We start from the raw sequence: 67193 nt of genomic DNA on the forward strand, positions 1-67193 counted from the left end.
GGACCAGTTTCTTGGAAGACAATTTTTCCATGGTCTGGGGGCAGAGGGGAGATGGTTTTGGGATGATTCAAGTGCATTGCATTCAAGCTCACCACCTGCTGTGTGGCCTGGTTCCTAGCAGGCCAAGACAAGCATGGGGCTGTGGCCTGGAGGTTGGGGACCCCTGCTCTAGAGTTTATGAAGTACTGTTTTATAGCATAATCTCATTCAGTGCCCACAACAATTCCAGGAGTAGGTGGGATCCCCATTTGTAGATGTAGAAACTGACAAATGAAGAGGCTGAATTGTTCAGGATTTAATAACTAATAAGAGGCAGTACTAGGACTCGAGCCTGGGTCCTCCAATTCCAAATCTTGTGTATTTCCCACTATCCCATTTTGCCTGTAACTTTTCTTCTTTTGTTTTAAAGCCATCATGTTTTGTGGTCACTTAAAAATGGGTTGAGATCCTGTCTCTTCATCTGCAAGATCTCATCAACTTAATAATAGTCACAGAGACATAGTGTCACCATGACTGCAGTATTCATGTTGAGAAATAACCTTGTGAAACTTTTGAGCCACCTCTGGTTCACTACTCTGTGGTTGTTTTGAATTATTCTCTCTAATCTTTATTTTCAAACAGTTATTCATGTATGATGTTTGTTTCTGCAGCCAGCAATTAACAGGAACAGGCCCTAGCTAGAAGAGGGCTGTTTTTACTTCGTTCAGACAGCCAGCTGTAGCACAGCACATGAAATTTCTTCTCTGGATTCTCATTTCCAGCAAATGTCCTTCATTTCCTTTGCTCTGATGCCCTCAGCCCTCAGTCTGTGGAGAGAAATGACTGCATTTCTGAAGAATCCTTTGAATAACTGAGATCTAAATTTTTGTGGCATCAAACTAAGTCTCACTAGGTAGACTCCCTGCCTACCTAGAAAACTCATCTAGACCCCAAAACACCATCAAACCTAGTCTGAGTTCTTGCTGTGCCTTGGGCATGGAGAATCAGCAAGATTTTTCTCAGGATATGAACAATATTTCCCCTCTCGTAACTTTGCAGTTGGCACCAACTATTTCTTTTCACTTTTGATTGCAATTCTAGTCTAAATAGTCCCCTGGGCTCTGGCTCCAACCTCCGGTCAGCAGCGAGAGCAGACACTGGGATATCTCTTTACTGGCAGCCCCAGGCTTGAACTTTGGAAATTGTGGGAAATTCCATTCTTTGGGCACATAGATCTTCTGACTCCAACATAGAAGTGTTTTCCCTGCTGAGTAGAAATGGATGGTATCAGTGATATGGAGTAACAAATAATGAAAATCGTCCTTTATGTGTGTATAATATTTAGTACTTAAAAAATAATGTTATATTTATTTTTTTCTCCTTTCTAATAACCCCAGGAAGCAGAGTGGAAAAGTGGTTAAGAGCAACAGGTCTGGATTTATACTGCCTCAGTGAGTTCCGTTTCGAACATTCAAAGCTATGGAGGTTACGTCATCTCTCATTGTCAGTTTCCTCATCTGTCAAATTTAGAATACTTGTCTCATAGGCTCATTGTGAAAATTGAGATAAGAGGGCAGGAAAAAATTATTGTTGTTATTGTATAAACAAGAAAATCAAGGCTCAGAGAAACTAAGTAGGGACATTGGAGCTGAGATGTATACCTAAATTTTTCTTACTTTGTGTCTATCTCATCTCAGCTTCCTCTGAAATCTATACCTTGCATTGTGTAAAGGTAGCTTTGATCAACAACTATGGACCTCTTACTCTCATTATTTATTATTTAAACTTCCACATGAAGAGACAGAAAATACAGGGTTTATTATCTCTACAAAGGAAAAAGAGGCACCAAAGAATCCTAGTAACAAAATCAGTGTGCTTGATTCTTAGCTCTTAGCACATGCCCAGTTGTCCTCTCGGAGGAGAAGAGCCAGGCCATCCTTCATTTTCCATCTCTCCACTTTCCTTTCCTAAGTTTCCCACGGAGAGGACCTGAAGTGGGCAGAGATTCTGGAATAGGAAGAGGAAAACCAGTAAGTGCTAGCAAGACAGTAGGCACTCTTGTGGCCCAGGGTAGTCTCTCACAAGGAAGAGTGATTGGGATGTAGGGAAGGTGAAGCCTTCCTCAGCACCGCTGGGAAACATGAGTGTACATCCTCATTTGCTGCGTTGGCTGCGTGGCAGGGGGGTGTGCTCCTCCCTTAAGTGCATGTAAAATGAATAGCAGAGGTCTTCCTAATTGTGCCACTTACTGGTATATCCTTTGGATTGTTTCACTATTTGACACATTTTCCTATTCATCTTGGCCTACGTTACAGGGGAAATGAGGTCAAGGGCAGAGGATAGATTTAAGAGATATTTGGGGATAGATATTCATTTATGTACGTATGTATGTATGTATGTATTTAAATCTTCACCTGAGGATATGTTTACTGATTTTTAGAGAGAAAATAAGGGGGTGAGGGGAGAGAGAGAGAGAGAAACATCTGTGTGAGAGAGAAACAACATTTGGTTGCCTCCTGTACTCGCCCTGACTGAGGATTGAACCCACATCCTTGGTGTGTGCCCTGACTGGGGGTTGAACCCTCAACCTTATGGTGTATGGGATGATTCTCCAACTAAATAAGCCACCTGGCCAGGGTTGGGGATAGATATTTAACACTAACAAAAATAAACCCTGTGAGTCATCAGATGTTAGCATTAGTCTCATGGAAGAGAGGTGATTTGCACAAGGCTGTAAGATAAACAAAACTTGCTCAGGACTTTTGACCTCAAGTAAAGAGATTGTTCCAAAACACCATGTGTCCTCCCCGGGCACATAGAAGAATGGTCCAGGTGATTAATATCAGAATTGGGCCTGGGACATAAAAGTGGTTCCGAGAGTTGGATGTTTTACTCATAGTGCTACAGGTTGGGCAGGCTCCCTTTCCCACACATAAGGAGCCATTTCTTGTTTTTTAATATTTCTCTAACCTTTCTACTATAGGCTCTCATTCAGAAGCAATGAGTTTAAAACCCTTCACCTACCCGTTTCCAGAGACAAGGTTTCTTCATTCAGGATCTAATGTGTATAAATTCAAAATCAGATATGGCAACAGAATCAGGTAAATTTAAAGGGCGTTGGGAGGTGGAGGGATAGAGCAAAAAAGAAAAAGAACTCATGGACATGGTGGTGATTGTGGGGCGGGGGGGAAAGGGATGGGTAGAAGTGGAAGGAGTATAAGGGGGATAAATGGTAATGGAAAAAATACAACAAAAATAAACTATTAAAAAATAAAATTCAAATAAAAAATCAGATATGGCAACAGCCACAGGTAAATTTAAAGCTAGGAGGGTTAGCTTTTGCAAACAGGTTAGGACATTTTCCCTCAGGTCGACTTTTCTCTGCCTTCACCTAGTCCAGGAGACTGGCTGAAGTAGCACCTTGTAGGACTTTCTTTACAAGGTACTTTATATTTCATATATTATATATTATTCATGTAAGTTCCTAAACTAGTGATAGCATAACTTTGGGGCGGTGGTTCTTAAAATTTTTTATCTCAGGACCTCTTTGCACTCTTAAAATTATTGAGTATCCCAAAGTTTTTGATAATGTGGATTATACCTGTCAATATTCATCATATAAAAATAAAACAAAAATTAAAATAACATACTTATTCATTTAAAAATAATGTCATAATTTTTTAAATTGATTTTAGAGAAAGAGGAAGAGAGAGAGAGAGAGAGAGACATTTCTTGTTCCACTTATTTATGCACTCATTGGTTGCTGCTTATATGTGCCCTGACCAGGGAGTAAGCCCGCAACCCTAGTGTGTCTGGACAGTGCTCTAACCGACTGAGCTACAGAGTCAAGGCTACAGTGGTAGCTTTTTTTAAAGGTTAATTGCAATGTGGAATCTGAAATTGTATCAGTGAACTTTTTGAACTCTGCTACATTAAAATTCATTGGTCTATCTTGTTCTTTGAATGAATCTTTTACCTAGAATGATCTTGTAACATAATGCATTTCATTGGTCATTGGAAAACATTGGTTCACTGACTTATTCAGATCATCGAAATGTCAACACATTTCATTATACAGGAATACCTCGGAGATATTGTGGGTTCAGCTCCAGACCACCACAATAAAATGAGCCGTAATCTTTTTGTTGGTGGAGAGTTTTGCCTTGAATTTGTAAAAACTGCAGTAACTGTGAAGCGCAGGAAGACAAAGCACAATAAAATGAGATATGTACAGTATTAAAAAGTCATATTTGTTAATATCACTAACAGCCTCATCAGAAAAATGTTTTAAGTATTTGGAAATTGCCAACCTCACAGTGGTGGACAGAAGTTCCCCAAAGCGCAAATTTTTGCTTGAAATCCCAAAACTTACCATTGATGAAAAAATACTATCTGTTGTCATTTGATAATAGATACTTGAATTGATAAGCTCACTGTTCATCTTTGAGAAAATGTCACATTCCCAAGTCTAATAACAACCATAGTTTGTATGTCAACTGACCATTCAAGTAAAATGCTGTTCCATGAGAAGAGCAGGTAATTTAGTTTGCAGCTTAATCGCACAAGTGCTTTCCCTCCAGACGACTCTGGTATTTCTGTGGGCACAGAAGTGCTTTATGCATACTTTGTTTTATCTATAGCATATTAAAAATACATGTATTCAAGAGTTGAGATTTTATAAAATTATGAAATTTTTACTGCTTCCTCAAGGTTATTAAGTGAAGGTGGATTTTTTTTCCTGTGCAGCAGTTAAGGTTACTACAGCTGCTAGTACAGTTTCGTGTGGCTGGCTTGATTTATGCTAAGACACCAGCAATTTTGCTCACCATTGCTTTTGCTCTAATGATTACAAATGTTAACAGTGAAAAAGGCAAATAACATCTTAGTATTACGAAAATAATGTTTGCCCTTGGAGGGTCTTGAGGACCCCTAGGGGTCATCAGACTATACTTGACTACAAATGGCCTAACAGATTAGTAACTTTCGCAGTGGGAATTTCAGGTCTTGGCAAGTTAGTGGAGAAGGTATTTTGGTATATAGCCTTGTACCAATTCCCAGACCACACCGCATAGGTGATCACTTCCTCCCATGAGCTGTGGGGTCAACATACATGATGATTGTTATTTAGTCATGTTTCTTTAGCTCAGTGGAAATGTCATTTTTGCTTTACAGTCTACTGTCTCCAGAGCCTTCCTTTTTGGCTTACTTAGCTCTTATTTATTTACCTTCTAGAGAGGAAGATGTAGAAAATAAGGAAGTCATCGTCCAGGAGCTGGAGGTAGGGAAAGAAGCTGACAACTTCTGGGAAAGTTGTTCTTCTGAGGATGTGTCCATATCCAGACTTTAATTATTTGTTATTACCAACTGAGTCACAACCACCACTTGATTACTTGGCTTCTCCCTGCCACATTTCCTCTGCGAAGATATTTTACTGTTTTTCCAGGGAAATTAAAGCCTGTATCCTTTTTCAGTTTTCCTAGTTGAAGTGTCAGCACCTTTGAGGCTGAGAGTTATTTTGTTTCTACTAGAGTTCCCAGCCATGGGCAGCTCTCTTTTGTGGCAGCTGGCAAAGAGGAAGCTTCCGGAGGACTGGAAGGACTACTGCCTTCCAGGGCTCTGGGAAACCTCACCATCTCAACCACTGCTGGTACTTGACGTTCAGGAAACTGAACTGTAAATACACAGACAAGGCTGCTGTGTCTTCATGTTAATTGGAAACATTTGCCATTGCTTTATTCCCACTTTATTTTCATTCCTTTTCTACCCAGTTCCTCTAGCTTTAGGTTTTCATATAGGAAGAAGACTGAACAGGTGGATATTTTTGTAAATTGGTAAAAGCACTGGGCAAGGGGCTGAGCCACTAATTATCTGTGTGACCCTCAGCAAATCATTTATCTCCCTGGGTCTTGATTGCCTCATTGGTGAAATGAGAGTTTTAAAGGTTTTACTTATTTATTTTTAGAGAGGGTAAATGGAAGGAGAAAGAGAGAAACATGTGTGAGAGAAACATTGATTGGGTGTCTCTCACACCCTGCAAGCTGGAGACCTGGTCTGCAACCCAGGCATGTGCCCTGACCAGGAATTAAACCTGTGACATTCCAGTTCATAAGCCGGCACTCCATCCACTGAGCTACACCAGCCAGGGCCAAAATCAGTTTTAAAGTCATTTAATCTCTTCTAACTTCATAACTCAGTGATTTATGACTAATGTGGTTTATTAAGACATATGCTGCCACACTTCAAAGAATTCAGATATAATTAAATTCACAAAACTCTATAAAAACCAAAAATTTGAGTCATAGCCCCAAAGATACCTGTGGCTCTTTGGCTACGTGTGGAAACATACATTAGGATCTTGCAGGACCTCAGAAACATCATTATAAATAACAATATAGGACTGTGACAGTTTTTTGCTTATTTTAATTGTGAGTAGAGCAGATTTATTTCGCTTTGCTCCAGTTAATTTGGGCAGAGAAGAGCTCAAGGTAGCATAGTTAAGTGGTGAGAGAGCATGAACTTTAGAACCACTCAAACCTGAATTTGAGTTCCAGTTCTGCCTTCACAGTGTGACATTGGGCAACTGACCTACCTTCTCTGAGTCTTTTTTTCTTTTTTTACCTGTCAATGAGGTTGATAAATAATGCCTGTTTTCACGATTGTGGTGAGGATTAGAAATAGATGTGTGCAATGCCTGCCACCTAGTAGCTCAATAAATGCTAGCGAGACAGCATTTATATAAACATATAATCATACATCTTCAAAGTCCTTTTTATATGTTATTTTTCTCTTGCTTTTATTAGTTTTGAGGCAGGGATTATTATTCTCTTTCATTCATTTAGAAAACATTTATTGATAGGCACCATACCTTAATTGTTAAGATATTCCTAGGTTCATATCTTGGCTCTACCATTACTAGCTATGTAATCTTGAATAAGTTATTTCATCTCTCCTTGTCTCAGTTTCCTCATCTGTAAAATGAGGATAATAGAAATGTCTATCTCATAGGGTTTTATGAGAGTTAATATGTATCAAAATAGTAACACTTGCCATTGTGATTACTCAATAAATATTAGGTATTAAAATTATAAGCTAGATACTATGCTTAGTACAGAGAATACAAAGATAAACAAGACATAGTTTCTACCTTCTGTGAACCCAAATATGAGGAAAATGAGGCTTAGAGGGAATGACAAACCTAGGACTGAAATTCAGATTTTTCCCCATAAAAAATAGTCTTTTTATGATCCCAAGTTGTTTAATTAGTATATACTGATAAGCACAGGTTAATTAGAGGTTAACCAATTAGGATTTTTAAAGAGTAGAAGAAAATGTTTGACTTAAATTAAGCAAAAGCAAAATAACTTTATATCAGTAAATCAGTACTATTCAATATATCAGTATTTTTTCAATATGTTTACTGGAGACCTGTTCTGCATCATCCGTTATGGTAGACACCCTAGAAGGGATACTAAAAAAAATCAGGTATACAAGTCCTGTCTAGAAGGTATACAGCCATGCAATATGAAAAATAGACATTTATTAAAGAAGATACAAGACACAAGAAACATTGTATATAGGACAAGGATGCCTCAGTCCCCTTCAAAGCAGGCACCTTGGGACCTCACACAGTTCTCTGATCGCCATCAGCTGCCCTTTTGTATTTTCCTGAATCTCGTTGACAGTCTGAAATCTCTTCCCTTTCAAAGGTGATTTTAGTTTGGGAAAAGCCAGAAATCACAGGGTGCCAAACCTGGGCTGTAGGGGGGCTGAGTCAACTGGGCGATTTGATGTTTTGTCAAAAAACTGCACAAGACATGATGCATGAGTGGGCGCATTGTTCTGATGAAGCTGCCAATCACCAATTGCCCATTGCTGTGGCCCTCTGAATCATCTGAACAGTTCTGGGGAGGAACGTTCAAGCTAAACACAAAATTTGATGCAGATCTGTTGCTCTACTTGCTCAGGCATTTTCAATGCAATAGCCACACAGTACGCATGCTCACTCAATGACATCTACCGCTCCCACTGACTAGTACAGTGAAGTCACCATTGTTCATGCATGTGCATTCCAGTCCACTCTCCTTGGCTGCCAGGTTACATTGATGGCGGGGCAGACCATTCTTGTTACATTAACAATAGCTGGACTTTTTTCTCGACAGACTGTGTATATTCTACCTAAACAAGGTTTCTCAGTAAAGAAAATAAAACATATGTATGTGGAGTGTAGTAAAGGCCCAAAGCTAATTACTGTGCAGCTTGAGACTAGCGGTTAATTACAACTTGGAGACTCAGGGAATATTTTCTGAAGATGGCTTTGAATGGTACCTTAGAGATAGGTAGGATTTAGACATATGCTGATGAGTGGAAAGGGCATTTCAGGCAGAGGGAACAGGCTATGCAAGAGCATAGACATGGAGATGTAGAAGGCACATTCAGGGAACAGCAAATGGTTCAGCTTTAATAGAATATGGGGTATGTGAAGGGCCATGACAAGTATAATTGGGAAGATGAGCTGAGGCTAGAGAGGATTAAAGTCATTTCAAATGTTTTTTTCAGGACTCTATTCGTGTGGTCTTGGGAAACTTGGACAATCTGCAGCCATTTACTACAAAACACTTCATTGTGTTTCCCTGTATCCTTTCATTTCGGGGTGGGAATGAGCTACAGCTCACATTGTTGATTGAACTAGAAGTGACAAACCTATAGGCTGTTTGGAAACAACCTATAGGGCAGGGAAAGGAGAAAGAGTCTTATCCCTAAAATAGTACTCAGGTATTGGTACTGATGTCTTCCTGCACTCCTTAGCACCATATCCCAGATAAAAGCAGATGGGAGAGAGTGTCCCACCTGAAATTCAAACGTGGGGAAATTGTCTTGGTCCCCTATCCATTTGTTTTGACTCTCTACGTGGAGATGAAATGGTTTCATGAAAACCTGTTACCTGGTGAGTAGAATGACATGAAAACCTGTCATCTGGTAAGTAGAATGATGGAAGTATGTGTGGTAGAGAAGAAAAAAGGGGAAGGTTGAAGTTCCATGGGTTAGCATTGCAAGCAGAATATGGCAAAAAGGTCGGCCAGACTACGCTCTAGTACCACACAGTGTAGAGGTCAGAGGCATGTGCTCCAAGCTAGACTGCCAGTTCAAATCCTAGTGGCTTTATCACTTAATCTGTGTGACCTTAGGTAAATTTCTTAACCTTTCTGTGCCTCCTTTGTGAAATGGTGAAGAATAATAATAGTACTTATCTCTTTGAGAGCATGTTGTTAAATCATTAAATATATGAATACTGAAAGATGGAAAATAAGTACAAAGTCTTGACAGAGTGATCACTCAGTGAAAGAGACCTATTATATAAATACTTCCTTCCATTTTAGAGTATTCAGTGACTTTCACTGAGTATCTTAAAATGATGTCTCCCAATTTTTAACCTCTAAGGGCCATCGTCCTTTTTACTCATGGAGGGACAAGTAGACACCTGCCAGTTTGATTTGGAAAAGGTTGCAAAGGCCTTGCCTCAAAATATCTCCCCAAATAATTTGTCACTGATGCCTGAAGTTCCACCTTTTGTTTCATAGTAGGGACCCCCATTTAAGTGGCATATTGTTAGAACATGGTGTGAAGCAAACTCTAGAACTTTCAACTTGTAGATGATAATGTTCTAAAATAGAGGAGGAAGAGATTTTTAAAGACTGTATTTCTAGGATAAGTGGTTCCAGGCAGAAGGGAGAAGAGCATACATGGAGGTTTTGTGTAGGACAATTTTGAAAAGTAAATGGTAGCCAGAAATCCAACTTGATCCATTATGACATTTAAATTTCCTGTTGTAGGAAAACCAATAAACGACAATCCTCTTGGGTTGGTAAGTTGCCTTTTGTATATAATGTGAAAATTGCCTTTGTTGCTTCACGTTGTCCAAAAAATCCTGCTCTAGTCTCTTCCTTTAACTTTGTCCCTGTTGCTGCCCAGATCCAATCAGAATTGTATACATGAGACCACCTCTTTCCCCTTGGCTAGATTTCTAAGACTGTCTCTAACAGAATGTCTGCCCTACTTGAAAAGCTGGCAAAGTTGCCTTTGGCAACTTAAAGGTGCAGTGTTCACTGTGCCCTCCTGAACTGTGAGCACCTCTGGAAAAGGAGGAGTCACAGGCATATGGTTCCTCTCTGAAGGTCGTAACCGAGAAGGAGGCAGCAGGAGCCATGAGGAAGAAGCGAAAACGCACGGAAGTGTCCAGCTCCCCCAGCAGTCCAGGGCCGGACAGGTCGGTAGTGCCGGGGGGAAGTCGGAATCCTGCATTCTAGTCAGGCCTTGCCAGCTGCTGCTGCTGGTTTATCTTGTCCTTGAGTGAGTCACCTTCTCAGGGTTTCATTGGTACCTGGCTATGCCAGTGGGTGGACTAAGGAAAGGTAGTAAGTCGGTATTTGCAGTGTAATTTGAACACAGTACCTTCTTCAGCAAAGTAGGAGGTACTTTGTCTGTTTATTAAGATGAAGGCCAAGGAAAAAATGCAATCAGACCTATACAAGTGCATCCAAAATATATTCAATGAGTACTTACTATGGTTGTACTACCAAAAACACAGTGAGAAGGCACAAGATTTAAAAAGCTCCAGGATATTATACAGGAACATAGGGAAACCTTCAAGGGAGTAAGAACAAATAAAATGTAATTCTGTTTTGCCTAGTGAGCAATAAGCTTTTAAAACTCTACCTTAAAAGATAGTCCAGTTTAAAATATAAATGTCTACAAGAGGGTATGTACCAATTATTGGATGAGGTGCTGCGATATTAGGTGGAATATGAGCACATCCCTAAAATGTTGAAGTTACTATTGAGGAGGATGCTTATTTTCTTCTTTTGATTCTCTGGCAGGGACAGAGTGAGTCAGTAAGACAGTTCAGTCATTCTAATTAGCACCCACAGAGGGCTGCTGGAATAATCCAAGGTGTGGTTTGCTCCCCAGCCCAAAGTGCTGTCAGCCCAGGTTCACAGAGAGCTGCTCCTTTCTTTCTGGGACTGTGTGGGCCCCAAGGCACTCAGGAGCAGTGAAGGTAGACCATGAGGAAGCCAACTTCTGCACCCTCCTAATGCACAGGGCCGTGAGGAGCTAGGAGACTCTTCCCCCAGCCAGGTGGAATGTGAGGGTGCTTGGAGCTGTAAGCTTTGCTCGGTTCCACTTAACTGAATTTTCCGTGGAGATGAAGCTTCACGTCTTCCCTTTCTTTGGGTTTTGATGCACAATCAGGTATTTCAAAACCTGATGCCTGCTGTCAATCCATTTTTCTTTTCTCAACCACTAAATTCCTAAATGTCTCAAACTGGGATTCTTCTGTGAATTAAAGCAGCACCCAAAGAGAATTTGGCCACACAATTTAGTCTGCAGGCCAGGAGTGGTATAAAAATAGCCAACCTGCTGAAATATTCATTTGAGCCACGTTTGCTTGAATGTGGTGATGTTGTTGCTGGCAGTAACATTTCCTGGGCTTTTCCCCCGACCTCAGGGCCAAGATGAGGACTTGCAGCCAAGGTCCCAGCAAAAAGAAGCTCCTTATGGAAACCAGCAGGGTAAGCACTACAATGGAGGCTTCGAAGCTCTTGACTGTGCCTGCTCTGCTACAAGCTAGTCAGGGTTCCTGTTACCAGCACATCTTGGTCCTCACTACAGGCCACATTGAGTGAACTCATTCTCAGGTTTCGCCGTCTGCAGAATTGCATCCAACCATTCCTTCCTTGCCACAACCTGTCCCAAAAGCAGCTGCATGACACTGTACACATTGATGAATCCTTTCGTTAAGAGTTCTATTCTCAGCTTAAAAAGCCACTTCTTGTACTCTGCAGTTCAAATAAGAAAATAGGACTGTTGAACTGAGGTAGTATCCAATATAGAATGTTCTCTTTAGAAACCTTTTTGCCTTCCTCCACACTGGGGTCTGAGTCTAGGAACATCGAGTTTTTACAGGCAAGCTAGGCATGTAACGGCCCAGGACCCTGGTGAGAGAAGACTCATTTAGAGCAGTGATGGGCTGACCCCAATAGTATTTGATTTTATTTGTGAGGTCTGTCCCCCATTTAGATATTCATATATCTGCTACTCCTCCATTTCAGGGCTTCTTGTTCTTAGTAGTCTCTAAGTAGTCTCTAAATAGTACCCTTTTTCTTTTCCTTCTCTCTTGAAATTGCTCTTATTTTTACTTTTTTTCCTCTTCTCTCTCTCCAAAGTAGCTCTGATGTTAAAGCATCCACACATTCTTGACTCACCTCCCTCGCCTTCCCAGGACCCATTACATGATCAGTTAGTAAGCAAACATTTATATTTACACTCATTCAACAAACGTCGACTGAGTGTACTATGTGCCAAGAACTAGGGGTATCACGCTCTCTCCTAAACAAGCCAGCTGCGTCATTACTGATAGATGTGCTGTGTGTAGGAATCGAGGAAGCACAGGAATTAAAGGGACTACAAGGGAGAACCTCACCCAGCCCAAGTGGGTGTGAGGGAGGGTTCCTCTAGTGCTCAGGAGGGGAAAGCACAGTGCCATGGAGACTGCAGGCCAGTGTCCCCGGAGCCTGGTGTACAGAGCTGAGAGAGGGCACTGGAGAGGTCGGCACTGGCCGCATCACCGAAGGCCTTGAAGCTGCCTTCAAGATTACAGGAACTCCCTAAAATATTTTTAAGTAGAAAAGTGAAATAATTTTCACTCCTAAATGATTATTCTCTCTCCTGTTTGCAAGGCATTGTGTTAGATGCAGGAGTACACCCAAACATGTAAAATTTGGTTTCTTTCTAGAAGCTTATCATTTAGTTGGAGGAAGAGTGAATCCTCTGGGACTCAGACCTCTACCTGCGGAGGCAGGTGTGGGCTACAGGGTCTCTTCGTTCCATGACCACCTGGTCTGTGGAGTGATTTTAGGCAGATGGTGACTCTCTTCTGTCCTCTCATCCTTTTGAGAGGAAGAACTGAAAAAGTGCAAGAGGAGTACATGAAGCTCTGCAGAACAAAGACAGTCTAAACAACCAACAGAATCACTGTTAAAGGAACATTTCCTTCACTCTCTACCCTTTGTACCTTCCTATTCTTAGTTTGACAGATCATCTCCCTCAAGAACTGTACCCACATTTTCTTATTCAACATAATTACCTTTCAGCCTGATACTTAGTTTAGAAAAACACTGAGCACAAAACCCCAAAAGGAACATGTTTATTGGTTTTGACTCAAAGCCCAAAGACAGACAGTCTCCACTGTAGACCCTGTTCCCAGAGGAAGGATTTCTCCTAAATTAAAGTTATCACAGTGACTCTCAGTATAAGCCACTTGAGCTAGAGAAATTGAATTTGCTCCTATGGTCCAATGCTTAATATTTTCTCTGCCCATTAGAGGAAGTTAAGGTGTAGGATCACCATGTGGATTATGCATGTCTGAACATACTGAGACCCTTTAGGGGGAAAGCTTAGACGAATACAACACATTTCTGAATAAGATCTCTTATTCCATAAAAGGTGTTTTGGGGAGAATAGGAAGGAAGGGCAGATCCATTCCCTTTGTTACTCCATTTCCCAGACTTGGAGATCAAGACTTTGGAAGGATTAAAAAAATGGGGGAGAACACATAAATGGTCCAGAACTGAAACATATTGTCGTGTGCATAGTTTTTTGTTTGCTTGCATGCTTGTTGGTTTGTTTGTTTGCCACCTCTGCTTGAACTGCACTCTTTTTTTAAAGGTTTTATTTATTTACTTTTTAGAGAGAGGGGGAAGGATGGAGAAAGAGAGTAAGAGAAACATCAACGTGTGAGAGATATATCTATTGGTTGCCTCTCACATGCCCCCAGCTGGGGACCTGGCACGCAACCCAGGCATGTGCCCTGACTAGGAATTGAACCTGTGACCTTTTGGTTAACAGGCCATTGCTCAATCCACTGAGGCACACCAGCCAGGGCTGAACTGCACTTCTAAGCAGATCTGGCCCTGAACATACAGAGGACAACCTTGTGTTTGGTTTTCAGGGTATTGTGTCCTTTTGGATGTCCCAGATAATACTCTCAGTCTTTTTTTTTTTTAATTATATTTTATTGATTATGCTATTACAGTTGTCTGGTTCTTTCCCCTTTGCCCCTCTCCACCTAGTACACTTCACTCCCTCAGGCAATCCCCCACCATAGTTCATGTCCATGGGTCATGCATATAAGTTCTTTGGATACTCCATTTCCTATATTGTACTTTATATCCCCATGGCTATTCTGTTACTACTTATTTGTACTTCTCAATCCCGTCACCTCTTCACCCATGCCCCCACACCCCACTCCCATCTGGCAACCATCAAAACACTCTCCATATCCATGATTCTGTCTCTATTCTTCTTGTTTTCTTAGTTTGTTTTTTAGATTCAATTATTGATAGATATGTATTTTTGCCATTTTATTGTTCATAGTTTGATCTTCTTTTTCTTAAATAGGTCCCTTTATCATTTCATATAATAGTGGTTTAGTGAGGATGAACTCCTTTAGTTTCTTCTTGTCTGGGAAGCTTTTATCTGCCCTTGGATTCTAAATGATAGTTTTGCTGGGTAGAGCAATCTTGGCTGTAGGTCCCTGCTTTTCATGATTTTGAATATTTCTTTGAATAGAATAGATTTGAATAGAAGGGATTTCTAATCCCTTCTAGCCTGCAAAATTTCTTTTGAGAAACCAGCTGATAATCTTATGGAAGCTCCCCTGTAGGTAACTAACTTGTTTTTTCTTGCTACTTATAAGATTCTCTCTTTGTCTTTAACCTTTGGCATTTTAACTATGATGTGTCTTGCAGTGGGCCTCTTTGCATCTATCTTGTTTGGGACTCTCTGAGCTTCCTGGACTTGCACGACTATTTCCTTCACCAAATTAGGGAAGTTTTCTTTCACTCTTTTTTTTTTCAAATAGATTTCCAACTTCTTGCTCTTTCCCTTCTCCATCTGGCACTCCTATGATGCGAATATTGGACCTCTTGAAGTTGTCCCAGAGACTGCTTATACTACCCTCATTTTTTCGGATTCTTTTTTCTTGTTGTTCTGATTGTTTGTTTTTTTTTTCTTCCTTATGTTCCAAATCATTGATTTGATTCTCAGCTTCATCCATTCTTCTGCTGTTTCCCTGTTAATTGTTCTTTATTTCAATTAGTATAACCTTCATTTCTGACTGGATCTTTTTTATGCTGCTGAGGTCCTCACTAAGTTCTTTGAGCATCCTAACAACCAGTGTGTTGAACTCTGCATCTGAAACTTTGTTTATCTCCATTTCATTTAGCTCTTTTTTGAGTTTTGATCTGTTCTTTCATTTGAGCCATGTTTCTTTGTCTCATCATTTTGGCAGCCACCCTGTGTTTGTTTCTATGTATTAGGTAGAGCTACTTTGACTCTGTGTGTTGGTAGCATGGCCTGATGTGGTAAGTGCCCTGTAGGGTCCAGTGGCACAGCCTCCCCTGTCACCCAAGCAGGGTAATCGAGGCACACCCTTTGTGTAGGCTGTGTACACCCTCCTCTTGTCATTTAGCCTTGGTTGCTGTTGGCAGATCAATGTGAGGGATTTACCCAGGCCAGTCAGCTGCAAAGACTGGCTGTGACCCCTGACCTCCAACCCCTGCCCTCTGTGGAGGATCAGCTGTGCAGGGGCAGGATGGTGGGACTCCAGTGTGGCCTGTAGCCGTCTGCTGGGTGCACTGGCCCTGGGGTTTCCCAGGTAGTGAAGGCCCAGGTCAGCCCCCACCTGTGTTTTGCCTGGGGCCACCCTGCCTGAGCTATGGCTGCTACTTGTGTTGGGCTTCGAGATTCCTAGGAGAAGCCAAGCTGTGAGTCTAGGCTGGCTGCGGATTTAGGAAGTTGTGCAGCATGAGCCAAGACTAGCCATTCATATGGAAAAACAGCTTGGATGGGCTGGTAAGTTGGGTGGGGCAGTGTCTGGGGACCCCCAAGGCGGGATACCCTCAGTCTTATTTCAGACTATAATGTTTTTTTCCTCTCAACATTTTTCTAAGAAGAACCCTCTCAAGATTTCAGTAGAAGAGCTAAGGTACCTTGTGAGAGGACTTTCCCGTTTTAGAAGTAGGCTTGACCTCTGCCCTAGGGCTTTTGCCTTTCTGGTTCCCACTGCCAACGTTCTTAGATGCTTTCATGAGGGCCGGTGCTGCGGCATTTAGTCCCAAACCATAGTTTCATTAAATTTGTAAGAATCATTCCCTCAAGCTAAACATCAGAGCTGGACCCTCTGAATTGCATATCTACCCTATCTGGAAGAGGTAAGAGATGGTCTTCTTCCTCCCCAGAGTTTCCTTTCACTTTTAAAAAAAAGTCCCCATCCAAGGATATGTTATTGATTTTAGAGAGAGAGGAAGGGATAGAGAGGGAGAAAGAAAAACATTGATATGATAAACATTGGTTGGTTGCCTCTCATGCACACCCACTGGGGGTCAAACCCACAACCTAGGTATGTGCCCTGACCGGAAATCCAACCCGTGGCCTGTTGGTGTATGGGATAGTGCTCCAATCAACTGAGCCACCAGGCCAGAGCTTTTCACTTTTATCAGAATGTGGCTTAAGTGGCCATCTATGTGGTCTAGAATGTGATGGTTTGTGGTAGCTCACGTTGGAAATACCAGCTTATGCTTGGGATAGGGGCTACGTCCTAACTTCCCTAGGTGCTTGCCGTGCTTCTTCCCCCCAGGCCTGCCTTGATAGTCCACAGCCCCTTGCTCCAGAATTCTTCACCAGCAAAGTGGCTCAAGGAACCCCCCAGCTCTGCTGGGGAGTCGGGCCCTCAGGTTCTGCCCAGGTGAGGGGAGTGGTCAGTTGGCAGAGATTCCCAAAGAAAATACATGAACCATGTTTCTGATTCTCAGGGTGTCTACCAAAGTGTAGGCTTGGAAGGAGGTTGTAGGATGTCCACAGAAACCTTATAAAGTGATAGCACAAGGAGAAATCATTAGATTGTGTGGTAGGGTACTCGTTGCTTATGCTGTGGTCACGTTTCCCCTGCCCCAGCTCTAGCCATGCTGGTTGTATTTACTTGTTAATGGCACTGTGCCTTCATACACCCTGACCCTGTCTGGAATGCCCTTCTTCTCACCATCTCCTCACCCCCGGTAACCCCCATTATGACAAGACCCCACTTGTACACCAAGGCTCCGTTCAAATAGCCTTTCCCCTGTGACGCCTCCCTTGACTAACCACCACTGGCTCTATCCATGTCTCCCTCATCAACCACAGCACTTTCTACAGACATGGGGCAGTCTTACCACGCTGTCTTATAACACTTAAGTCTTTATGTCAGTTTTACCACATAGAGTATACATTTCTCCACAGTAAAGTTAAGGTTCTCTTACCTTCTGAAACCTCAATATTCTGTCCTTGTTAATAGTTGGCACTCAGTAATATGGAATGATAAATTAAACCCAGCTTGGTTTGTTCCGGCTCTTAAACCATGTGATTTTAGAAGGACAGTGGTTCAGAAGCTGAAATGGGAAAAGAACGGTTATTTAGACAGAAATCTAGAACATGCCTGGGTAGTCAGAAGCCAGGCCCCAGCACTGATGGGAAATTAATAAAGCAAATAGCATTCAGATTCCCTAGCTGTATGAGAGTAAAGTTTAAAACTTTCCTTGGTCCTTTTTTTTTTTTTTTTTTTTTTTTTATCAGAACAGGGAAAGAAAAACCCAGCAGGAAAGTCAGGAGACCTCAGCATTTGATGTCACTGATGTCCAGGAACAAGGTAGGTTCTTTTAATAATTGTCCTGTCCCTTTTAGTTTTCTGGTGAGCAGAGCAGCACAGTGCTCTAAGTCTGAGTGTGCTCAATGGGTGATGTGCCTTGTTCCCATGGAGGTGCCTGCTGATCACCCTCAGCCTGGGGCCTGCCCTTGAATCACAGAAGCCACCCCTCACTCAGCTCCCAAGAGGAGTAAAAGGAGGCAATGCATGTCCTTCCTGTGCTTTTGATAGTGAAACTGATACTCCCAGTATTTCAGGGCATTTCCATGTGGGGTGATGTGTGTCACTTTTTGTATTCCTGGAGTATGAGCTCTGGGAAGCTGTCTCTTCTCTTCCCTTCGGACGTTAGTGTTAACATCGAAGGTGCAGCGGATGCATGGCAACACTGGGAATGCATGTTGAAGGGTTGCCCTTCCAGCTTGCTGCTCTTTTACCCAGCATGGAGATTCCGTGTGGAGTGCAGCTGTCACAGAGGCAGGGATGTAGTAAGCGAGTGAGTTCTTCAACAAGCTGTCATCCATGTGAAGACACCAGCCGTGGTGGATGGCTAGGACTTGAGTAGTATAAAAACCTCAGGGGCCTGACTTTGAAAATACTCCAAGGCCAGAATAGCATCTTACCAAGTGAGATGAAATTGAGAAAGTCAGAACAAACAAGTCACCTGGCTTCAAAAAAAACCTGCTGTGAGGCTGCCCTCGGCTCATGCTGTGAGTGTCCTGCCTTCTGCTCCCATCAAAGTCGCCTATGGACTGACGCCATTCCCTTCCTGCGTGTTTTCCTTGCAGATTCTAGGTGGGAAGACAGCCTAGTAGGGGACATTATCCAGCCATTGGAGGAGAGCAATCCATCTCCACCTAAAGGACCCACAGACCTGGGGACCAGTGGCTTCTTCGGGTTTTTAAGGTAAGACAGACCTTTCCTGCCATCAAACTGCGACCCAGAATGAAATAATTCCAGAGTCGGTCTCACTGAGTCTCTCAGGGAAATTAGAATAGAAAAGAAAGCAGATTATTGCATAATCCCTATTTTGTCCAGGATAGATGATGCAAATGAGTTTGAGCACAAGGACCCTAACAGTGAATTTATATATTTTTTATTTTTAAAATATTTTATTTATTTATTTTTAGAGGAGGAGGGAGGGAGAATGAGAGGGAGAGAAACAATCACATGCAAGAGAAACAATCGGTAGCCTCTTGCATGCCCCCAACTAGGGACCCGGCCCACAACCCATGCTTGTGCCCTGACTGGGAATCGAACCTGCAACCTTTAGGTTGTCCAGCCGACACTCAATCCACTGAGCTACACCAGCCAGGGCCCTAACTGTGAATTTAATAAAACTGCCTCTTGTTCATTTTCACACAGCCCGCCCCACTCAGTGTGCCCAGCATTGGGCCTTGTTCCATAAATAGTGCTTGGATAGAGACTGTTCTCATTGTACTTGGCTCATTTAGATGATTTGGTGACCAAAATGCTTCTGTTCTCCCCTCTGAATCTGGGCTGTCTTTAGTTATTTTTGCAGAGGACAGTTAGCAAATCCCTTTATCTATCTAGAGCTCAGCCATCCCATTGCAATTCTTTATTTCCCTCCCTGAGTATAATCTAATTTGGGTACCTTTTCAAATGCTGTTCCAGACTTGAATTTCCACTCAGTGGTTCCCCAGAGCAAAAATGCCCCAGCTAATGGAGCCCTAATGCGACCTGGGAGAAGAGAAGGGGACCTCTGGAGTGTCAACCTCTTCTGCTTGCTTTCTTGCAGCTCTCTCTTCCCGTTTCGGTATTTCTTCAGAAAGAGCAGCCAGTGAGCCTTCCAAACATGGCAGTGGCAAGAGTGGCCTCTCCCAGTGATCCTGCCCACTCTGTCCTCTGCTTGCGACATTCCAGCCATGGGGAATGCAGGCCCCAAACTCCCTAAGTCCTCTACTTGGTTTGCCCTGTCCTTTGCCCCTTTCCAATGAAATGTTTTTTTTCAATTTAAAACACTAGGAAAAAAAATGGAACTTTCTAATGTGTTCTAAATGTTTGAGAATTGTACTGTTTTGAGGTTCAATTTAGGTCTTTCATCTCTCGCACTTAGAATCCTAAGATAATAAATTATTTATGAACAGTTATTGACTGAGTTCAGTGAAGTAGAGTGTGAGAAAGAGCAAGTCCTTCCCGCAAGATACAGGGAAGCAATGCCCGAAACCTCCCCTGGGTCTACCTGGCTGTTGTGGACAGGATGCTCTGGGCAGGTGGGGTCTGTACCTCACCTCAACCTTTAAAGTCCCCTGCCCAGGTTAGGGAATGGGGTCTTGCAAGACTCACTGATCTGAGCCCTGCTGACCCTCAAAAATCATCCTCCCTCGTTCACCCAGTTTGGGCCCAAAGTGCAGCCTCTTAGTAGATGAATGCTTCCCACCCATCTATCCCTCTGGCTTTTGACAATAATGCAGGTAAGTTTACTGAATTGCCTGACATTGGTCCAGGTTAGAGCCGCTGGGGAGAGCAGGGCCCCAGCTCTGTCTTCATTGAATGCAAGCGCTGAGCTGGGACAGACAAGTTAGACTTGTGTTTTGTGGCCACAGAGGGTGAAAATAATTGTTGGGAATTTAGGGAAACTCATTCTGGTTGAGGACAAAGGAATCACTTTTTTACCTGTTAGAGATGTTTAATATTAGAATGGGCCACCTCGTGAAGTGATGAACCCTTGTCACCTCTGGTCTTCAAACAGCTGATTTGTCTGTCAGACGCTGGAAGGTTCTCATGATGTTGGGGCTGGACTGCTTGGATCCCTTGGAGATCCCGTTTGCCGCCTTCCCCTCGGGTGGGGAGAAGAGAGGTGGGCTGCTGTGAGAGGGCCTGGGCCCGAGGAGAGGAGGGCTGGTGGGGAAGCCATCCTGTAGCGGGATGGGAGGACTGGGGGCAAGTTGCATTCACAGCTTTTGCCCTACCGGCCCAAACACGGCCTGCTTCAGGAAGCAGCCAGAAGGCACAGCTCCACAGTCTGGAGGCCTGAGTGCATCCTGTCTCAGGCTGGCTTACAGCGAAGCCTCGGCTAAGTCGCCTTCCCTCTGGTTATTTTCTCATCTGGAAAACGAAGGGGCAGGATTTGATGAGCTCTCAAGCAGCTTCCAGCTCTGGCGTCTGCGCTGCTGGCTCTGACCTGAGCAGCTCTGAGAGGTGGTGGCCCTGGGGTGTGGGCCACCTTTCCTTCTGGTTTCCACCCCCACCCCAGCCCTGCAGCTACTGTTAACTAGGGGCTCTCTGTCCAACTTGCCACATTCTTGTCCCAAGTCTAATTTAGCGCCAGGCATGGCTAGCAGGAAAATTGGGTTCCCAGCCTGCCCTGACATTAACTGCATGTGTGACCTTTAGTAACGTGCCTCCTCTAGGGCCTCACCTGTAACCAGAGAGAGAGAGCAGGACTAAACGATGGGATCTGCTGCAATCAACAGCTTCAGGCTCTTCCAGGAGTCGGGTCCCTGTTGTTCCAGGGACTCGAGGTGGAAGGGGGGGGGTCCCGCTCTGTAGCTGACGCCCAGGTTGAGAAGCCCGCCATTTGACAGTGAAAGTGAACCTCTGACGTGGACTTAGAATCCCCCTCTCCCCGTGGCTGTGCCACCAAGCACATCTCAAGAGGTGACTTCTGGTGTCCCCTCCTGTGTACATGAGAACCTCCTCCCAGACCCTTCGCTGCAGTGGAGTAGGGAGCAGGCAGGGCTGAGTTTAGTAGTTTTAAGGTTGGGGATGTAAGGCCCTCAGTACGAGAGCGTCCTGCCCAAAGCCGCACAGCAAAGGGAACCCAGGTGGCCCAGTCTTGGGCCCTCTCCCTCCAACTGTGCACAGGCCACCCCTCCACCGGCTCCTTGGGCTTTTCTCCACATCTCGCTTCCCCCAGCCCTGGACATCGGGCAGCCTTTGGACAGAAGGGAGGCGGTAAGCAGCAGAAGCCGCCCTTCTAGGACCACACCTCAGACGAGGGCAGAATCTTCCAGGTGGGATTGCTCTGAGGCCTTTGGCAGAGCGGCAGCCTGAAAGCTGATCTCCAAGAGGGCGTGGCTTCCAAATGCTGGCAAATAAAAATCTGGAGAACCAGCACCAGCCAGAGACTAGCAGCAGGCACGAGGAGCCACTCGGCAAGCCACTCAGTCCCTGGGCCTTGGAAGTGGTAAGCCCCCGGGCAGGAGGAGCCCTGAGAGGGCCCGGGGTCCTCATGCGGAGGGAGGCAGATGTTTGTGTTCCACATGGTGGGAGAGATGCGGGGGTAAGTCACCACAGTGGGCTGACATACGAGTCCCATCCAGAGACAGTGGCTCACGCTGACACCCATCCAGAGAGACACAGGCAGATGCACACATACCCCCGAAGGCAGGTGCAGGGGAACGCCAGCCCCACTCCCAGGCTTGCCTCGCCCCAGTCCGACAGGTCAGCCTAGCCCTGCCCATTCGCCTGGAGGCAGGCAGCGTTCAAAAAACTCCCCTGCCCACCTGCACGCCCATCTGCAGACATCTGTCTCCCCACTGTGTTTCAGATGCCCATGGCCTCCCCCAAAACCCTGCTCTTCTGCCTGCTCTTCCTGGTGATCACTGAAGGCTGGGGTCAGCAGGCGGCCATCCCGGGCTGCCACTTGCACCGTGAGTAACCCTTGGCACAGAGAGCTGGGTGGGAGCGAAGAGCTGACGGACTGGATGGCGGGGCGGGCAGTCCCCTTGACGGACCAGCCTCAAGGGGGCGTGCCACAGGAGCTGGGCGCATCTTCGCAGAGCTCTACCACTGGCCTGTCTCCTCCTAGCCTTCAATGTGACAGTGCGAAGTGACCGCCAAGGCACCTGCCAGGGTTCCCATGTGGCACAGGCTTGTGTGGGCCACTGTGAGTCCAGCGCCTTCCCTTCCCGTCACTCCGTGCTGGTGGCCAGTGGCTATCGACACAACATCACCTCCATCTCTCAATGCTGCACCATCAATGGCCTGCGGAAGGTGAGGGGCCCAGCCCCGTGGTGGCTCACTGAGGGCTGGGGGAGGTGGAGACGGGGGTCTGAAGCGGCCTGACGAAAGGGACTGGAACACGGATCCCTCTCCCCCACAGGTGAAGGTGCAGCTGCAGTGTGGGGGGGACCGGAGGGAGGAGCTGGAGATCTTCACGGCCAGGGCCTGCCAGTGTGACATGTGTCGCCTCTCCCGCTACTAGTCTGCCCTTGGCCCGGCTCCCTCCTCTTGGTCAGAGGGACTGAGCTGGAGGACACCCCATTTATCCTCAGCCTCACTGAGGACAGCACTTTCAACCCTGCCTTAGCATGGGTTGAAATTGCTTCAATGACTGTCACCTCCTGGAAACAGGGGAGCTTCTGCCTCTCCCCTGCCCCTGCCTGGCCTCCTAACCAGCCTTTGATCATTTCACTTTCCTCTTGGTCCCCATCCCTTAATAAAGCAACAGTCCTCGAGTTTCTGTCTTTATTAAGTCTACCCCCAGCCAGGGGAAGGGGGACAGACCACGGTAACTGTGACCCCACCTTGCCTCAGGACATGGGGAATCTCTTCTGCCTGTGCCCTCACCCCTCCCCCTGCCCAATAAATAAAAAGGGGACAAGAAAGTACAGGGTGAGGGAGGGGAGGGAAGGAGGATGCCCCAGGCCCAGGACGGCGTCTGTGTTGGGGGTGAGCAGGGGAGAATAAATAGACCATGGAGCCCATGGTGGGGTGAGGAAGGACCTCGCGCTGGCACGAGGTGGGGTATCCGAGGAGCTGAGTCCCGTTGCCCTAGGCCGGGCGCAGGGGCTGGGAACCTGCCTGCAGTCTGGAGCCCAGCTTTTCGGGGCAGGGAGATCCCTGATGGCAGCTTCCTGGTCCAGCTTGCCCTGGTCAAGTCCTGCCACGAGGGCCTGAGAGTTCTGTTGCCAGGACCACCATCTCCTCTCCTCCTCTCCCCACAGTGAAAGCTGCCCGTGCCGGGCCAGGCGGGGAGCCCTCCGAGCCCACTCTGGCAAGGCCAGGGGTAGGTGTGTGTCTCTCTGGGCCCCTGGGCAGGAGAGGGGATGGAGGGACTGATAGCTCTGGGTTTAGTTCCTCCCCTTCTACGGGATCTCTAGCTCTGACCCCCACTGGCGGCCACCTGGGGTGTAAGGCGCTGGAGGGGGGCCTCTTTGGCCCCCTGGGTCCCCTGTAACCGGCGTAGCCGTAGCTCCTCCAGGCCTTGCCACAGCTCCTGACGCTCCCGGGCCTTCTGCTGCTCCCTGGGGAGAGAGGGCGAGGCAGCTCCCCTACTTGCAGCCCTGCTGACAGTCCAGCCTCCCACACCACTGCCTCATCTGCAAAGGGACTCTCTGGGAGCCTCCCGCTCCTGGAAGAGGTCACTGAGGACAGGCTGGCTATGGAGTAGATGGATTAGCCTGGCTCTGAGAGGCCCAGCTGAAGGGCAGGAAACTCCAGGGAGTCAAAGCTCTACACCCGGAAGAAGCACTTGGGAGGATGACCGGACAGCGCAGTGGGGAGTCGGGCCTGAGCGGGCCAGCACTTGCTAGGAACCCAGGGAGAGGCTTTAAACATCAGACCAGATGTGGGGTCACCCTCTAAGTAGCTCCCTCCACCCATGAGGAGCTGGCTCTTTCCTGCTCGTCTCCCCCTCCCTCTGTGCCCAGCGCCCCAACACTCACTGCTGCTTTTCCAGCTTGTAGGAGGCTGTGAGCTCATCAAACAGCTTTCCATTCATCTCCATGAAAGTCTTGAGTACATTGTAGATCAGAGACACAATGGTTCTTGGCAGGTGAAGGGACGGGGTGAGGAGATGACAGCAACTTCAGTTTGGCCCCACCTTCCTCTACAGTGCTCTGCCTACCCCTGTCCCCAAACGTAGCCGCAAGCACTGCCCTCTCCCTGCCCCTCCCACCACCTCTCAGCCTTCCTCACACTCAAGCTAAGAGCAACCCCAGGTCTGGGCTGGCTGGCTGGCCCCGGACCCAGCTTCTGTGGGTTAGGTCAAGGCCTAGGCACTCACTGATTCCAGTGCTCCTTGGAGACTTGGTAGAGGGTCCCAAACACAGCAGGCAGCACAGTGTGGCAGTTGTCCTCAATGAGGCTCAGGATATACTCGTTGTTCCAGAAATACAGAGCCCGCTCTGCAACCTGGGGCAGCAGGATAGCAGAGTGAGCGCCTGGCAGGCGGTTCCCCACATGTGCGGGGGCTGGTAGCCACTCCCACCCCAAACCCAGGATGCCCTGCTCTCCACACTCCCTTCCTCGGGCTCATCTGTCCCACTGGAGGAAGCAATGTGACAAGGAGGCCAGAACACTGGCTTTGGCGTCCAGTGCTCAGGGTTGAATCCCAGCTCCACTATCCAAGGTCCATGTGACCTTGGACAAGGCATTTAACCTCTCGGCCTCAGTTTCCTCATCTGTAAAAAGAGGCTCTTAGTAGCTATCGCCCCAGGACTGTTGTAGGGATCAAAGGAGGTGTATTAAACTGAAGTGCCAGAAGCACTGTGAGGGAGAATTGCCCTCCATCAGGGTACGGCTCCTAGGAAGGGGAGGACGCCTGCGCACACAGGTGGGAGAACACGAGGAACAGCCAGCCTCATGGTGCGGGGAACCTGGCTGGGCCCTGAAGCAGCACTCATGAAATGGAAGGCCGCGGAGAAAAGGGGAGAAGTGATAACCACCCACGTGGAGCACATTGTTACGCTACCGTTTACCAAACACTTTTGCACTACGGTCTCTATAGGCCTCGTCACCACCCCCTGAAGAGGTCGCGGTTGGCCCACATTACCGATGAGGAAGCTTAATCACACCCAGTGTGGCAAAGAAATTTGCCCAAGGCCCCTCAGCCAGTGGGAAGCTTGACCCAAGGTCTCCTGACTGTAAGTCCAGTGTCCCCATTACCCGACCCATGGAGGGACAGAGGGTGGAGGCAGCTGTGACCATTCCCCGGCTCCCACCCTCACCGGTCCCCACCGTGTGTACCTGGAAATGGGGGCTGGACACACAGCGAGCCACCTGCTTGAAGAGGGGCTCCTGGATCTTCACAAACTGGGAGGGCTCAATGACATCAAGAATCTCTTCCATCTCCCCCAGAAACATCACCTGGGGCGGGGAGTAGGGACACAGGGCAGCAGTTCCATCTCCCCTGACATACCCCGGCTGCCCTCCGGAAGCTAAGCGCTCCTGCCCTCCCTCTGCTGGTGGGTCAAAGCCCTTTTCCATACCTCCTTCTGGGTGCAGGTTTTTGGCCAGTATTTGAGCAGCCCCCGGATCACCTGTGGGAGTGGAGGCAGAGTGGAGTCAGACCTGCAGGGACGGAGACTTGCCTTTCCCCCCCGAGGTACTCACATGCTCGGTCAAGGTGGCGTCCTTTTCCAGGAACTGCACCACGCAGTATGCCAGCTGTGGGGGGGCGGGGGGCGGGGGGGGGCGGGGAGTGGGGAGAAAAGAAGACCGGCGTCAGGAGAGGGCCGGGGGCGGGACGCCGGATGTCTGCTTGCTGACTGCGTCTACTGTCGTTTCTCGTTCACCAAGCATTTACTGACTGCCTAGGAGGTACCAGGCACTGTGCTCAGTGTGTGCGGACACAATGACGATCTTACAGGGGCAACATTCGGCAAACCAGTCCTTATAAATTTTACAGAGAGCTCCCTGATGGAAATCTGTATCTCGGTCTATGGGAATACAGAGTGGGGAGACTTCAGTCCCGCCCAGGAGGGCAGGTCGAGAGGGAAGGGGCTCGGAGGGCTTCACAGAGCTGAGGGCCTTTAGCGTCATGGGAATCCCCTGAGGTGGGAGGAACAGAATGAGTGAAGTAAAAGAAGGTGAGAGAGGATTCCGTGAACTGGGGACTTAGTGTGGCTGAAGCCAGAGTGTCAGGCTGACCCGGGTGGCTGCCCTGTCAGCTCTCTGCTGTGCAGACCCAGGCCTGGGTCTTACCTGGGCATGGAAGACGGAGAGCGACTTAACGGAGTGCAGGGGGATCAGGACCCGAACCAGAAACTGCTTGTGCTCAGTCTTCAGGGGCAGCGCGAAGCCATTGATGATGCTGAGGAAGGGGCAGAAGAGAGGAGGAGGGCTCAGACGACCGGGCCTCACTCCTTCCTCCCAGAATGCCGACGCTCTGGCTGAGGCCCGGGGGGAGTCACCTTCCTAAGATCTCTAGCAGCTCAGCCACACCGTTGAAGTGCTCGAATTCGTAGATGAACCTGTGAGAGGAAGAGAAGGACGCAGAGAGCTCAAGAGAGACTGGAGTGGGCCCCACCCCTCCCAGCCACCCTGCCACCCACACGCCCTGCACACAAAGCCAACTCGCTCCCAACCCCGAGGCCCAGGCCGTGCCCTATGCCCGATACCCTAACCCAGGCCCCACCGAGATCCACACCGGCCTCCGAATCGCCCTCCTCCGCCCGGCCACCGGGGCCACTCCGGGTCCCAGCTCTCGCCTCTCTTCTGTGAAGCACTCCAATGCACCTCTCCCCCAAGACCCTAACCCTCTTTACCTGGTCCCCATCCAGTCAGCAGGCACCTCACCTGCCCCCTTCCCTCTTCATGCCAGTCAACCAAAAGAAGAGTAAACACTTAGAGCATCTAGCCTGTGCTGCGTACTTCTCAGAATTACCCTGCGAGGCAGGGCTTATCAGATCCATTACACAGATGACGAAATTGAGGCTCAGTGGTCCAATGAACTTGCCCCAAAGTTAATAAGCAGGGGATCTAAGGGACTCCGAGCTCCTGAAGGACAGGGGTCATGTCTCAGCCATTCTGTAGCTAACAACAGTAAGAGTGAACACTTCAGAGTCCCAGGCTTGGTCTGGGTGCCATACTCAGTGCTTTGGAAGCGTCACCTCAGGTCATCTTGATGGATGTCCCTGATATAGCTCTCGCTTCCATTTTAGAGATGAAGAAACTAGGCAAGAGCTTAAATAATTTGCCCAAGGGCACCCAAACGGTTGAACTAAACTCAGATACAGGCTGTCTAACTCCAGAGCCAGGCTCAACTGCAAGGCCATGCTGGCACCGGCGCTCAACACACATTTGCAGAGAGAATCTTCCTATAGGTCCCGACAGCTGAGCACGATGAGGGTCAAAAGATTTAGGTCCTAGCCCCGCCTGGAGTGACCTAGTCCCTGCAAACCTCTACTTCTTTATCTGTAAAATGGAAATAAATACCCTTTCTTTGCTGACCTCACTCACTTTGAATAATCAGTATCATGTGATATGTTGCCAAGAAAGAACTCAGTGAACCAGAGTTCCACGGGGCTGCCCAGCCTCGCAGCCCGTGCCTCAGTCTCCCCCACAGCTCTGCCCTCCCTCTCCAGGCCTCAGCGGAGCAGGCTGCAGGAGCCTACCGGAGGAAGATGTGGCTGCACTGTTTGCGGATGTAGGCCCGGAGCCCCAGGAACTTGCCGTAGACCCGGTGCAGGATAGTCTTGAGGTACTCGCGCTCCCGAGGGTCCTCGCTATCAAACAGCTCCAGGAGCTGTGGGACCCAGGGTCAAGGGTCAGGAGAGAGACCAAGCCCAGGTTGCTTCCATCCTATCCCCACGCCCCTTGGGGAGCCTGCCCCTGCCCCCTGGCACCACCCGGCCTGGGCTCCCCACTTCACCATCAGGACAAACTTTTGATCCACATATCTCTTGGCCACGGAGGGCTGGAAGTCTGGGCTCTCCAAGAAACGCAGGAAAAACTCATATACCAGCTGGGGGAAGGGACAGACGAAAAGGTGAGTTCGGGAACAGACCCCCTCCTCACCCTGCCCTAGGGCCCTCATCCTCTGTCCTCGGATCTCTTGTGAAACTTGGATCCTTGCCTTCCCCAGCCCGCATACCTGCAGATGTGGCCACGAAGGCTCAAGGTTGGGCTCGTCCTCTTCAGGGTCAAATTCAGGGTTCTCACTGGGCGGGAGGGTCCGGAAGATATTCACTGATATCTAGGGGGCAGAGTCAGGGTTCTTTAAGAAAGAGCCCTTGAAGGCAGAGGCCAGGGGGTCCCACGTCCAAAATTCTAACAGGGCTCAGCACCTGTCCCAGCAAGCAATTCACTGCTTGGCAATCACTGCCTGAGCACATGATTCATGGAAGCCCTGGGCCAGGGGCTGGGAACCCAGGGTGGACAAGCCACATGCTCGCCCTCTGTCACGTGCAGTCCAGTGGGGAAGACAACAGGGAAAGCAGTAAGGTCTCCAGACATTCTAGCCACCAAAAGGGAGATTTCTAGCTTGGGCATTGCGAGAGGCTTCATGGAGGAGAGGCTTCATGGCCTGAGCCAGGCCATGGCGATAAGGGACTTGGGGCAGGTAGCGGAGCGGGGTTTGGGGGGTACACACAGGGCCTGAGGTGAGCATAAGCCAAAGTACGGGGTGGAGCAGGCCCAGGAGGCGCTGAGTGACCTGCGCTGGCACCAGCCGGGCACACTGGGGGACAGAGCACGGAGCGAAGACGTGGGACTTGAGGCCGAGCAGAAGGGCATTGGACTCCTTCTCCACACAGGAGCCCACAGGCAGGTCAGCCATGTTCCTGTGCCACCCCAACCCTCCCCAGAGGCTGGGTGACAGGTGCTCACCATGCGGATGATGTCAGGGTAGACCGGCTCGATGAGGACCCCCCGGGTGCTCCCCACACACTCCACCAGCTCGTTGAGCGCGGCCCGCTTCACCTCCTTCCCCTTCAGGTCGGCCACACAGTCCAAGAAGTCAAACATGACCCCACACTGGGCCAGCTTCCGGCTCAGCAGCTCATGCAGCTCAGAGGCTGGCACATCTGGGAGGGAGGGAGGGAGGGAGGGAGGGAGGGGCTGAGCCTGGGCCCCAGCTGCCACCGCTCTGGGGAGCTGCGAACCTCCCAGTCCTTAGGGCAGCCTCCCCTGCCCGGACCCCAGGCTCTTGTGCCAGCCCCACTCCTTCAGAGAGCAAATGACTGCTGTCCCACCCTCCATTCCTGTCGGGTGAAGGAGCTTCATCTCTCCCTCCCAACCCAGACTCAGAGGGCATGATGGCCTGATTTCAAAGCAAAGTGACAGCCCCTGAATGCCTGGGCTTTCCACAGGTGCCCCAAACAACTACTGCCTCCCTCTCATAGGTGACACTCTGTTCCAAGAGCCAGAAGTGGGGTGGAGGGTCAGAGCTGAGGCTCTCTAGGGTGCCCCTGGCACTGCCAGTCCGGCCCTGTGGCCCCGAGGCCAGGGGACCACACGGTGATCACAGGGAGCCATGCTGAACACCTGCTCCAGGACCCTGGCAGCGCCTGGGCTGCTAGTGGCCTCCTAGAACCCAGGCTGTGAGCTCCACCCTTGGCCCTCGTCTGCCCCCCAGGGTGGCGCCACCTCCAGATGCCCCACCTCCAAGAATGACAGGCCAGTCAGGCCATGCGTCAGCAGAGAGGGCTGGGGGTGGGGGTCAGCTCCGACGGTGGAGTCCCTTGCCTGGAAGGGGCTATCCAAACTCCCTCCGATGGCAGCTGCCAGCTGCTTCCTACAACCCCCGGCAGCTGGGCTTGCTGTACCCAGGCAGCCAGCAGTTGGGCTCACCTTTGAGCAGGGGCAGTGGAGTGAGCTCCTGCTGGTTGCTCTGATAGCGGAACTGAGAGGAGCTATGGGAGCGCCGGGGCCGGGCCCTGCGGAGGGACCGGCGGGAGAAGCCATCCACCTTGTCTGGTGGGGGCACAGGCGACAGCCCTGGGGAAGAGGGGCTCGTGGGGGTGCTCGCAGGGGGCAGCTTCGTCTCCATGACAGGCAGGCAGTGGTCAAGCCTTCAGAGACCCCGGGGTTCCCGCTGGCCCTGGAGGAAGCTGAGTGAGGGATGGCTGACTAACTCGGTCCCATCCTGGAGGGGGGCACAACCACAGTCCTGGGCCCCCCCCCAGGGCCTTTGGCAACTGCCCAGTCCTGGGGGGCAGGCAGGGTAGAGATGAGGGTGGCTCAGGCCTCGGGTCTTCCCTGGGAGTCCCGAAGAGTCCAGTCGGGGTCCCACCCTGGCTGTTTGAAAACGAAGTCAGGGAAGAGAAGTCAGGAAGGAAGGGAGAGAGAGAGCGCCTGTCAGTTTTTCCAGGAAAGCCAGCCTGTGGGTGAGTGCCGCTGAGTGCCCAAGCCCTCTTCTCCCTCCTACCTTGCCCAGACCCCAAAGAGAGGTGCAGCCCCTTCCACAGGAGCCCTGTCCCTCCCTTCTCGCAGACTGAAGGGCCCCAGCTCCAAAATAACCCCTCTCAGAATAGAGCCTATCTCCCAAAACAGCCCCTACCTAGACTGGGAACCCCGTTCCTCATCGCTGGCCCCTAACAGAACGGGACACCGTTTCTGCCCCACTAAGCCCGGCAACCGCGGACTTCCCCAAGAATGGGGCCCCTATTCCCATGTCATCCCCCTCCTAGGACCCCGCACCCTCCCCCACCTCAGCCTCTCCTTCCTCACCCCCCAAATCTCATCTGCCTCCCGGTGGGGGGACACTCACTTCTCAGAAGCCCAGACGTTGGGCCCCAGACGCCAGGGGCTGCTGGCGCGGAGGGGGCGGCTGTTCAGAGCTTCTGCACAGCGGTTCCGCTCTGGGTGCTGGGCGGCGGCGCTCCTGGGTTCCCTCTCGGGTTCTGGGGGGGTCAGAGCATGCCCCCAGCTCAGCGCCCAGTCGGGGCGCGGGCTCTCGGCGGGCTCGGGGCTGGCCCGGGCAGCGCGCGGACCTCTCCGCAAGTCGCGGGACCTGACCCGGCGCAGCGCGGCGCCGCGGGAGCCCCGGTGTGTGCGCACCGGCACCCGCCGCCCAGCTGCTCAGGATGACATCAAGTCACCTCCCCCCCTCCAGGCCCGCACCTCCCCGCGGGCAGGGGGCGGGGGAGGGGGGGCTGCGTCAGGAAGCTCCCGGGGCCGCTGGGAGATGTAGTCTCCGCAGCACTTAAAGGAGGTTGCCAGACCAAAGGGGTAGCCCCGGCAAGCACCCAGGGACGAGGACGAGGCAGAGTGGGATGGGGTCCAAATGGTGCTGGGCCCCTGTGCTCTTGGAAGGGAGACGGCATAGGGAGAAAGGAGGACCCCGGAGGTTGCACCAGGAAGCTAGGAGTGATGACAGGACACTGACAGAAAGAGGCCCAATACTATGCCAGGCCCCAAGGTTTGGCCTGCTCCATATGTGCCCAGCCATCCACCCCCATGGGAGCCCCACCCTCATCCCAGAACAGCCAAACACTTAGAATCCCCTGGAAAACCGGCACTGAGCTGGTTAATAGTCTTTGGTGACCCAGTGCTTGCTGGGAGAGGTGTGGCACACAGGAGGCTGCTGGGAAATGCAGTCCGTCCTCAGGCCTGCAGTCCCCCTCCCATCCCTTGCTGTTTAAGGTGACATCATGGGCTGGGGTTTAAAGGGCCAGCCCTGGGTGCCAAAGCATCAGAGCTGGAGGCCCTCCCTGGCACTGCCACCACCCCCGTGGAGGCAAGCTGGACTCCCTGGACAAACCTCCCATCCCCTCTGGGTCCTGAGATGTGGGGTCTCTGGTTGGAAAGCCTGTGCAGAGTATCCAAGGCACAGGTAGCATTCCAGGAGCTGGACATTCCTGCCAGAAGTTCCCGGCCTGCAGTTCCCCTGGCCCCTTCCTAGGACCCTGGACCCCAATACCCTTTATATCCCGAACTCCATCCCCCTATACTGCACTGTGAAGTCGCCACCCAGAAGTTTTGCCTGGATGAACAACTAACGGGTCGATGTGAGCAACAGGAGTGGGCAGTGAGGCCAGACAATGAAGTCATGGAGAGGGTTGGAGGCTGGGGCCCTTTTCAGAGTCCTCCCCACCCTGCCTTGGGCCTTGGTGACCACTCCGTGCACCAGTGCAACCACCCAGCCATCTTCCCTGTTGCTATGGAGCCTGGGTGCCCAAAGGTGCCCACCTGCTAGAGCAACCAAAAGCCAAGGTCCCAGTTTAGCCAGGCTAGGATCCGGGACCATACCACTGGAGAGCTGGCCAGTGACCCCTTGCTCAGAAATCCTCACCAGGCCTTGTTCATCTGGTCCTCGGTGTTCTCATCTGTCAGTGGAAACCCAAAATCTCCTCCTTGCCCAACTCCTAGGCTCAGGAGGTGAAGTCTCTTCCACATCCCTGCAGAAAAAACTGAGGGAGGGCAAGCCCATGGAGGCTTCTACAGCCAGGTAAGGATCCCAAGCACCAGAGAGTAGAAGGCTTTGCCCAAGGTGACATAGCTATTAGCAAAACCTTGGACCAGGGGCCAGATCCCCATCCCCTAGCCTAAGTCAGAGGGGTACCAGCTCCAAGCCCCCTGGGGGGTAGTGTCCTAGACTCAAGGTCACGCTGACAGTGGAGGATCCATCAGTACTTTGTATAATGGAGGGTGGTCAGTTTGAGGACTGGGGAACTGAAGGACGGAGGACAGACATAGGACTTCCTGCAAGGAGTAGTATTCTAACTGGGTCTCAAAATAGTTGCTGTGTCACCTGGAGGTGCAGATGAAAGTTATTTTTTTTTGTATCACCTTTATTGAGATAGCATACACACTCCAAAAATTTCACCCATTTTATTGTTTAATGGGTACAGAGCAGCAGTTTTGCAAGATGAAAAAGTTCACAAGATCGATTGCACAACAGTGTGAATATATTTAACATTACTGAATTATACACTTAGAAATGGTTAAGATGGTAAACTTTGTGTTACATGTATTTTACCATAATCTCAGCAAGATGCAAAATCAAGGCCCTCTACCAGGGACTGAGTCAAAAGTCATACTCCCCTGCTATCTCCTATGATCCTTTCCACACCCACCCTGATCCCACTGAGGAAATTCTCAGAGGGGCTTCTTCTGGGTGTGCCATCCCTGGGGAAGGGGAAGCCTCGGCCGCGAGCCCCTGAGGCCTGAAACTCACGTTCTGCCTGATGAGTTCCCATCTAACCTAATGTGGGAAGGTCCCCAAGGACCCCACAAAAAGAGGCCCTTCCTCTTTTCTTTCTATGGGGAGGAACCATGGCCCCATCCTTCCCCAGACTCCTTGAGTTCTCCGGGATCCAGTTGTCCAGTAAAAGCTCGCTCATTCAGTGCCCAGGGCCCATGTATTTGTTGGGGCTGCTGAACCGAAAGCAGGGCCTGGGACTTCATCCCATAAACACCCCTACATGGTCCCCAACACCGCCTTCCCTCCTAAGAGAATTTCATACCGTTTACCTCGAGGGTATCTTTTATTCTCTCAGTCAGCCCCTGCTCCAGGCCTGGGCTCGGGTGTGAGATCACCATGTCCTGGAATTGGATTTCTGTGGAGCTCGCAGTGCTTTGTCCAGGGGAGACAGCAGAAAGGACCTTTGTGCCCCTCTGAGCCCTGTCTACTCCTCTGCTGTATCGCAGACACTGCATTGTGTCCTGGCCACAGAGGGGGCCACAGGAGGGGGGACTCACAGGCACCCACTCCCGAGAGACAGATGTGGCTCCCAGTCAGGTTACAATGAGAGACAGACACGGGTGCAACTTCACTAGAGAGAAGCCGACCAGGGAAGCTGCTCCCCCAGACTGGGGACTTGAATATTGGAAATGGTCCTGTGTTCTCCGCCTTTGCACATAGCGCACCCTATTCCCACTGCAGGGAAACGGTCGCCCCTCCTAGACTGGACACAAGGACATCTCCTAGTTTTAAGAATATTCTCTTCTATTCCGCTGCCTTTGGGAGGAGAAGTGTTGCGTTTTCATTCACTCACTCCACAGGCACTTAGGCACACAGCCTGTCTACCTCTGCACCTCTCCTGTAAAACGGGGATATTAATAGTGTCTCCTCTCTATGTGTGGTGGTGAAGAGCAGATGAGGTAATGCAAGTAAAGTGACAAGCTCAGGGCCCCCTGGTCTGTCATGGGGGACAGGCAGGTCTCTTGACTTATTCCTTCGTAAACATTTTCTCAGTGTCATCCTGTAGCCTGCCTCCTCGAGTGGGGCCTTCCCAGTGACTCCCAAAATTCTCCTGAAGGCTGTTCCTCAGTCCCTTCTAGGAGTCCTCCCACCTGCTAAACCCAGCCTCAGGTTACAGTGGGTAAAACAGGCTCAAAGCTTCACAGAGGAATGGTGACTTGCCTGAGGCCAGACAGAACTGGGACTGACATCCAGGTCTCTGCCCCAAGGCCAGGGCGTTTGCCCTTGTTTCCGCTGACTTTTGCCTTTGGATTGCAGTTGAGTTCAGCTCTCTAGCAAGGCTAAGATAGAATCAAAATTACCTCTGGGTATCTCTTAGGTCTCCCTTGATGTAACAAAGGCTAGTGTGGCCAACTCGGTAGAGCAGGAATCTGCAAACTTCTTGTAAAAGGCTGGAAAATATTTTAGGTTTTACAGGTCTCTGCTGTAGCAAGAAAGCAGCCCTAGACAGTGCTTAATTAAATGAACATGGGTGTGTTCCACTAAAACTTTACTCATGGACTCTGGCATGTGAATTTCATATGATTTTCACATGTCATGAAATCTTACTCTTCCTTTAATTTTTTCCCAACTATTTAAAAATGTAAAAACCAGTCTTAGCTCATCAGCTGTACAAAAACAATATACCTCTACTGAAGGGATTTAGAACCCATTCTTCATTAATCATAGCATTAGAAAGATGAAAAGCTGTTATTCCAAACGGGATGACTTTCTGGCCAACTATAGAAAGAAGGGAGGGTCAGTAAACCTGCCCAGCTTTTTCAGGCGAGGAGTGAAAAAGGACCTTGGTAATGTACTCACAGCAACCTTTATCAATTTGTTTTCTTATTTATAAAATGGTGACTATAATCTCTACTTTAGATGGTTGTTATTAGGGTTGAAAGAGATAAAGGACGGTGAAGCACTTTTTAAGCTGTAAATGTTTGTTTCTCCAGATGCGTGCAGGGCTCTCACATCTACTTTATTTCTCCGGGAAGCTTTCTACGAAGTTTTACGAGACACTGTCCCTTTAAACAGTCTCCAACTACTTAAAGTAATTGGACGAGTCAGCGCATGCGCATTCCTCTGTGGGGAATGGCACCTCAAGCAACAGCCTTCCCAGAGCCTGCAGAAGGAAGGTTAAAGATCCTCCCACAAAGAATTTATACGCAAGCGTAAATCAAGCTTGGGAGCACTATATCACGCAGAGAGCCCAGTCTCTTTTTGGCGCCTGAAGGCTCCTCCCCCCCGGCCAATCAGTAGGCCTCGCCCTTTGCAGTGACCAATGGCAGTGAGCGTGGGGGGCGTGGCTGAGCGCCCGGGGGCGCGGCCTGGCGCGGAGCGCAGCGGCGGGGCGAACCCGAGGCTCTAGTGAACAGCGTAGCCGGACAGGGATCGCCGGCGTTCGGCGAGTGGAGGCGGCCAGGTCCCGGCGGTCTCCGAGATGTCACGATGGCTGTGGCCATGGTCGAACTGTGTGAAAGAGCGGGTCTGCCGCTACTTGCTGCACCACTACTTGGGTCACTTTTTCCAGGAGCACCTCAGCCTGGACCAGCTCAGCCTCGATTTGTACAAGGGCAGCGTTGCCCTGCGGGATATCCACCTGGAGATCTGGGTGAGGAGCCAGGCCCAAGCCCGGCAAGAAGGTGGGGGGCACAGAGCCGCAGCGACCTGAGGCTTCCGGAGAAAGGGTCGGGCCCGAGGGACCAGGTACCAGGCGTTTTAAGGCCTTGGAAATCCGGCCCTTTTCAGGCGTCAGAGGGATCCGGCTGATCGCCTCCAGAGCAAGAGCCTGGGCGGGAAGGGGTTCCTTGTGGCCACTTCACAGAAGAGAAACTGAGGCTGGGGAGAGGGATGTCACTTGTCTGGAGAATGCCAAAATAAGCACATTGAGTTTGGGACCTTGATTTGAGGAGCGTGGTGGAGGGGCAAAGGAGAGGGTGAGGAGGGAGCGAGCGGACTGGAGGAACTAAGGGGTTCCGGTAGGACCAGGCCAGGGCAGCGATAGACTTGGGGCCATGCAGCTGGTCAGCGAAGACTGGTAGGGGTCCGGAGCCCTGCTGAGGACACCTGTAGGAAAGGTCCCCTGACCTCCTGACCCTACAGTCCTGAGCCCAGTGGGTGGGGTTCGCCTCCGGATGTGGATGTCAACAACGCGTCAGCAACCGTGTTGATCAACACCTCGTGTGACTGCTGCTGCTGCTGCTGCCTACTTCCTGCTTTTGGGAGAGTGGGACGGGCCAAGTGGCTGTTTGGGGAGGGGATTGGGAATTAGAATCCCCACCTGGAGGGGAGCCCTCAGAGAATGGCAGAGAGGTGGGGCCCCAGGCAGGAAGGAGGTAGCCGAGACACTGGGAAGGCAGAGATGTTTGGTCAGGGTCAGACCTGAGTCTGGGGGCAGTTGAAGGGTCGTGACTCACAGCTCAGCTGACCTGGAGAGTTGCAAAGGAACCACCAATTAGAGGCACCAGCCCAGGGCTGGCATTGGATGGGCATGGGGGCAGGGGCTTCCCAGTTTTCTGGCTGCGCAGGCAGCATGGCTGGCCTCAGCACAATCTGGGCAGGAAGAGTTGGGCTTTAGGGACAGGTCTTCCTAAGCAAATGTGGGGCAAGGCAAGTCCTCTGAGCCCAGAGTTGGGGGCACCTCCCAGTTGCCTCTTGCCTGTGAATCCCAGTGCAGGGAGCCTTTTCGGACCTCTGAGCTGCCTCTTCCTACTTCAGTCCCAGGAAACACTCCTGCTGCACCCAGCCCTGCCCTCCTGTTGGGATCGAATTGGCTCCTAGCTAGTTATGCCCTAGTGGAATGCAGGTGCTTTTCCAACAGCCAGCCGCTCCTCTCAGCTGCTCGGCCTGCAGCCCCGACCGTGAAGACCTCAGGAGAAGCCCTGTGCCTGGGGACTCTGAGATGGGATGAGGAGAGAGACGTTGGTCCCAGAACATTGGGTGACTAGACTAGTTCCTTCTTCTCTCTAGGCCTCAGTTTCCCCACCTGTGGATCTTGCGTGAGGAGTTTGGACTTGATCTTGGCGGGCTTCTAGTTTGTTTACTCATGGGTCCAACAAGTGCTTACTGAGGCCCTCTCTGGGTTTCACAGGGAAAGCAGGCGGGCTTCTGCTTTCCCGGCGCCCCAGGCTGGTGGGGGTGCTATTCCCCCATTTGTAATGGGGGAGAGGTCCTCAGCCGGTGCCCCAGGGAGATCTGCAGTCACACTAAGTGTTTGGATGCGGGGGGCATCCCCTAGGCTCAGGTCAGGCCCGTGCCTGCCTCTCCCGGACACTCCCTGTGAGCACCGCCTGCCCAAAGTGAACGTGCCATGCTGCTGCCCTCTCTGCCAGGCCTTTGAATGTGCTGTTCCCAAGCCTGGGACACTCCACCGTCTGTCCCCCACCCAGCTTCCTCCTCTTCGTCCTTCAGCTCTCTCCTCCTCTGGCTTGAAAAATTGGACACATTTGGGTGATGCAGTGATTGAACCAGCCAAGAGTAGGGATCAACATGAGCAAAGGTAGGACCTCGTAGGTAGCAGGCCCTGAGCCAGATTTGTCCCCCGTCTGCTCGCAGTCTGTGAACGAGGTGCTGGAGTCCATGGAATCGCCATTGGAGCTGGTGGAGGGCTTTGTGGGCTCCATCGAGGTGGCCGTGCCCTGGGCTGCGCTGCTCACTGACCACTGCACCGTTAATGTGTCAGGCCTCCAGCTCACCCTGCAGCCCCGCCAGGGCCCAGGTGAGGGCAGGCTAAGGCTGAGGGGGGGAGCAAGTGGTGGGGGTGGGCCTGGACACTCAGGAGCTGGCCGGACCTGCCCACCCTGAGACCCGCTCGCTGCCCGCAGGACCAGGGCCTGCCGACTCGCAGAGCTGGGCCTCATGCATGACCACGAGCCTGCAGCTGGCTCAGGAGTGCCTGCGGGATGGGCTGCCTGAGCCCTCTGAGCCACCACAGCCCCTGGAGGGCTTGGAGATGTTCGCCCAGACCATCGAGACTGGTAAGCAGGCCCCTCTGGGCCACCCTGCCCCCTGCCCCTCTGTGGCCCACAAGACAGGGGCCTTAGTAACATGGCCACCCTGCTACCCCGATGGGGAAACGCTGCTCACCCTTTACAGCTCTACCTAACCTGAGACCCCTCCTCACCCCTCAGTGCTGCGAAGGATCAGGGTGACTTTTCTGGACACTGTCGTGAGGGTGGAGCACTCACAGGGCGATGGGGAGCATGGCGTGGCAGTGGAAGTCCATGTGCAGAGGTAGGCGCAGGCCTGGCAGCGGGGCTGGCATGAGGGAGAGGGGGCTTGAGGGGCTACAAACGGCCCTGGCCCTGACCGCACCCCCAGCCTAGGCTCCTGAGAAGTGGCAGAGCATGTCTGGGTGGGCCTGGGCAGCGGCCACAGCAAGGGGGGATGGGCGGCATTGTAAGCCTTGAGTGGTGTCCCAGGGCCAGGTGGTGCAGACGCAGAGTGGAGAAGGGACCCCCAGGGATCAGGGAACATGCAGAGGAACATCTGAGGAGCAAGGACTGGCTGTAGAGGCCCAGAATGGTCTGGCTGCGATGGGGCAGCTCTATGACCCCAGACCCCTGGAAGGGAATCCTGTGCAGGGAGCGGGGCTCTGCGCCTGTGGGACTGGGATAGCAGCTGACCCTACACTTCCCAGACTAGAATACTGTGATGAGGCGGTGCGGGACCCGAGCCAGGCTCCCCCGGTGGATGTGCACCAGCCTCCTGCTTTCCTGCACAAGCTGCTGCAGCTGGCGGGGGTCCGCCTGCACTTTGAGGAGCTTCCCCCACAGGTGGGCCAACTCCAACCCCCACAGTCTCTTTCTCCTTCTAATCCCTGCCCTCTCTGGCCCTTGACCCCTCTACCCCTCCATCCGTTCTGACCAGCTCTGATGTCCTTTTCTTGACTCTCCCCTCCTATATCTTCTTGCCTCCCAGGAAGAAGCCCCAGAGCCCCCCTTGCAGATCGGCAGTTGCTCAGGGTACATGGAGCTGACAGTGAAACTGAAGCAGAATGAGGCCTTCCCAGGCCCCAAGGTGAGTCCCTGGGCCCTTGGGGAGGAGGGGACGTTCTCCATCTCAGAATCCTCAGCCATGTTATCTTCTCCGGGACAAAGCGGCAGCTGGAGAAACTGAGGTTCAGAGAGGTCAGGTTGTGGCCAGGGCCACTCAGCTAGTTGGTGTGAGAGCTTAGTCTGGCGGCTGGTATCCTTCCTCCTCAGGGTGAAGGCAGGGGGGTCGTGGCTCTCAAGGGGCCGGGTGGCAAGTATAGGCTTCATGGTTGCCCGCTCTGCCCTCAGCTGGAGGTGGCCGGACAGCTGGGCTCCCTGCACCTGCTCTTAACCCCGCGGCAGCTCCAGCAGCTTCAGGAACTGCTCAGTGCCATGAGCCTTGCAGGTGAGGCCTCTGGGCAGTTCAGGGGGGCGGGGTGGCTGTGGGAGAGGGGCCGTCCAGGTTGGACTGACACAAGGCGGTGTCCTCTCCTGTAGACCCCAAGGCCTTGGACGACAAGTTGAACAAGAGCCGCCCGCTAGGTGCTGAAGACCTGTGGCTGATCGAGCAGGACCTGAACCAGCAGCTGCAGGCGGGGGCTGTGGCCGAGCCCCTCAGTCCAGACTCCCTTACCAACCCCGTCATCAACCTGGACAGCACTGGTGGGTGCGGGGCCAGGCCCGGCAGTTGGCGGGCTGGCTGGTGTGGGTGCAGGAGTCGGGGGCCGAGCCTGCTGTCCCTGACGCCCTCACCTGGCCCACAGACCTCTTCTTCTCCATGGCCGGCCTCACGAGCAGCGTGGCCTCAGCCGTCTCTGAGCTCTCCCTCTCCGACGTTGACCTTGGCTCCTCTGTGCACAGTGACATGACCCCACGCCGGTTCTCTGCCCAGGGCCACCCAACTGGTGAGTGCTCCAGGCGCAGAAAGAACAGGAAGAGGCCTCAGTGCTGGTGCGATGTCACATGTATACGGGAGGCCTCCCGTGATGCCTGGATGTCCACCGTGGGTGACTTGGTTCCCCGGGGAGGCTGGCGATGCAACAGACAAAGCCTCTGCTCCGGAGCCAGCGACCTTGGACGAGCACTTCAGCTCTCCAAGGCGCCCTTTCCCCTCCTGTAAACGGGGTAATAAGACATGGCATTGAGAGCTTGTGTGTGTGTCAGGCACTGGGCGAGTGTTTCGTTACCTCCAGTCCTTGGATTCCCCGTGAGAGGGTTGGACTGAGCCTGGACTCAGTGCCTGGCCGCCTGCCCCCAGAGCCACAGTCTGGCTGGCCCAGAACTTCTCACAGCCCCCAGTGTGGGCTGCCCAGGAGCTCTGGGGGGCCCCTGCTGAAGCCTCTGTCCCTTTAGGCAAGACGGCCCCCACGCCCCATCCGGACACCATGCGCCCTGACTCGCTGCTGAAGATGACCTTGGGGGGCATGACCCTGACCTTGCTTGAGACATCCGCCCCATCTTCCGGACCACCTGACCTCACCACCCACTTCTTTGCCGAATTTGATGCTGCCAAGGATGGGCCCTTCGGCTCCCGGGACTTCCACCATCTCCGACTGCGCTTCCAGAGGGCCTGTCCCTGTAGCCATGTTCGGTACGAGCCCGAGGCAGGGGCCTTGGGAGAGGCTCCCTGAGTCCCTCCAGCCCCCCACCTGATGCCCAGCTTCCTCCCTGCAGGCTAACGGGTGCAGCTGTCCAGCTGTCCTGGGAGCTGCAGACCGGCAGGGGCCGCCGGACCACCAGCACGGAAGTGCACTTCGGGCAGCTCGAAGTGCTGGAGTGTCTGTGGCCCAGGGGCGCTTCGAAACCTGAGTACATGGAGGTGGGGGCCAGAGGCGAGTGTGTGCGGTCTAGGCCTGGAGGCTGGGGGGACGCAGGGGCTCGGCCTGACCCTCTCACCTTTCACGTCCCGTCCCAGATCCTGAGCTTCCCCAGCAGCCAGGGCTCCCAGGCCTCAGCTCAGCCCTGTGCCCACCTGCGCCACACGCAGACACTGCGCCGTGTGCCCAAGGTAACCCACCCCCCTCTAGGCCTGAAGACCCTTTGCTGTTTCCCATGGTGCATTGACACCATGCCCCCACTCCCAGCCTCCTCTGGGACCCCCCTGTTCCCACCCTCCACCCCCTTATCCTGTGCTGCAAGCGGAGCGTACCTCCCCACCCGAGGACCCTTGAGTACATTTGGACACGGTTGCGCCTGCCCTGGCTCATCGTGGCGATGCCCTGCTAACCTCCAGGGCAGGGGGTGGTGACTGGTGGATGGCTTTATGAAATAAGCACGGTCATCTGCCTCCAGCAGGGTGGTGAGGGTCTCCTGGGTCTGCTGCCCAAGCGCTTTTCATTACCACCCAGGAGGCCCCTTTGCTTTTGCTCAAGGGGCCCCTCCCCGCCCTGCCCTCACCCACCCCACAGCCCTTGCTGACCCGAACACCCTCAACCTCAGAGCCGATCCCGGCGCACAGCCACCTGCCATTGCCGCTCAGAGCTGACCCTGGACCTGGCCGACTTCCAGGCAGACGTGGAGCTGGGGGCCCTGGACCGGCTCGCCGCCCTGCTGCACCTGGCCACCTTGGCCCCACCCGAGCCACCTGCCGGCCTGCTGGTAAGGTGCCTAGTCAGGGCTAGGAGCGGAGCACAGGCCCTCTGGCTCACGGTCAGTGGCGGGGTTCCTGGCGGCAGCTGTGACCCCTCCTCCCCTCACAGACGGAGTCCCCGCCAGCTGCCGAACAGCAGACAGTGGTGCGTCTGTCAGCGCCCCGCGCCACACTTCAGCTGCGCTTCCCCATTGCCGACCTGCGGCCCGAGAGGGACCCCTGGGCCGGCCAGGCTGTTCGGGCGGAGCAGCTGCGGCTGGAGCTGAGCGAGCCCCATTTCCGGACAGAGTTGAGCAGTGGGCCTGGTCCCCCAGCCCCTACCCGCCTGGAGCTTACCTGCTCCGACCTGCACGGTGAGAACCCCTGGGAGACAGGCAGACCTGGGGCGGGGTCTCAGGCCTCTGCGAGAGACGCACTTAGGGCTGCGGAAGAGGCGGGGTGGCCGGGGAGCAGGCCCGGGCTTCACCAGCTGCGTGACGCACCAGGACTGCCTGCGCCGGGCCTGCTCGGGGCGGCAGGCAGGGCGGCCCTTTATCCTTGGGCTGCTGCATGGGAAAGGGCCCAGGCCTGTGAATAGTAAAGGAGAGTCACCGCTGACTCCACCTGGCACTGAGGGAGAAATGGGGACAGGCAGCAGTGACCACCTCCCATTCTTCCCCATCCGCTCCAGGCACCTATGAAGATGGAGAGAAGCCACCTGTCCCCTGCCTGCGAGTCTCCAAAGCCCTGGATCCCAAGAGCCCTGGTCGAAAATACTTCCTGCCCCAGTAAGCGGGGACCCTGGCAGGAGTTGACAGCAGAGGAGGGCTTTGCTACTGAGGGCGGCGGGTGGCCACTTGGGATCAGGGGCTGGGGGCGCCCTGCCGATCAGTGACAGGCCTGTGCCCCGGCAGGGTAGTGGTGACCCTGCACCCCCAGATCGGCGGCACGCAGTGGGAAGTGGGCCCAGAGAAGGGAGAGGAGCTGGACCTGTCTGTTGAGAGCCCCTGTGAGCTGCGGGAGCCCGAGCCCTCGCCCTTCTCTTCCAAGAGGACTATGTATGAGACAGAGGAGGTGAGGCCTGGGCGCCCCGGGTCTCACAAGCCACGTGGTGGCTGTGGGCCCAGGGGAGAGGAGTACTCGGGGCCTCAGGTGATGTGACTCAGCACCAGCGAAAATTTTGTCTCTTCTGTCATCTCATGTCAGTGGGGAGTCGGAAGCAACCCAGCTTGTAGGGCCCAGGAGTGAGGGTGCTGGTGAGGGCAGGCTCTGCGGGGGAGATCGGGGCCCTGTCCCATCAATCACTTCTTGGCACTGTACATGTAGGCCTGGGGACCCTTTCCTGTGAGAGTGATGAAGGTTGAGTAAGAGGCGGTTAGGGGCTGTGCCAAAAAGTCTGGGTTTAAATCCAGGCTCTGCTGCTCAGCGGCGTGTCATCTCAGGTTGGTGCCCAGCCTCTTGGAGAGTTGCTTGCAGATGCGTTTCCTCCTCTGAAAAGTGGGTATGAGGACCCTCCCAGGCCTGTCCTGATAAAGGAATTAACTAGCGTGTGAGGCCCGCAGAGCAGGGTTGGCGTGCAGTCGGCACTTCCTGCGAGATGGCAGCTGTCCCAGCAGGGAAGGGCTCGTGTGAATGAGTGATAAGAATGAACGAGTGGTAGGAGGTTAGGGTGCAGGTCTGGGTCTGATTGCGGAGCCTGGGGCAGGGCCCGCCCTCTCTCAGGAGCCTTCCCGCCCCCCCACACAGATGGTGATTCCTGGAGACCCTGAGGAGATGAGGATCTTCCAGAGCCGGGCCCTGAGGCTGTCACGCTGCAGCCTGGAAGTGGTCCTGCCCAGTGCCCACGTCTTCCTGCCCAGCAAGGAGGTCTATGAGAGCCTCTACAACAGGTGACGATGTGGGCGGGCGGGCGGGGGCTGCGGCTGGGAGCCTGGCTGGGCCTCCCTGCCCTCACTGCCACCGGCCCCCTGCCTGTCTCAGGATCAACAACGACCTGCTCATGTGGGAGCCAGCAGACTTGCTTCCTGCCCCCGCCTCTGCCCATGCCACGCACCCTCCTGGCTTCTCAGGCCCCTCGGGCTTCTGGCATGACAACTTCAAGATGTGCAAGTCAGCCTTCAAGCTGGGTAGGAGGGGGTGTCTGGCAGGGGCTGGGGCCCCCAGAGCTGGGCAGGGCTGGGGCGGCCCTCCCAGGTCTCCTTCCCACTCGCTTCCTGATCTCCCCCCAGACTCAGACTCGGATGACGAGGATGCCCACTTCTCAGTGGGGGCATCAGGCGCCCCCCGGGCCGCCCCCGAGCCCCTGAACTCTCGCTCCCAGAGCACCGTGACTACGCTGGTGACCGTGCTGAAGGGCCGGATCACAGCCCTCTGTGAGACCAAGGTGAGGGCAGCCCCGCGGAGGCGAGCCCCTGGCTGCAGAGCCCCCACGGTCAGGGGACCGAGACCAGAGTGGGCAGCGCCAAGTCGGGAATGTGGGAAATGGGCCCGGGTGGTGGGGGGCTGAGCGGGGCCGGTCCAGCCAGCAGCACTCCCCGGACCCCCCACTCACCCTCTTGCGCCCTCTCAGCCACTTAGTAGCACCTGCAGTGTGTGAGGCACCACGTGACACTAGGAGGCGGACTGGGCAGGCGTGATCCTTCCCCTCTGGCAAAAGCCACAAGCGCTGGCCGGGCTTCCAGCGAAGTCCGTGTAGACGCTGGAGCCGATCCCAGTTAGACCAGGGCTCCAGGAGGCCCCCTGGCCCCTGCGGGCCTGGGGGCTGCTCCGTGCAGCTGGTGAGACCGGCCCTGTGCTCTGTCTGTAGGACGAGGAGGGGAGGCTGCTGGAGGATGTACACGGGGAGCTGGTGCTGGACGTGGAGCAAGGGACCCTCTTCAGCGTCTCCCAGTACCGAGGCCAGCCGGGACTGGGCTACTTCTGCCTGGAGGCTGAAAAGGCAACGCTCTACCACCGAGGTGTGAGGGCTGTGGGCCAGTCGTCAAGGGGTCTCTAGGGTCTGCGGACAGGGCGGGGGCCTTCAGGAGGGATGTGGGCCCTCGGTGAAGTGGGCGGTCAGCTGGCTTGGCAGGGGGCTCACCAGCTGCCTCTCCAGCGACCGTGGAGGACTACCTGCTGCCCAGTCACCTGGAGCTGCCCACCTTTGCTCCCCCGGCCCAGCTGGTCCCAACCATCTACCCATCAGAGAAAGGGGTGACTGAGCGGGGAGCCTCAGGCCGAAAGAGCCAGGGCCAAGGCCCCCATATGCTGTCCACTGCTGTGCGCATCCACCTAGACCCCCACAAGAATGTCAAGGTACAGCCATGTCCTCTTCTGCCCACCCACTTGGCTGGGGCAACTGTCTGCCTGGTGCCCGAAGGGCTGGGCTCCCTCCTTGCTGACTGTGTCCCACCCCCAGGAGTTCCTGGTGACACTGAGGCTGCACAGAGCCACCCTACGCCACTACGTAACCCTACCAGAGCAGAGCTGGCACTCCCAGGTGAGGGAGTGTGGCATGGGTAGACAGGTCTCCAGGCTGGGAGGAGGCCTGTGTCATGGGTGTGGCTGGGCCGTGCTGGGCTGGGGGGTTAGAGGAGGGAGGAGGCCATTCTATCGTCACCACCTCCCCCACCTGCTCCCCAAAGCTGTTGGAGTTCTTAGACGTGCTGGATGACCCCGTGCTGGGCTACCTGCCCCCGACGGTCATTACCGTCCTACACACACACCTGTTCTCCTGCGCCGTGGACTACAGGTACCCAGGCTGGGTGCTGGGGCAGGGGGCAGGCTCTCACGTGTGTGTAGGCAGCCTGCCCCAGCTGAGCTGTCCCCCCAGGCCCCTCTACCTCCCTGTGCGTGTCCTTATCACCGCCGAGACCTTCACCCTCTCCAGTAACATCATCATGGACACCTCCACTTTCCTGCTCAGGTATGCAGCCCCTCCCTCCCGAGCTGGGCTGCAGCTGCCACCTCCCCAGCAGCTGTCTACCTGCTCTGTGCCCTCAGGCCATTCTCTGAGCCTTTCTGTACACTCGGGTGATGCTCCTCCCTCAGAACTGGTTCCAGCTTCTTGGAGGGCAGTTGGACCTCCGAATCAGGGCCTTCAAGGCGTTCGCGCCCTCTGTCCTGATCGCCTCCCCTGGGCTCAGCTTGCTTCTGGTGGCTGTGCTAGGACAGAGGCTAGGACAGCTGGAGGGTAGCGCCCCTGCCGTACAGCTCGAAGCAATCAGGGCTTGCCGTTCTGATGCCCGCAGATCGCAGCCTGAGTCAGTAAACGGGCCCGCCCAGCCGTTAAAGCCAAGTCAAAGAACAACATTGAAAAGTACAGGGAAATGCCATAGTAAAATGTTGACTGGGAAAAGTGAGATGTAAGACTACAAATGTTTAAAACAAAGATTTATGAGCAGTTATTCACGGGCATCTCTGTGTGGCTTCATAAAAAAGACTGGAAGGAGATGTATAGCAGAATTTGGGATTAGGGATTATGATTAGGGATTAGGGATTATGCCCTTTTTATTGCTGTTTTAAAATACTATAAAGGAGCTTGTGTTACGTTGCCATTAAAAGAAGGGTTTATTTTATTTTTAAAGATTTTATTTGTTTACTTCTAGAGAGAGGAAGGGAGGGAGAAAGAGAGGGAGAGAAACATCAATGGACAAGAAATACATGGATCTGTTGCCTCTCAAGCTCCCCCATCTGGGGACCTGGCCTGCAACCCAGGCATGAGCCCTAGCCAGGAATCGAACCAGCAACCTCTTGGTTTGTGAGCCGATGCTCAGTCCACTGAGCCACATCAGCCAGGGCTAAAAGGACTTATTTTAAAAGAACAATGAATGCAGGAGGGGAAAATAGGACCCTTCCTTCCCTGGAAGGCCCAGATGAGGCAGAGGAGCTAGAAATGCTTAGGGAACAGATAAATCTGGGCCTGTGACACGGGAGACCAGGTCCATTCCCCTCACAGTACAAACACCGAGGCCAGAGGGGGCTCAGTACCAGGGTCTTGTGGGCCTGGGGCCTGTTTCGGGTGTCCCTCTGCCTGTCCCTGGGCACCCCGCCGCTGCCGGCTCCCGTGGAGCTGCTGCCTGCAGGGGCTCCGGGCCCTTCTCAGCCCTGTTCCCCACCAGGTTCATCCTCGACGACTCAGCCTTGTACCTGTCCGACAAGTGTGAGGCGGAGACCCTGGACCTGCGGCGAGGTGGGCAGGGCCTGGGCTGGGCTCCCTCCCCTCCGAGGGACCATGGTGCCCGGCCACACACCGAGCAGCCCATGTCCTCCCTCACCTGGTGGCCGGGTTCTCCACACCCACACATGCGTGCACGCACCCAAGGGCTGCGCCCAGATAACCCTCCGATTCTCCCCTCTGGCCGTGGGTTGGGAGCTGCGTGTGAGGAGACAGCAGAAACGTCTTTCGTCCTCTGCTTCAGATTATGTCTGTGTCTTGGATGTCGACCTCCTGGAGCTCGTGATCAAAACTTGGAAGGGGAGCACCGAGGGCAAACTGGTGAGTGCAGCTGTTTCCCTGAGGCCCTGGGGCCCAGGCAGCGCAGGGGCCAAGGCGCCTTCAGAGGACCCCCTTCCGCCACGCACCATCTCTTTGTTTCTGCTCCCTGGGCCTGGGTGCAGGTTATGGTCACTGCATGCCCTTCCCCTGGCTCTGTGGGGAGGGGCCAGGCCCACCGCGGGTGTCCCTCAGCGGGAGGCCCGCCACTAGAGGGCAGCTGCAGCCAGGGCCTCGGGAGTCAGGCAGCGTCCTCATCCGTATAACAGAGGCAGAAGGCCGTGCCTGGCAGGCTGGGGTCGGGGCAGAGGAGCTTGGGCTCATGGACCCTTTGCTCAGGGGGTGGCGCCCCGCTTCCTTGGGCAGCCTGGGGCCAAGCCCCTTCCGCCCCTGGGCACTGTGTGCTCATTCACCCCAGGGAAATCCTAGGCGGTACCATCTCTGGACGGAGAGGGTAGAGCCTGGGCTGACGCCACCCCTGCCCCGCCCCGACAGAGCCAGCCGCTGTTCGAGCTGCGCTGCTCCAACAACGTGGTGCACATGCACAGCTGCGCTGACTCCTGCGCCCTGCTGGTCAACCTGCTGCAGTATGTAATGAACGCAGGCGACCTGCACCCCCCAGCCCGGCCCCCCAGCCCCACTGAGATCGCCGGCCAGAAAGTACAGGTGAGACCTGGCCGCCCAGGCCCCCGGAGCCCTGCCTGGCCCCCTCCCTGCCACGGTCCCCACCGCTCCCTCCTGGCGCTCATTCACCACCCTCCCCTGCCTGGCCCAGCTCTCCGAGAGCCCCGCCTCCCTGCCCTCGTGCCCCCCAGTGGAGCCGGCCCTCATCAACCAACGGGACCTGACTGACGCCCTCCTGGACACCGAGCGCAGCCTGCGGGAGCTGGCCCAGCACCCAGGTGGGCTGGGGGCCCTCGGGGCCAGCGGGCACAACCAGCACCCATGTCGGGCGTCCCCCGACACCAGCGCTGTCTCCCACAGGTGGCCCCCTCCCTCAGGCCTCGCCCGTGTCGGTCTACCTATTCCCCGGGGAGCGGAGTGGGGCCCAGCCCCCCTCTTCGCCTGTTGGGGTCCCTGCTGGCAGTTCAGGATCCTTCTCAGAGGCCAATGAAGAGGAAATGGAAGAGGAGGGGGATGGAGACACTCTGGACAGCGACGAATTCTGCATCCTTGACGCTCCTGGCCTGGGCATCCCGGTGCGTGGTGGGCAGGCTAGGCAGGGGCGGGAGAGGGCCACCCAGTCCCAGGCCCTTCTAGAGGTGGAGCTGTGGGAAAGGCAGGAGGGGGTCACTATCCTGTGGGAGGTGGGCAGGGAGGGTCTTCCTGGGGAGGCAGCCCTGACTCTGGGCTGGGAAGGAGCTTGTGGATTCCCAGGGAAGTGGCATCCTGGGCAGAGGGACGGGAACGGCAGAGCGGGAGGACACGGGCAGGTGGCTCGCTGGGCGGGTGCGGGCTGCAAGGGCGCTGACCTCCTGGCCCCCAAGGACCAGTGGGAGTGTCACATGCAAGCAAGACCCAGGCCTCAGGCAGACAAGGCTGGCAGGAGCGAGGGACATTCAGCCCCATCCTGGACAGAATAAGCAGGCGCAGGCTGTGGGGACAGTGACTCACTTGAGTTATCTTCTGTCAGAAATGGGAAGGGAAGCCGGAGGCCTAAAGAAACCGGGCAGAGCGTGGCCTGGACGGGGAGAGCGTCTGGGTCAGGGGAGAGCGTCTGGGTCACGTGTGCTCACTCGGCCTCCTCCCTGCAGCCCCGGGACGGGGAGCCCGTGGTGACCCAGCTGCACCCGGGCCCCATCGTCGTGCAGGACGGGCACTTCTCTCGGCCGCTGGGCAGCACAGACCTGCTGCGGGCACCCGCCCACTTCCCGGTGCCCAGCACCCGCGTGGTGCTACGTGAGGTCTCCTTTGTCTGGCACCTCTATGGGGGCCGAGACTTCGGCCCCCACCCCGGCCACAGGTGAGAAGGAGAGAGGGCAGGTGGCAGCGGTGACAGTGGGGCCGGCCCACCCAGGAGATGCGGCCCAGGCCGGGGACCAGCCCTGACCCTTGGCAGCTGGTCACCTGGAGCCTGTCCTCACCTCCCTGGCCCCAGTTCCTCCTTCCTTATCCCACCCAGCTTCCAGGGGAGGGTCTCCCAGCACAGGCTGAGAGTCCTGCTCTGAGACGGGGGTGAGGAAAGGGTGTTCCCTTGAGTCAGCCTGTCCCTCTTCCCAGGGCGAGAGTTGGCCTCGCGGGCCCCAGGGGCTCCCCTTCCCGCTGCTCTGGCCCCAACCGGCCCCAGAACTCCTGGCGCACGCAGGGGGGGAGCGGGAGGCAGCACCAAGTCCTCATGGAGATCCAGCTCAGCAAGGTGAGCTGGGGGCCTGGGTGCAACAGGCCAGCCAGGTGAGTGGCTGGCCCCCCCGTCCCTTCTGCTCAGCCAGCACTTTGCACCACGGGCATTGCGGAGCGGGTTTTATAGATGTTTTCAGGATGCAAGACCAGTGTCCCTGGTGATAGAGATTGGAGAGTGTGGCTTGAGCTGGGGTTCACACTTGGGTGACGGGGCAGATGGGAATGCTACAGGAATAGAGGCAGGTGGATTTGGGGGAGGAAGTCAAGAGTTCACTGTGACCCCGTGGGACTGAAATGCCCGCGGGAGAGCCACGTAAAAGTGTCAGGCGACGGCAGTCGGGCATGGATCTGAGATGGGACTATGTGCAGGAAGGGTGGCTGGGGGAGTAGGGGCCTGGGGTGAACCCTCCGTCTGCCTGCCTGGCTCAGGCCTCCGTCCACCCCACAGGTAAGCTTCCAGCATGAGGTGTACCCAGTGGAGCCAGCCACAGGCCCTGTGGCCCCAGGCAAGGAGCTGGAGGAGCAGCCGCTGTCCCGCCAGGTGTTCATTGTGCAGGAGCTCGAGATCCGTGACCGGCTCCCCTCCTCCAAGATCAACAAGTTCCTGTACATGCACACAAGCGAGCGGATGCCGCGGCGCACCCACTCCAGCATGGTACCCTGGGCAGCCCCGCTCAGGCCTGGGCAGGGGCGGCGGCCATCCTCACACGCGCGCTCCCACGCACACACACCCACCTGGGTTGTTTGCAAGCCTGGGAGGATGGCGGGGCTCCGGGCAGCTCCACTGAAGGAGTGGCCTGCATGGACCCAGACTGACCGGGCAAGCGGCGGTGGGCAGGGACCCCGGGCCCGAGCCCAGCAATCATCCAATGCTCGCCCTCTGTCCCCAGCTCACCATCAAAGCGCTGCACGTGGCCCCCGTGACCAACATGGGTGGGCCCGAGTGTTGTCTCCGGGTCTCGCTGTTGCCCCTGCGGCTCAACGTGGACCAGGTGAGCGGGCTGGGTGGGGGCAGGCCTGAGGTGAGACCCCTTGCCGCCGAGCCCCGAGCCTGACCTGAGCCCCACGCTCCCTCCAGGACGCCCTGCTCTTCCTCCGGGACTTCTTTACCAGCCTGGCAGCGGGCATCAACCCCATGGTCCCGGCGGAGGCCGCTGCTGAGGGTGAGAGGCTGGACCAGGGAGGGGAGGGTCCTGGCCTGCTACCCCCCAGCCGCCCTGGGCCCATCCGTGTCTGTCTAATCTCTAGCTCACCCTGAGACCCGAGCCCAGCCCAGCGATTCCCAGGAACGGCCGCCCGAGGACGTGGAGGCGCCCGACATGCCAGAGGCCGCAGGTGGTGGGCAAGGCTCTGAGCAGCAGCCCATCTACTTCAGGTGCGGCCGTGGGCAGGCCCCTGGCTCGGGCTGCGCAGGGCCCGGGCAGTGGTTAAAGGGCCCGCTCTCTTATCCCCAGGGAGTTCCGATTCACGTCCGAGGTGCCCATCTGGCTGGATTACCACGGCAAGCACGTCACCATGGACCAGGTGGTAAGTGGGGCCACCAGGCGGGGTAGCTGAGTAGGCCGGGCCTTCTGGGGTCCCCGTTCTGTTCAGGTGTGGCCTCGTCCTTGGGGGCCAGGAGCCAGGACTTACATCAGGCATCATTAGCTGCTGAGGTGGTGTCCTGTGGGCTGGGCAGGTCCCTGTGCACCCCCCGCCCCAGGTAAACCCAAGCTCTGTATGCCTCCCCAGGGCACTTTCACTGGCCTCCTCATCGGCCTGGCCCAGCTCAACTGCTCTGAGCTGAAGCTGAAGCGGCTCTGCTGCCGGCACGGGTGAGCCCTCCCCGCGCCCCGGCACCCCAGCCTCCCCGGGCCGACCCTCCCTCTGCTCTGGTCCTGACTAGCTGTGTGGCCTTGGCCAAGACAGCGACCCTCTGGGGCCTCAGTTTCTTCTCTGTAAAATGGGCGCAGCTATCTCCCAACCCCCGCACAGGGCTGCGAGGGGCTATGGGGAGTGTCGAGGTGCCTCAGGTCCGCCTGGCCCTGTCACCCCTTGGCGTGTGGCCCTGCCCCACCCTGCCCTCCTCTCCTCTCCCCTTCCCAGACTCCTGGGCGTGGACAAGGTGCTGGGCTATGCTCTCAATGAATGGCTGCAGGACATCCGCAAGAACCAGCTGCCCGGCCTGCTAGGGGGCGTGGGCCCCATGCACTCGGTTGTCCAGCTCTGTAAGTGTCCGGCTCTGGGGACTCCCTGCTCTCGGGCAGCCTGGAAGCCGCCATTGGGAATGGGAGGGGAGGTCCTAAAGTAGGACGGTGGGGGCAGTGCGGCCCTCGGCCCCCCTGACATCCCCGACCCCGCAGTCCAAGGGTTCCGGGACCTGCTGTGGCTGCCCATCGAGCAGTACAGGAAGGATGGGCGCCTCATGCGGGGGCTGCAACGAGGGGCCGCCTCCTTTGGCTCGTCGACGGCCTCTGCTGCCCTGGAACTCAGCAACCGGCTGGTGCAGGCCATCCAGGTGAGCGGCCCTGGCTGCGGCTGCGCGGGCGGGGAGGGTTGGCCACGGCGTCCCCAAAGCTCGGCTGACGGTGCGGTGTCTGGGTGTGCAGAACATTCTATGAGGAACAGTCACAGAAAGGAGAGGCCACGTGACTGGCCCCGGACTGCAGCCAGGTCTCCTGCGCCCACGGTGGCCCCGTGCAGGAGAAAGAGCGCCACCCGAGCTTTATAGCTCGCTGGGTCTCTGCTCACGGCCGGCCGTCTGGAAGGGGAGGGAAGGGGGCTCTGTTTACGGAGACGGGAAAGTAAGGCCCCGGCTGACCCTGGCTCTCAGGCCCTGCACCTTGCTAGGCCCCGATTGGTCCCCAGGGAGCCTTCCTGTGGGCAGCTGTGGGTCGTGCAGCGCGTCCTGTGGTGGGAGGGCTGGGGTGGGCAGGTGCTGGCAGCGACCACAGCAAGTGAGTGTGAGCGTGCCCGTGCGTGAGGATCATGGTGCTTTCTGGGCCCTGCACGTTCAGCCCCGTGAGGGCAGGGGCAGGGCTCTGGAGAGGAGGCCGGAGGGATAAGCAGGCATCCGAGGGCCTCCCCCAGGGTGACAGCCGAGCGTGGTGCCTGCAGGCAAGGAGGTTGGGGGGAGGAGTGACGCGGGGTGAGGGAGCAGGGGCCGAAGAACAGAGGAGTCTGGGACGAAAGGCCGGTTACACTCAGTAACGGACTCCCTGGTCCATAGGGATGAGTGAGGGGCCCCGGTCGCTGCAGGGCCCCTCTGTGTAGAACTGGCGAGGCCAGCCGATGAGCCCAGCTCAGGCAAGCGGCATGTGGGGCGCCCACAGACGTGGTGGGGTGCAGGGGTGGGCAGGTGAGCAGGAGGCGGGTGTGGGTCTGGAGGACGTTAGGAGTGGCCCCTGAGGAGGCGTGTGGTCCCCCTGAAGCCCCCTGACCTGGCGGCGGGAACCTGGGCTGGACCCCTGGAGCCGGTGCGGTGCTGGGGGAGGGACAGCGGTGGGCTCCCTGGACTGGGGGCCTCGGGGTCCGTCATGTCTGCCTGTTCGCTCTTCTTATCCGGTGTCTACCCCCCGTGCGCCCCCAGGCCACAGCCGAGACAGTGTATGACATCCTGTCCCCGGCGGAACCCGTCTCCCGCTCCCTGCAGGACAAGCGCTCCGTGCGAAGGCTGCGCAAGGGCCAGCAGCCTGCAGACCTCCGGGAGGGCGTGGTCAAGGCCTATGACACCGTTCGAGAGGTAAGGAGGCCCCGCCCTGCGCCCGCCGTCCCACGCCCGCTCTCCGCCCAGACCCGTGCACTGACCTGCGCTTCCACAGGGCATCCTGGACACGGCTCAGACCATCTGCGAGGTGGCGTCTCGGGGTCACGAGCAGAAGGGGCTGACCGGTGCCGTGGGAGGCGTGATCCGCCAGCTGCCCCCGACGGTGGTGAAACCCCTCATCCTGGCCACAGAGGCCACGTCCAACCTGCTCGGGGGGATGCGCAACCAGATCCTCCCCGATGCACACAAGGACCACGCTCTCAAGTGGCGTTCAGATGAGGCCCAGGACTGAGCGCCAGGTGCCGAGGACTCAGGCGCTGCCTGCCCCCCACGCCCAGCCAGCTGCAGTGGCACCTTGGCTCCCGCGCCCCCTGAGAGCTGTGCCCACGGCATGGCGGGCCGGGCCCTCAGGAAGGACCGTGAAGGACCGCGCCCCTGGTCTACCTGCTGCCAACCGCTGAGAGTGGGGCCTCCCTCCTTGGGGCCACAGCCCTGTCTCTGCACTTTTTCTCGGGGTGGGGGAAGGACGCTGCCCCCACCGCCGCCTGGGCCCACACTACTGCCTTGTCCCAGGATGGAGGCTTTTGGACCCTCGGACCCTGACCCCACTCAGCCAAGTGTCTTTCTGTGTCTCCGGGAGAGGCGGGAGCACAGACAGCGTGTGGTTCAATGTATTATTTTTAAGCTCCTGAGCGTGTGGGTCAATGTCTGCGTGATGTGGAATAAACTGTGCCCGCCGCCAGCCCCTGTCCTGTGTGGCCGCACTGCCCCGGCCTCAGCTTGACCTGGACTGGCACTCAGGCTCCCACCTCTGCGCCCAGCACCTCCCATGTCCCCCCCGTCCCCCGCCCAACGGGTCAGGGTGCTTTCCCCCGGCCACTACCCCAGCCACCTGCCCAGCCCTACACTCCCTCCCCCGGCCGCCCTGGGCTCCTCCTTGCCGCCCACCCAAGGGGCCGCAGCCCTGGCCCCGCCTCTGATGCGGCAGGAGGAGAGGAGGAGCCGCCCTGGGAGGCCGCCTTGTCCACACTTCGTTTCTTGGCTCTATCCCTGCAGGAGCCCAGGGCCCAGCCTTGCCGGGGGCCCGGTGTGAGGGAACAGCTGGGAGGCTGCTGGACCAGAGCAAAGGGCAGCGCTGTGGGTCGCCCAGCGAGGTTCAGACCCTGACTGTGTGACCTGAGGCTACTGTGCCCTTGGTCTCAGAGCCTCCTGTCCTTCCCGATGAGCCCTGCCTAGCTCGTAAGGAGCCAGGGTCTCGGCAAAGGCCCTTCCTGGGGGTCTGGGCCCTCTGGAGGTCACGCCCACCTTCCCTAGCAGAAGGCTTTGCAGGTGACGAGCCTCTGTCCTGGAGCCCCAGCTTCAGGGCACTGGGGGCGGCGCTGGCTGGAAGGGGTCCTGTCAGTGGCATTTGTGCAGAAACTTACACGGGGTCAGGGACAGAACCATTGTCTGCGCCCCTCACTCTCACACACACCTCGGTACTTGAGGACAAGGAAGAGGGGCTGCTCAGATCGACCTGCCCGGCCCTGCTCCTCAGTGGCGCTGCACTGAGGTGAGCCCATGGGGAAACTGAGGCACACACTTAGCCCTCACCTTGCTGGGGCTGTCCGTAGGCCCCTCTGTGGTTAGCAGAGGTCGCCCCAGCTCCCCTTTTAGTCCCTGGCGTCCCCTTCCCGGTGAGGGAAACATGGGCACCAAGTGGGCGGAGCGGAAGTGCCCTAGTGGACCCAGGGTCCTCGCCGTCCATGGGCACCGAGGGCAGTGGGCCGAGCTGGGGGTGGGGGAGGGCGGGAGGGCAATGGGCTGTGGACAGCTGGGAACTGATGCCGCCGGGAGGCACCCTGGCCCGATGCTTCCCGGAGCTGCCCGTCACCCCCCCACCCTAGCCTGGGCACAGTCCAGGGCTTTCTGCCCTTCGAACCTCACTTGTGATCCATATTGACAGACAGCAGGATAATCATTAACTGCCACCAGGGGCTGGGCCAACGGCTCAAAAGGCACTGGGCCCAGGGCGTCCCCACTTCCTCCTCACGCCCCAAAGGCCAGCCAGGCACCCAGGTAAGAGCCTGCCCAGCCGGTCGGACCCCCGCAGCCCCTCTGCTCCAGGCACCCCAAGCCCCGCCTCCTCGGCAGGGTCCCTAGCCCTTCAAAGGAAGAAAGGAAGGGATCTAGGCAAGAGCTGGGTGGTCCCAGGAAGTCCCTTTCACCCTTGGGCCTCAGTTTCCCCACCTGCGGGACGAGGAATCCAGACTCCTGACGGGCAGTGGCGTCCCCGTGTCGCTGCTGCTCCGCCTGGCCGAGCACTTGGCCTCGCCTGGGCATCCACGGTGGGGCCTGCTGGGCTTGGGAGTAGGCGGCAGGTAACTAGCTCTGGTGTCTTCATCCACAGCCCTGTCCTCCCAGGCAGAAGCTCCTGCCTGGGGACCCCCCATTCCACCTTGACCGCACCCTGGGAGGACGCCATTTCTGGGGGGTGGCCGGGCAGGCAGACCTCGAGGCCTTGCTCTGTGACCTTGGGCAGCCTCCTTTGCCTCTCTGGGCCGGTCTCCGCTGCTGGGAGAGGAAGGCACAGCCTGCGTCCACTCCGAAATCTCCCAAGTCCCAGCTCCTCTCCCTCTCCAGAGGCCTTCGGATCCCTGAAATGTCCCCTTAGCAGGACTGGTCCTGGAACCTGTCACTGAAGCCTCTTGGGCCAGAGCCAGTCTGGGGAGAGGAGAAAACACTTTGCAGGAAAAACACCGGCCCCCCGGGGGACCCGGGCCAGCTCGGGGACCCCAACCTGCAGCCCCTTCGTCTCCCTGTGGCAGGAACAGGCCCAGAGGCTGAAGGGAGGGGGTCTCCCCTCCAGCCTGGGCCACAGTGCGGTGTCCACAGCCTCACAGGCCCCAAAGTGCTTATGGGGAACCAGCAGCCGCTCAGAGAGGTCGGGCCGCATGTTCAAGGTCACCCAGCTCCCAGGCCACCAAGGTGCTAAGTGTTTCTCCAGGCGGGTGGTTGCTTACAGGCCTGTTCCTACCATTCCACTGGCAGATGTGCCTGTCAGCATCGTTGCAAGTTCCCTGTCCCCCCCCCCGCCGTTTCCCCCTCCTTCCCCTCATTTGCTCTGCCGCTTTCGCATCCTCCCCCAGCCCCTTGTTTGTTTCCCTTTTGGCCCCTCTGCCTCACTTGCCCGCTTTTCTCTGTCTCCCCTTCACCCTGCCCTTCTCTCTCAGTCTCATCTCCAGTGTCTACAGGGCCATCCAAAGGAACCTGGACATTTGAAGTTCCGAGATGCCAGAGGCCCAGGCGTCCCTCGATGCCCCTCTGCCCTGTGGCTGCAGCGGGAAGGGTGGGCAAAGGGCAGAGGAGAGAGGCGGCAGCAGCCAAACCTGGACCTGAGGCCCAGCTCTGCTTGGGAAAGAAACGAGGAAACAAGGAACTTGGGGACAGAGGGTGTGAGGTGTCAGAGCGGGCAAAGGCTGCCTCGGGGCTGTAAATGAGAGCCACTCCCAGCTTCAGGGGCAGGTCTGGGGTTGAGACTGGACTTCGCCCCGAAAAGGAATGGGCCCCAGATGATAAGGACCCTCAATATAAAGACCATGGACCCACGGCCATGAGGACCCAAGGGCCCAGGGGCACGGGTGCGGGGCACACTGCAGCCCTCTGCCCAAGAGGAACCACCTCCAAGCGGCTCCCACCCCCTGTAACAGCAACTCCATGTGGAAGTGCCCACTCGTTCCAGTGGAGCTGCTGTTATCTGGGGTGGGGGCCAGTCCCCACGGAGGAGGAGAGGCGGCTGCCGCCCAGCAGACCAGCAGGAACCTCCAAGGCTGTGCGCCCAGGATGGCAAAAGGGGGTAGGCAGGCTGTCAGCAGGCTGCTGAGACCGAGTGCACAGGGCTCTGACCTATGAATTGACAGCCAGTGCTCTTGTCTCCCCTCTGGCTGCCAATTCCATAGGTCACAGGTATGTTCGCCTCAATGCCAGCTGCCAGGGCCTGTGGGGGAGGGCCCGGGCGGGGGTGTCCAGTGGGCAGTGAAGAGTTGCTACCCCAGAGCATCACTCAAGGCCCCGTGCCCTCCTGTCTCCTTCTCACCTTTCTGCTTCCCCTCTTGGGAGCCTGAACTGCTGTAGGTCCTGCCTACATCTGCTGTGACATGCCTCTGCGCTTTGCCCATGCTGTTCCCTCTGCCTGAGACGCCCTTCCTGGCTTTTTTTGCCAGGCTTGCTCTTACTAACCATTCCGAGTTCTGCTTAAGCATTTGCTGCCTTCAGAAAGCCTTCTTGAATCCCAGTGGATCCTAAGTGCCTGCCCAGTCACCCCCTGTACCCAGCGCTTCCGCTGAGTACTGTGTTCACCCAGGGTTTCTACTCTCCCTGCCGCCTGTGAGCTCAGCCCCCTGCCGGCACCCCACCAAGGCTGAGCCCAGGGGTGCGCTCAGAACCTGCTTGAGTAGATCCTGAGCCTCCTTCCTGCACCCCAAGGAAGGACCACCAACACCCAGTGTGGCTGGGAAGGGCCAGGAGCTCTGGCCCCAGTCTGTGCTAGAGCCCCCCCAGGAGAGGGACCCTGCGCCAACCTTCCCCTCTGCTCTCCCCTCTCCTTCCTCTCCCAGTCTCAGCCCCCTGGGGTACGGCCCTGCCCCAGCTCCCCTGGCCCGGCTGAGGGGGAGTGGTGGGGGAGGAGCCCGGCGGACCAGACTGTGGCCACACCCCTGCTCCAGCTTCTCCAACAGCCTCACTCCACTCCTGCCTGGCTTTTTTTAATTGATTGATTGATTGATTGATTGATTTTAAGAGGAAAAGGAAGGGAGGGAGCAAGAGGGGGAGAGAAACATCAATGTGTGGTTGCCTCTCATGTGCCTCTACTGGGAGAAAAATCCATCGGTTCGCCTCCGGACCACAGAAAGAACCCGTAACCCAGGCACGGGCCCTGGCTGGGAATCAAACCTGCGACCTCTGGTTTTGCCGTATACGACACCCCACCAACTGGACCTCAGCAGTCAGGGCACACCTGCCTGACTTTCACACAGTAGGGATCTGGGGAAACTTTCATTTGAGCACAAAGATTTCTGCCAGTAAGAAGTAAAAATTTAAAAACTGAAAACTCAGATGGAGGGATAAAGCCCAGGAAATGCTTCTTGAGAACGTTTCGTGTGCTGGGCATGGACACACATCAATCGCCTGGAATTGTTCCGGCCAACGTGCAAGGTTGGGAGATGAGGACACAGGCTCAGGGAGGGTGAGCAACAGCTAAAGTCACAGAGCTGGTCCGGCCTTTTCCCTCCAAGGACTCTATGCAGCTGACAAGCCTCTCCCTGCTCTGCTCTCTTGATCACTGTCACTTGTCCCTTCCATGTGCTGCTTTGCTCACACCGCCTGTCAGCTGGGGGTTCCGGGCCCCCACTCCTCTGCTGAGGCGCAGCCCAGACGCCCCTCCGTGGCCTGCAGGCTCTGCTCCCCCGCCTGTACCCCCCAGCTCTGCGGGCCTCTCCCGCCAGCCCTTATCTCATCCTTGAGAGCTCCCTGGGCTTATCTTATCCTTTGCTGCTCCCAGGATCCTCGAGGGTAAAGTCCATGACTCACTCATCCTCCCTGGTGCGGGGCAGTGGAGGCGGGGGGCGGGCAGCCTTGTAGGTGTCGCAGATACACTGGGGGGCCGGAACTCTCACTCCCGGAGTGCTGGCCTGGGGTGGAGGGGGATGGCAGGCAGCCGCCCCTGCCCTGGGCTTCCTCCTCCATCTGCCTCCGCAGCGCCCCTGGCAGCTCCCGGAGCCCGTGTCCTGACTCGTGGGCAAGGCCGGCCCAGCTCCCTCTGACTGGATCGCCTGACCTGCGGTCTTTTCTCGGCAGGCCCTGGGCCTGTGCACGTCCTGCCTAGACTGGGTCCTGCTCCTACTCCCCCTCGAAACTCCCACTCGCTGGCTCCCACAATGCTCTGTGGCCTCTCTCAGCCCTCATCACACTCCCCCACCAACACCTGGCTGTTCCCCCAGCCTGTGAACTCCCGGGAGCAGCAGCCACTGCTTTTTGTTTCCTGTAGCCTCAGAGACTGGCACGGACCGGGTGCTTAATAAATGCACACTGAACCTCAAACAAAGAGGATCGATCTGCACGCTTCTTACATCCTCTTTTGACATACATCTTTACACACTTTGCCTGGGGACATCAATGTGTTTGAATGTCAGAGTCTGCCTCAGGCCTGGCAGGATGTTGAGTAATTTATGGGACACATATTCTATTTCTTTTCTCATTTGGGAAGGAGGGGCATGGCCTGTATTGGGGCCTTTCTGTCTCCGGTTCTAGAGCATGTACTTGTTCTTTAGGCAACAGAGAATCCCTGGAAAGTCCAAGTAGGAGAGCAGGCAGGTGACACTCAATGGGGCACATTTGGAGATGGAGGGGGTGAGGGTGAGTCATGGGAGACCCAGTGAGAACAGTTTTCAAGGATTATGTGAAATACAATAAGGTTGTTGAGGAATCAAGGCAAAAGCAATTGTGAGGGTCAGTAGAGGGGAAAGCTGAGGAGTTGGATATGACCAGAAGGTTAAGACAAGGATATAATGAGGTCCCATGTCTCCTTGAATGCAGGGACTGATGCAAGAGTCCTTAAAACAGAGGACGAGGGGAGTGTGAGGAGACTAAATGGCAATGGAAAAAAAAACAGAACTAACTAACTAAAGAAATAAATAAGAAAAATAACAGGACTACCTAGAATGAAGCAAGGAAAGTGATATAATTTATGTTATGAGGCATGATGGTGAGATCTCCCTATAATTCACACAACAGTTTACGAATTCTTGCAACACCGTTTATCCGATAATGCTACCTGTTTATAGTGACTTAGGAGACTATCTGCAACCACTCTACATACTTCAAAGAGAGGGGCCTATTGAAGGACATTGGACACTATTGTGTTGTAAGGGCTTCCGGGGCAGAGAGGAGGGTAATGTCAGAAAATAGCCCTGACTGGTATGGCTCAGTGGATTGAGTGCTGGCCTGTGAACCCAAGGGTCACCGGTTCGTCGGTTCAATTCCCTGTCTACGGCACATGCCTGGGTTGCCGGCCAGGTCCCCAGAAGGGGGAGCGTGAGAGACAACCACACATTGTTGTTTCTCTCCCTCTTTCTGCCTCCCTTTTCCTCTCTAAAGGTAAATAAATAAAATCTTTAAAGAAACAGAAAATAAATAAATTCATAGATAAAATGCACGCTGCAAGGCAGACCACATACGTGAAGGCAGTGCCTGGAGAGAGGGGGCGTCAGATGCCTGGGCCATCGGTACAGCACAGGGCGGGCAGGCGGAGGCCCTCGGTAAACACCCGCCGTCAGTCCTCATCGCCATCACCACGCACTCGCCAGACAACTCAATGCTGAGTGTGTGTGCAAATGAACTGAGCTCCAACAGCAAAGAAAGGCCAGTGTGGGGAGGGAGTGGTCAGAATTGGGCGGCGCTGCTGGGGAAAGGCTTCCTGAGAGAGCTGAGTCTGAGTTCAGCTTCTGCTGAGTTGAAGCCCAGGAAGAGGTCATGAGCGTTGGAGGAGGAAGAAATGACAGGGACAAAGGGGCAGCAGGGGCAAGAAGGCTGGGACCAGGACAGCCTGTGCTTCTGTAAGCCTTACTCCCTGCAGCCACCACCAGAGGGCGCCCCACTCTGGATCCCGCGGCTGCTGAGCCCGGCGATCCTACCCATCCCGCCCAGCCCTTCCCCTCGCAGCGCCCCCACCGCGGGCCAGGCCGGGCACTGCCAGCACCACACACAGAGGCGGGTGCCAGGTGCTCAGTGCTCACCTCACACAAAGTGGGGTTCCTGTTGGAACGGTTCCTGCCATGTGTGTATGAAGGATAAACGTACAGTGTATATTTGTAGAATTGTAAAATAAGTCCCTGTATAACTACCGCTTAAATTAAGAAAAAGATCTCCACACTGCAGAGCCCCGCAGGTGTGTTCTCCCAGGTGACCCCAGCCCCAGGTAAGCACAGTGCTGACCTTTGTGGTAAGCACTTCCTGGCCTTTCTCTGCCGTTGACTATCCATGTCCACCAGCCCAAACCCTACGTGTTTATTGTGTCTGGCGTACTGTTGTTTGTTTAATTATATAAATGCATCTTGCTGCTGTGTCTGGCCATCTCCATCTGGTTGCTGGAGCCCGTAGTTTGTTTATGTTCATTCACTGCTGTCTTGTGTTCCATTATATGAACAGAATACAGTTGATTTATTGATTTACTATAAATAGACTTTGGTACTATTGGGTCACGAGGCCACAAATCTAATATAGGACTAGGCCGCATGGTACCTGAATGAGGGGTATCTTGTTAACAGCTTTTTTCTTTTTGTTTTTTTACAATTATGAAACCTTCAGAAAAGTTGCAAGCAAAGTGCAATGAACACTCATATACCCTTCATTCAGATTCACCAGTAGTTAATATTTTGCCATATTTGCTTCCTCTCTTTCTCTTTCTCTCTCGCTCTCTCTCACACACACACGCATACACACACACATTTTTTTCTGAACCATTTGACACTAAGTTACATAGGTCATGACCCTTCACCCGTAGATATTTCAACATGTATCCTTAAGAAAAATGGCAACTCTTACACAACTACAATCTGGTTACCACATTTAAGCATAGCAACAGTGGGGCAATACTGTCATCTGATTGCCGTCCACTTCCGACGTCTCTCGTTGTCCCAAGAAACTGGGATCCTGTCTCACATTTGGTGGTCAGGTCTCCTCCGGTTTCTTTAATCCAAAACCATCATCAGTCTTTCTTCCTTTTTTTGCCGCCTAGATCTGAGGGGGGTTGGGTGCAGAGAGAACCATCAATCTGCTGTTCCACACATTCATGCCATCACTGGGCGCTTCTTGTACGTACCCTGACCGGCGATCTACCCCACAACCTTGGTACATTGGGACAACGCTCTAACCAACTGAGCTACCTAGCCAGGGCAACCTTTTGTTTTTCAAGACCTTGACCTTTATGAAGAGTACAGGCCAGTTGTTTTGCAGAATATCCCTCAGTTTTTCCCTCCTGACACCTACAATTAAGAAAATCAAGTATATTCATGATATAAAATTTGGACAATGTAGAAAAATAAACAAAAATTTCCCCAGTTCCTATGACGCAAGGATAGCCCTGTGGACATTTCCTGTAACTGCCCAAGTCGGCTGACTTCGCTGCTCTGTGCACTCTGCACATCCACATTTAACCCATGAGCTAGGGCTTCCGTTGTCCCAAATGACAGCTGGTCCCAGACTCCTCGTGTCTTGTTAAAGATGACACAGTCTTTCAGACTTGAACTTGACTGTGCACTTTGCCCTCTGGGGAGTGGCTGGTAGGTGGCGTGTGTGTTTGTGCTAAAGCCCTACTGACATTGGGGCTGGGTAGTTCTTCGTTTTGGGGGCTGTTCTGTGCGTTGTAGGATGTTAACAACATCGCTGGGCTCTACTCCCTAGGTGCCAGCGGGATCCCCAAGCTGTGAACACCAAGAATGTCAAATGCCCCCTAGGGAGCAAAATCACCTCCACTGGAGAACCCTGTGTGTGAGTGTGCCTGTAGGAAGCCAGGGCATGTTGTGTTCAGTTTTGAAATCTGCTTTCCCAGCTATCGGTACCCCGCGATCACTCGAGTTTCCTTCCATTTTCTTCTTGTTTCCTGTTGAGTGGCTTCCACGTGTTGCCAACCAAGTAAATCGTTGATTGACAAGATGACAAATCCCTTGCTGCAGTACTCTTCATTGCTGTGCAACAAATGACAGGGTCCTACTCGAAGGCAGAGTGTTCTCGGGAAACCCTTCATAAGCCGAAGTGACGTAAAACAAAGAAGCAATTACCATTAATATTTTTTTTGCAATTACCATTAATTTATGTGAAAAAAATGTGCACAGTCCCAGACCCAAAAAATAAACTTCCAATCACATGAACGAAGGCATAACACCTACAATAACTCCAACACGTAGGAAAAGCAGCGCCAACCTTGGGCTCGGGGTCTGCGCGGCCTCTGCGATAGCTCGCTGCCAAACACGGAACCCCATGTTCCCTTTTTTTCGTAAAAGTGAAAATCCTCTTTGGATTTCTTTTGGTTATCGAAAACAGGGACTAATGTAGGTCTTTCGTGAAAGGGAAGTGATGTGACATGAACTTTCAAAACTCGAGGGATACCTGCACCACAAACTTCATGGCTTGCAACCACGGCCATCCGCCTGCTCGTGGATCTGCCTGTCGGAAGCCTGCAGTCTCGAACACTGAGATCACGCGTTGACCAGGCCCCGTTTTCCTCTGCAGCATTTGGAAGGAATCAGCTTCCACGCTCACTCTTGTTGATGGTTGGCCGGGATTGGCAGAATCCAGGCCCTCGCTGGTCGTTAGCCGGGGGCTGCCCTCAGCTCCCAGAGGCCGCACACGTTCATTGTCATAGGCCCCTCCATCTTCAAGTCAATACCTGCATATTGAGTCTTTCCCCTTCTTTGCATCTCAACTTCCTTCCTCTGCCACCAGCCGGAATAAACTCTGCTTTTAGAGGTCATGTGACGAGGTCAGGCCACTCAGATAATCCTTGATCTGAAGTCAACTTTAGACTTCATGCGCCGTTGAACATGACCTGTCACAGGGTCCCAGGCATTATACCGGGTGTGTACACCAGGGCAGGGGACCCTGGGGACATCTTAGAATTCTGCCTGCCAACAATTACCAAAGGGCAAGAGAGGGGTTTCAGGGGAGCTTTTAGAACCAAGGGGCAGGAGGCCAGGCTGACGAGCAGGAGATGGAGCTTTGACCCTAGCTCTGATGAGGCTCCCGCTCCCTTCCCACCCCTTCCTGCCCCTCACGCGTACTCCTGGGAGCAAACACGGAGCTTGGGCAGACAGTGCCCCCTCATCTCCTCAGCTTCCAGTCCCTTTTCAGATGACCCACTCCCGTGGCCTGTCCTTAAGGGCAGGATGGAGGAGACAAAGATCATAGGGATGTTCCAGCCAGGCCGACAGGAAGTGACTGACTGGCCAGGACAGTTGCCTAGACCACCCAGCTTGGAGTGGCCTGCGTGGAGACTGATTTGGGAGAAGGAAAGAGGTGTTAGGTCAGTGGAGGGGACTGGACGGTGGCTTTGGGTACAATGTCTGACCCTCCATTGAGGTGTGGATGTGAGGGGCTGGGCCAGAGGCCAGAGGATGGGCTCATTAAAGATGAGCTGGGATCTGTGCCCTGGTGGCTTTGTGTGACACACGGCTGGGGAGAGAATGACTATCTAGCCCCCAGCCTATGAGGCTCAGGCTGTTTTCCAGCCACAGGGGAGTAGACGGTAGAGGGCATGGTGAGGGAGAGGAGGCGAGGCGGGCAAGTGACTGCTCACACAAGCAGGCTGAGGCCAGTCTCCCAGGTGCCAACACCCACGCCCCTCGAGTGTGCTCTCAGGCTGCTGAGATCAGGCGACGGGGCTACAGCCACCACTTCCATCAGTGTAGAGTAATGGGACCCCCAAGACCCTGCCAAGGGATCCCTAGTGGTATCACTGTAGAAGGCAGGGTTCTCGTGTGCCAAGTGATAAATTGCTTCCCAGTGCAAGGTGTCCAGCAATGGAGGAGGGCAGGGCTAGAGCGGGGCCCGCGTTCTGCAGGGAGTTTGGGGTAAACACTGCACGCGGCCCCCAGCTGCAGCCCCTGCCAGGCGGGGCCAGAGGCTAGAGGGTAGACACGTGAGTCTGGAAGCTCAGCAGTGGGTGGCATCCCCAACCCAGCATATTGGGGTTTAAGATTTTATTTATTTACTTTTTTAGATAGAGGGGAAGGAGGGAGAATGCGAGGGAGAGAAACATCAATGTGTGAGAGATACACCGATCGATCAATTGCCTCTCACACCCCCCCAACTCGGGCATGTTCCCTGATGGCATCGAACCAGTGACCCTTTGGTTCACAGGCTGGCGCTCAGTCCACTGAGCTGCACCAGCCAGGGCTGAGCATATAGTTCTTATAAAAAGCATGTGGAGGCTTCTGTAGCTCAGGAAGTCACCTCGGCCATTACGAGCACAGAGCATCCTGGTGACTCGTGGGCTGGGCACCCAGGCCGCAGGGCAGGACTGCTGCTGGCACCCAGCCAGCCTGCACCTGAAAAAGAAAGAGGCTCTGGAAACCCTCTTCTTCCGCTCGGCCCCCAGGCCAGCCTTGCGACTTCAAACGGTCTGAGCCTGGAAAGAGCTCGTTGTTAGCATTCCACGTGCCCAGCTCCTCATTCGGCCTGGTGACTCAGTGTCCCAGGGCCTCGGGCTTCTTACCAAAATTTGGAAGCAGAGTTCCTGAGCAGCCCTGACACTCTGTCACCTCCAAGCTGGACCAGACTGTGTCCTCGCTGCTGGACCCCTCAGAGGTCTGTGGAGCCCAGCACACCTCCCACGGCCCTAGCTCCGGGGCCGAGCCCGCTGCGGCGCCTCCTGAGGAGAGAGGCTTCGTGGGCTGTCGTGGCCCCTCCGGCCAGCGCTGGAGACCCTGGACTGCGGAGGCACAGGCGTCTCCAGCTCTCTACCTTGTTTTGGCAAAACTGATCTGTTCGCCAAATCTATTGCTTGTGACTGCGTGACAAAAAGCTGTGCTGATATGCAGACTTTCTCAGTGGAAAGAATGAACCACTCTCCTCACCCCGGGGGCAAACCTATCTGTTTTTGGCTTTTCTCAGACTGATTCTTCTGCCATATTTGGAGGAAAACTCCGTTTTTTAAAAAGTTGCTTTTAGGGGCCTTGTAGATGCTTCTCTAGACCAGGAGATCAAGGGACTGAGCAAACCGCTCTGAGGGAGAGCGGCGGGCCCTTTCCGCTGGCTGAGCACAGTCTCTGAGGAGGCTGAGTGTGGCAGGTGTGTGTTTACAAATTTGAAAGAAGAAAAAACAGCGGGAGTGAGAGGTAGACATCATTTCTGAGATAAAGGAAATATCTGAACCCTTCCCCAACCTTTTCCCCGGGGCCTGGGCAAAGACAGAAAGTGAAATGGAGAAATCAAAAGTAAAATGGTTCATTCACTGTTCACAAAACTTTCTCATCAAACAGAATCTACCTTACTTTAAAAAACAAAACAACAACAACAACAACAACAACAAATTAGAAGAAAGTTAGGACATTTTCCCAGTCTGGGGCAGTACTAGGTAAGGAAGCTTCCCTGGGACCTGGATGCCAACTCCATGAAACTGGGAAAACTAATTTCTACCCATCTGAGCCTCATAAAGGACAAAGAGCGCCTCTTCTAGTCCTTTGAGCTCCTTGGAGAAAGTCGAGTGGCCACACAGAACCAGCAGGGACTGGGTTTCATTTATAAATAACCCAGGACATTTTGTTGTTTATAGGGCTGGGTTTTCCCAGCACACAGGGCTCTGGGGAGAAGCGCAACCCATGGCGGGTCAGCGCGAGTGCCGCTGGGGACCCAACTCCTGAAAACCGCATTTAGGCCACTGAACAAACCACCTCTTTCAGGATCCACAGCCCCGGGCCCTTCCCCGGAACAGCCCAGAAGTTGCATCTCCGGGGTGGACCCCTCAAAATACCATGTAGGAGGCAAGTCCTTTGGCTGTAAGGCTGGCCCAGGAAGTCTGGATTGGGCTTGCCAGGGG

The 67193-nt window shown here is 54.5% G+C and overlaps 4 protein-coding genes across 5 annotated transcripts; 3 read left to right on the forward strand and 1 right to left on the reverse strand.

Moving 5' to 3' along the window:
- The first annotated feature begins 2803 nt into the window (after positions 1-2803).
- Positions 2804-19559, forward strand: MAJIN (membrane anchored junction protein). The gene is made up of 8 exons (XM_054570627.1): positions 2804-2811; positions 2963-3080; positions 5212-5257; positions 10152-10243; positions 11483-11546; positions 17644-17716; positions 18499-18616; positions 19470-19559. Exons 2-8 carry the CDS (start codon positions 2980-2982, stop codon positions 19513-19515), a joined length of 540 nt encoding a protein of 179 aa, XP_054426602.1. The 5' UTR covers positions 2804-2811; positions 2963-2979; the 3' UTR covers positions 19516-19559.
- A 2664-nt stretch (positions 19560-22223) lies between these two features.
- On the forward strand, positions 22224-22880 carry GPHA2 (glycoprotein hormone subunit alpha 2). Its single transcript, XM_054570909.1, has 3 exons — positions 22224-22326; positions 22485-22669; positions 22779-22880. The coding sequence occupies exons 1-3, from the start codon at positions 22224-22226 to the stop codon at positions 22878-22880; spliced, it is 390 nt and encodes a 129-aa protein (XP_054426884.1).
- Positions 22881-23131: 251 nt separating this feature from the next.
- On the reverse strand, positions 23132-31440 carry PPP2R5B (protein phosphatase 2 regulatory subunit B'beta). Of its 2 annotated transcripts, XM_054570907.1 has the most exons (14): positions 31110-31440; positions 30191-30637; positions 29228-29424; positions 28494-28595; positions 28272-28364; positions 28015-28145; positions 26812-26871; positions 26603-26711; positions 26012-26065; positions 25888-25938; positions 25646-25765; positions 24684-24811; positions 24343-24444; positions 23132-23922 (listed from the first exon to the last, which is right to left on the reverse strand). In XM_054570907.1, exons 2-14 carry the CDS (start codon positions 30387-30389, stop codon positions 23775-23777), a joined length of 1494 nt encoding a protein of 497 aa, XP_054426882.1. In that variant the 5' UTR covers positions 30390-30637; positions 31110-31440; the 3' UTR covers positions 23132-23774. The 2 variants fall into 2 exon arrangements, with proteins under 2 accessions (XP_054426882.1, XP_054426883.1); XM_054570908.1 differs by lacking the exons at positions 30191-30637; positions 31110-31440 and adding an exon at positions 30002-30108.
- Positions 31441-35865: 4425 nt separating this feature from the next.
- ATG2A (autophagy related 2A) lies at positions 35866-54417 on the forward strand. Its single transcript, XM_054570910.1, has 41 exons — positions 35866-36138; positions 38082-38244; positions 38351-38503; positions 38657-38759; positions 39166-39301; positions 39447-39545; positions 39809-39905; positions 39998-40162; positions 40264-40404; positions 40853-41090; positions 41174-41318; positions 41415-41507; positions 41939-42097; positions 42199-42442; positions 42760-42856; positions 42983-43142; positions 43815-43957; positions 44049-44194; positions 44297-44451; positions 44875-45025; positions 45163-45362; positions 45466-45546; positions 45692-45798; positions 45880-45972; positions 47168-47238; positions 47468-47544; positions 48037-48207; positions 48317-48443; positions 48526-48740; positions 49296-49504; positions 49762-49897; positions 50330-50536; positions 50772-50873; positions 50960-51044; positions 51130-51256; positions 51336-51408; positions 51613-51695; positions 51967-52088; positions 52224-52378; positions 53450-53602; positions 53682-54417. The coding sequence occupies exons 1-41, from the start codon at positions 35968-35970 to the stop codon at positions 53916-53918; spliced, it is 5790 nt and encodes a 1929-aa protein (XP_054426885.1). The 5' UTR covers positions 35866-35967; the 3' UTR covers positions 53919-54417.
- The last annotated feature ends 12776 nt before the right edge of the window (positions 54418-67193 follow it).

Source organism: Pteronotus mesoamericanus, unplaced genomic scaffold (assembly GCF_021234165.1).
Source record: "Pteronotus mesoamericanus isolate MK-2021 breed Mesoamerican mustached bat unplaced genomic scaffold, CSHL_Meso_final contig_214, whole genome shotgun sequence".
In the NCBI taxonomy this organism is placed as follows: Eukaryota; Metazoa; Chordata; class Mammalia; order Chiroptera; family Mormoopidae; genus Pteronotus; species Pteronotus mesoamericanus.

What these genes read in the sequence shown, in the direction of transcription:
- MAJIN (XM_054570627.1), top strand. Translation starts at nt 2,980, where the DNA reads ATGAGTTTAAAACCCTTCACCTACCCGTTTCCAGAGACAAGGTTTCTT. An exon ending in TCCTTATGGAAACCAGCAGG is followed by an intron (nt 11,547 to 17,643) that starts GTAAGCACTACA and finishes TTTTTTTATCAG; the next exon opens with AACAGGGAAAGAAAAACCCA. An exon ending in GGCTTCTTCGGGTTTTTAAG is followed by an intron (nt 18,617 to 19,469) that starts GTAAGACAGACC and finishes GCTTTCTTGCAG; the next exon opens with CTCTCTCTTCCCGTTTCGGT.
- GPHA2 (XM_054570909.1), top strand. Translation starts at nt 22,224, where the DNA reads ATGCCCATGGCCTCCCCCAAAACCCTGCTCTTCTGCCTGCTCTTCCTG. An exon ending in CCCGGGCTGCCACTTGCACC is followed by an intron (nt 22,327 to 22,484) that starts GTGAGTAACCCT and finishes GTCTCCTCCTAG; the next exon opens with CCTTCAATGTGACAGTGCGA. An exon ending in CCATCAATGGCCTGCGGAAG is followed by an intron (nt 22,670 to 22,778) that starts GTGAGGGGCCCA and finishes TCTCCCCCACAG; the next exon opens with GTGAAGGTGCAGCTGCAGTG.
- PPP2R5B (XM_054570907.1), bottom strand. Translation starts at nt 30,389, where the DNA reads ATGGAGACGAAGCTGCCCCCTGCGAGCACCCCCACGAGCCCCTCTTCC. An exon ending in ACGCCACCTTGACCGAGCAT is followed by an intron (nt 25,939 to 26,011) that starts GTGAGTACCTCG and finishes CCACTCCCACAG; the next exon opens with GTGATCCGGGGGCTGCTCAA. An exon ending in TCCAAGGAGCACTGGAATCA is followed by an intron (nt 24,445 to 24,683) that starts GTGAGTGCCTAG and finishes TCACCTGCCAAG; the next exon opens with AACCATTGTGTCTCTGATCT.
- ATG2A (XM_054570910.1), top strand. Translation starts at nt 35,968, where the DNA reads ATGTCACGATGGCTGTGGCCATGGTCGAACTGTGTGAAAGAGCGGGTC. An exon ending in TTGAGGAGCTTCCCCCACAG is followed by an intron (nt 39,302 to 39,446) that starts GTGGGCCAACTC and finishes CTTGCCTCCCAG; the next exon opens with GAAGAAGCCCCAGAGCCCCC. An exon ending in CGGCTCTGCTGCCGGCACGG is followed by an intron (nt 51,696 to 51,966) that starts GTGAGCCCTCCC and finishes TCCCCTTCCCAG; the next exon opens with ACTCCTGGGCGTGGACAAGG.